The sequence below is a fragment of the Eleutherodactylus coqui genome, chromosome 6, assembly GCF_035609145.1.
Source record: "Eleutherodactylus coqui strain aEleCoq1 chromosome 6, aEleCoq1.hap1, whole genome shotgun sequence".
NCBI classification, from domain to species: Eukaryota; Metazoa; Chordata; class Amphibia; order Anura; family Eleutherodactylidae; genus Eleutherodactylus; species Eleutherodactylus coqui.
The window spans coordinates 113,215,183-113,287,271 of record NC_089842.1 but is presented as its reverse complement, the minus strand read 5'-3'; positions in this window follow the sequence as shown (position 1 = coordinate 113,287,271).

Sequence of the window (72,089 nt, the reverse complement as noted above, 5' to 3'; positions counted from 1 at the left end):
TCTGAACGGATTCAAAGTATAAGGATATTTGCCCAGCTGGAAGAAGATACTAATTATTATGTTATACTTGTAAGTTCTAAAGAAGGTGTATTTGAGCTGGCAAAAGCTCCTATTTCTTATTGTTTTAATAATTGACACTATTTTATGCCATATTTGTTACAAAGGAAATTATGTAACCATTTTCTCCCACTGTCCCCTTCCCGAGTTACAAATAAAGATTTGTTAAAAAATAAAAATAAGTAAATAATAATTTGACCAGGATGTAGAATCTATCCCAGAGATAAAATGTAGGATAGCATTGGGGCGAAGCGCAATGCTAAACATGGACAAAATCTGGAAAAGTAGGGATATCAGTATAGCAACTCAATGGAGGATAGTGCAAACCATTGTTTTTCCCATAGCCATGTATAGATGTGAAAGCTGAACTGCGAAAAAAGCTGATAGAGGGAGGATTAATACGTTGGAGCCGTGGTGCTAGCAAAAGCTGCTGTGTATGCCATGGATGGCGAGAGTAACAAACAGAGGAGTCTTGATTTGTATAAGACCAAATATATTACTGGACGGCAAGATGACCAGACTTAGACTCACGTATGTTGGCCATATAATTCGAGCAGCGTCGCTAAAAAAATGTATAATGCTTGGACAGATCAGTGGCAAAAGAAGACCTGGGTGCCAAAGAACATGATAGCTGACACTATCAAAGCTGATACTGGTATGGATATCACACAGCGCAATACCGAAAAACATGCAGAGTACTCGACTTTAGGGTCGCTGATAGAGATGAGCGAACGTACTCGTCCGAGCTTGATACTCGTTCGAGTATTAGCGTGTTTGCGATGCTCGTTACTCGTAACGAGTACCACGCGATGTTCGGGTTACTTTCACTTTCATCTCTGAGACGTTAGCGCGCTTTTCTGGCCAATTGAAAGACAGGGAAGGCATTACAACTTCCCCCTGCGACGTTCAAGCCCTATACCACCCCCCCCTGCAGTGAGTGGCTGGCGAGATCAGGTGTCACCCGAGTATAAAAATCGGCCCCTCCCGCGGCTCACCACAGATGCGTTCTGACATAGCTGAGGGAAAGTGCTATCGTGTTGGAGCTGCTATAGGGAGAGCGTTAGGAGTATTTTAGGCTTCAAGAACCCCAACGGTCCTTCTTAGGGCCACATCTAACGTGTGCAGTACTGTGGAGGCTGCTTTTTGCAGTGTTGCAAATTTTTTTTTTTTGGTATATCGGCCGTGCAGAGCATTGCGCCCTGCAGTAATACTCCAGGGACAGAAGTGCATAGGCAGGGACAGAAGACATATTAATATTATTGATTGAATGTAGGCAGTGGGCCTTTGCTAAAAAAAGTTTGGGCAAAAAATCTATTTGGCCTGCCTGTCACTGTGCTCAGTGTTCTGGGTCTGTGTGTGCTGGGTGTAGTAGTTCTACAAAATCATACGCAGCCAGCTAAGTGTTAAAGCAGGCTTGCGTGAAATTATTTCCTGGCTCTGTCTGGGCTCTGAAATCACCGCTGTGTTGCAGTTGACAGTGCAACACTCTGCAGTTCTGTGACATACTCCAGGGACAGAAGTGCGTAGGCAGGGACACAAGACATATTATTGATTGAATATAGGCAGTGGGCCTTTGCAAAAAAATTTGTGGGAAAAAATCTATTTGGCCTACCTGTCACTGTGCTCAGTATTCTGGGTCTGTCTGTGCTGGGTGTAGTAGTTCTACAAAATCATACGCAGCCAGCTAAGTGTTACAGCAGGCTTGCGCCAAATTATTTCCTGGCGTTTCGTAAACGAAGTCAGCCTCCAACCACAGGCCAATAAGCGGCACATTTAATTACAGCGTTCTGTTTCTGCACTACTGGTAATACACCATGCTGAGGGGTAGGGGTAGGCCTATAGGACGTGGACGCGGGCGAGGACGTGGAGGCCCAAGTCAGGGTGTGGGCACAGGCCGAGCCAGTGCGGTGGCCAGGGGTAGAGGCAGGGCCAGACCGAATAATCCACCAACTGTTTCCTAAAGCGCCCCCTCGCGCCATGCCACCCTGCAGAGGTCAAGGTGCTCTACGGTGTGGCAGTTTTTCACAGAGACGCCTGACGACCGACGAACAGTGGTGTGCAACCTTTGTCACGCCAAGATCAGCTGGGGAGCCACCACCACCAGCATGTGCAGGCATATGATGGCCAAGCACCCCACAAGGTGGGACGAAGGCCGTTCACCGCCTCCGGTTTGCACCACTGCCTCTCCCCCTGTGCCCCAACCTGCCACTGACATCCAACCCCCCTCTGAGGACACAGGTACTACCGTCTCCTGGCCTGCACCCACACCCTCACCTCTGCTGTCCTCGGCCCCATCCAGCAAAGTCTCTCAGCGCAGCGTCCAGACGTCGCTAGCGCCACTGTTTGAGCGCGAGCGCAAGTACGCCGCCACGCGCCCGCACGCTCAAGCATTAACCGTGACCATTGCCAAATTGATCAGCCTGGAGATGCTGCCATATAGGCTTGTGGAAACGGAGGCTTTCAAAAGCATGATGGTGGCGGCGGCCCCGCGCTACTCGGTTCCCAGTCGCCACTACTTTTCCCGATGTGCCGTCCCAGGCCTGCACGACCACGTCTCCCGCAACATTGTACGCGCCCTCACCAACGCGGTTACTGCCAAGGTCCACTTAACAATGGACACGTGGACAAGCACAGGCGGGCAGGGCCACTATATCTCCCTGACGGCACATTGGGTGAATTTAGTGGAGGCTGGGACAGAGTCAGAGCCTGGGACCGCTCACGTCCTACCCAGCCCCGGAATTGCGTGCCCAAGGTCGGTGGTGGTATCTGCGGCGGTGTATGCTTCCTCCACTAAACCACCCTCCTCCTCCTACGCAACTTCTGTCTCGCAATCAAGATGTGTCAGCAGCAGCACATCGCCAGCAGTCGGTGTCACGCGGCGTGGCAGCACAGCGGTGGGCAAGCGTCAGCAGGCCGTGCTGAAACTACTCAGCTTAGGAGAGAAGAGGCACACGGCCCACGAACTGCTGCAGGGTCTGACAGAGCAGACCGACCACTGGCTTGCGCCGCTGAGCCTCCAACCGGGCATGGTCGTGTGTGACAACGGCCGTAACCTGGTGGCGGCTCTGCAGCTCGGCAGCCTCACGCACGTGCCATGCCTGGCCCATGTCTTTAATTTGGTGGTTCAGCGCTTTCTGAAAAGCTACCCACACTTGTCATACCTGCTCGGAAAGGTGCGCCAGCACATTTCCGCAAGTCCCACACGCACGCTGCCACCCTGCGGACACTGCAACATCAGTTTCATCTGCCAGTGCACCGATTGCTGTGCGACGTGCCCACACAGTGGAACTCTACACTCCACATGTTGGCCAGGCTCTATGAGCAGCGTAGAGCTATTGTAGAATACCAACTCCAACATGGGCGGCGTAGTGGGAGTCAGCCTCCTCAATTATTTACAGAAGAGTGGGCCTGGTTGGCAGCCATCTGCCAGGTCCTTGGAAACTTTGAGGAGTCTACCCAGATGCTGAGCGGGGATGCTGCAATCATTAGAGTCACCATTCCTCTGCTATGCCTCTTGAGAAGTTCCCTGCAAAGCATAAAGGCAGACGCTTTGGAATCGGAAACGGAGGCGGGGGAAGACAGTATGTCGCTGGATAGTCAGAGCAACCTCATGTCTATATCTCAGCGCGTTGAGGAGGAGGGGGGGGAGCATGAGGAGGAGGGGGAAGAGACAGCTTGGCCCACTGCTGAGGGGACAGATGCTGCTTGCCTGTCATCCTTTCAGCTTGTATAGCCAGAGGAGGAGGAGGAGGGGGAGGAGCATGAGGAGGAGGGGGAAGAGACAGCTTGGCCCACTGCTGAGGGTACAGATGCAGCTTGCCTGTCATCCTTTCAGCGTGTATGGCCAGAGGAGGAGGAGGAGGAGGAGGAGGAGGAGGAGGAGGATCCTGAAAGTGATCTTCCGAGTGAGGACAGCCATGTGTTGCGTACAGGTACCCTGGCACACATGGCTGACTTCATGTTAGGATGCCTTTCTCGTGACCCTCGCGTTACACGCATTCTGGCCACTACGGATTACTGGGTGTACACACTGCTGGAAAGGAGAACCTTTCCACTCTCATTCCTGAAGAGGAAAGGGGTTCGATAATGATGCTATACCACAGGGCGCTGGTGGACAAACTGTTGGTAAACTTCCCATCCGACAGCGCTAGTGGCCGAAGGCGCATTTCCGCGGCCCAGGTAGCAGGGGAGGCGCAGAGATCAGGCGGCATGTACAGCGCAGGCAGGGGAACATTATCCAAGGCCTATGCCTGCTTTATGGCTCCCCAGCAAGACTGTGTCACTGGTCCCCAGTCAAGGCTGAGTTGGCGGGAGCACTGTGAAAGGATGGTGAGGGAGTACGTAGTCGATCGCACGACCGTCCTCGGTGACGCCTCTGCCCCCTACAACTACTGGGTGTCGAAGCTGGACACGTGGCCTGAACTCACGCTGTATGCCCTGGAGGTGCTTGCTTGTCCTGCGGCTAGCGTCTTGTCAGAGTGTGTTTAGTGTGGCTGGGGGAATCATCACAGGTAAGCGTACCCACCTGTCAACCGACAGTGCCGACAGGCTTGCACTCATCAAGATGAACAAAGCCTGGATTTCCCCAGACTTCTCTTCTCCAGCAGCGGACAGCAGCGATACCTAAACAATACGTAGGCTGCACCCTCGGATGGAAGCATCGTTCTCTATCACCATCCAAAACGGGGACCTTTTTGCTTCATCTATCTGTGTATAATATTCCTCCTCCTCCGCCTGCTCCTCCTCCTGAAACCTCACATAATCACGCCGAACGGGCAATTTTTCTTAGGCCCACAAGGCTCAGTCATATAATTTTTCTAAACAATTTTTATACGTTTCTATGTTTATTAAAGCGTTGAAACTTTCACCTCAACCAATTTTTATTTTTACTGGGCTGCCTCCAGGCCTAGTTACCAATTAAGCCACATTAACCAAAGCGATTAATAGGTTTCAGCTGCCCTCTTGGTTGGGCATGGGCAATTTTTCTCAGGTACATTAGTACTGTTGGTACACCAATTTTTGGGGGCCCTCGCCTACAGTGTAATCCAATTAATTTTTTGCCCACCTGCATTACAGCTGACGTAACATCAGCTGTGTTGGGCACTGCAATGGGATATATTTATGTACCGCCGATGGGTTCCAGGAAGCCACCCATGCTGTGGGTCCACAGGGAGTTGTAACTGCATCTGTCCACTTCTAAAGAACCCCAGTCTGACTGGGGCATGCAGTGTGGGCCGAAGCCCACCTGCATTTAATCTGACGTTAGCTCTGCTGTCCAGGGCACTGCAATGGGATACATTTATGTACAGCCGGTGGGTTCCAGGGAGCCACCCATGCTGTGGGTGCACACAGAATTCCTATTGCGGAGTTGGGGATTCCCAGTTGTACCTGCCTGTGACTATTTATAAAAAACCGCGGTCTGACTGGGGCATGCAGACACCTTGACAGAATGAATCGTGTGTGGCACATAGGTTCCCCATTGCTATGCCCACGTGTGCAGCTCCAGATGGAGGTGGCACAGGATTGGATTTCTCATTGCTTCTGTACAGCATTGTGGACTATCGCCCCGCCCCTTTTAAAGAGGGTCGCTGCCTTGCCGTGCCAACCCTCTGCAGTGTGTGCCTGCGGTTCCTCCTCATGGCAATCACACTTATAAATAGACATGAGGGTGGTGTGGCATGAGGGCAGCTGAAGGCTGCGCAGGGACAGTTTGGTGTGCGCTGTGGACACTGCGTCGTGCGGGGGGGGGGGGGGGGGGTTGGCAGCATGTAACCCAGGAGAAGTGGCAGCTGAGTGTCATGCAGGCAGTGATTGTGCGTTGTTGGAGGTAGTGTGGTGCTTAGCAAAGGTATGCATTGCTAATGAGGGCTTTTCAGAAGTAAAAGTTGTTGGGAGGGGGGGGGGGCACTCTTGCCGCTATTGTGGCTTAATAGTGGGACCTGTGAACTTGAGATGCAGCCCAACATGTAGCCCCTCGCCTGCCCTATCCGTTGCTGTGTCGTTCCCATCACTTTCTTGAATTGCCCCGATTTTCACAAATGAAAACCTTAGCGAGCATCGGCGATATACAAAAATGCTCGGGTCGCCCATTGACTTCAATGGGGTTCGTTACTCGAAACGAACCCTCGAGCATCGCGAAAAGTTTGTCTCGAGTAACGAGCACCCGAGCATTTTGGTGCTCGCTCATCTCTAGTCACTGAGGGTCGTGAATGACTAAGTGGCTAACAACAACAACATCTGTAAGCAGCACTTATGCACTCCCAGTTTTATTCTTCACCCCTACAAGCTGGATTGGTTTTTGCTGCGTAGTTCCTAGGCAGATACTTGCAGAAAGAGTCTTGGTAGTGTGGCTGCTGATGCTGCACAAGGCCGAGGTGTGGTACCTGAGGGTACAAGCACAGACGTAAACCAGAGAGGATGCAGCATGCAGTGTGGCCATGAGGGCAATGACAAACCAGGGCCCCAGTGGCCGGTGAACAGAGGTAACTGTGGAGTACTGTCTGACATACAATTTATCATATTACTCCACCAATCTAATCCCTTCTCTTTTATTACAGATTAGTGAACCCCTCTCATAACTGCCCAGAAGTAACACATTACATCTATTTAATCTCTGGAAAACTTCTCACATTGTTCCTCACTCTGACTGATGGATACGATGGCTGTAGTTCACATGGCAACACAGATATGCTTGGACTATTGACCAGAATAATTATATATTATTTTAGCTTATATATAGAGGCACTTGGAATTTCTCTACTAGTAAATATACTGTTGCAAGAAAAAGTATGTGAACCCTTTGGAATGATCTGAATTTCTACATAAATTAGTAATAAAATGGATTGAATAACAGGGGGAAACATACAGCAAGGTGAAATCTATTTAAAACGTAAGGTAGAGCCGCGCGGACCATTAGCTATTGTTTTTGGAAGTCAGTTTTTTATTTGAGAATCCAGGTTCTCTATCGCCCTGAAATTGAATCCAGGGCATCCAGAGGGCAGTAAAGTCGTCTCTAGAGCCATTTTCCCAGGCCAGTATCTCTTCAAATCTATAAATTTGTGATACCCTCTCTATCCACTGTGAGATTTGCGGAGTGTCTTCTTTCTGCCAGAAAAGGGGGATCAGCAGTTTGGCTGCTGTAAGAAGGGTAGTCGTTAAGTTTTTGTGGGATGGTTTAAATTGACTTGTAGGTAGCCAGATGAGGATCTCCTCTGGTTTGAAGGAGTATTTTGTGTGGCAGATCTTGTTAATAAGATTGTTGACTGATTGCCAAAAGGTTTGATTCTGGTACAATGCCACCAGATGTGAAGGGCAGTTCCCCTCTTTCCCACATCTCCAGCAGGTGTCAGAAGACTCCGGATTCATTTTAGTGGATGTGACAGGGGTTCTATACCATCTAGTTAGGGTTTTATATGAGTTCTCTTGGACACGGACACATCTAGAGAACCCGTATGAGTTTAAGATTCTGAGGGTCTCTTCTCCACTCAGGGTTAAGTCCAATTCTCTTTCCCACTCCCTAAGGAACTATGGTTTTTCAGAAGCGGACTGTAGGAGAAGGCCCTTATAGAGTTGGGTAACCAACTTCTTCGGCAGGAGGGAATCGTGATGTAAGTCTCGAACCAGAGGGGCTCCCTCAGGCCTCCGGGGTTAGTTGACTGGTATCGCCTCAGGGATCGTAAAAGGACTGCCCTGTTCAGGAAGTCAAGAGGGAGCTGTGGTAGAAGAGTGTCCAATTGCGCCTGGTTGGTTAGTTTAGGACTAGAGATGAGCGAGCACCAAAATGCTCGGGTGCTCGTTACTCGGGACGAAATTATCGCGATGCTCGAGGGTTCGTTTCGAGTAATGAACCCCATTGAAGTCAATGGGCGACCCGAGCATTTTTGTATATCGCCGATGCTCGCTAAGGTTTTCATTTGTGAAAATCGGGGCAATTCAAGAAAGTGATGGGAACGACACAGCAACGGATAGGGCAGGCGAGGGGCTACATGTTGGGCTGCATCTCAAGTTCACAGGTCCCACTATTAAAGGGGTTGTCCCGCGCCAAAACGTTTTTTGTTTTTTTTTCAACAGTCCCCCGTTCGGCGCGAGACAAACCCGATGCAGGGACTTTAAAAAAAAAACGCACAGCGCTTACCTGAATCCCCGCGCTCCGGTGACTTCTTACTTACCTGGTGAAGATGGCCGCCGGGATCTTCTCCCTCAGTGGACCGCAGGGCTTCTGTGCGGTCCATTGCCGATTCCAGCCTCCTGATTGGCTGGAATCGGCACGTGACGGGGCGGAGCTACACGGAGCCGCTCTCCGGCACGAGCGGCCCCATTCAGAAAAGAAGAAGACCGGACTGCGCAAGCACGTCTAATCCGGCGATTAGACGCTGAAAATTAGACGGCACCATGGAGACGAGGACGCTAGCAACAGAACAGGTAAGTGAATAATTTCTGATAACTTCTGTATGGCTCATAATTAATGCACAATGTACATTACAAAGTGCATTAATATGGCCATACAGAAGTGTATAACCCCACTTGCTTTCGCGGGACAACCCCTTTAATGTATGACATCCATGTAAATGTGAGTGGGATTTGACTGCAGCAGCGTTCCGTTCTATATGGAATGCATCATGTGATGACACCTTAGTCTTGCGTTCCAGTGTGTGTAATGATGTGCACCATGTCCCCTCCATTATAGAGGAGACACATAGAGATTTGACTCCAGGTGCGTCCAGTTCTATTTGGAGTGCATAACGTAACAACACCTCAGTCTTGCATTCCATTGTGTGCAATGACGCGTACCACGTCTCACCCAGTATAGAGGAGACCCGGAAGTAGTAGCATCTATACATGCTGGTGCTCAAGGTAGTTAAAACTTTTATGTTATAAATGTTGGGGATGGATTGTATTTATGTATGCTTTATAAAGTCGCCTGTAAGAGCGACGAAACACGTTGCATCTGAATAAAGAAAGTTGGTTACTACGGAGGTCCTTTGATGGTCTATCCTCGGGAGCGCTAAGTGACTTTTTTAATCTTTACTGCATTTCTGTCCTTAAGAACATCCAGCCATTGGATTCTTCCTATCCTCTTTCTAAGTCAATTAAAATCTGCCTTTCTGAAATCCAATCTTGAGGTCTGAGTTTTCTCAGGTCTTCCTCCCTTTTTATGCAAAATTAAAGGATAGCATAATCACTGCCTTCTAAGGTCCCAACCACCTTTACATCCGCAACCATTTTCTCCCTGTTAGTAAGAATTGGGTCCCAGATAGCAGATCCTCTTGTTTTCTCTTCTACCTTTTGAAAGATAAAGTTGTCAGCAAGAGCAGATAAGAATTTGTTGAATCCATTACTTTTACCTCAGAGAGAGATTCCCAACAAATGTCTGGATAGTTAAAATCTCCAATGATTACTATGTCGTGCTTTTTTGAGAGCTTGGCCATCTGATGTAGAAAGAGTTCATCCATTTCTTCTGCTTGTCCAGGTGGCATATAGTGAATGACTACAAAAATGTCCTTTCTGTTGTTCTCTCCTTGTATTCTTACACAAGCATATTCTACAGAACTCCCATGCTCCGAAGCTTGAATCTCTGTGGAAATGAATGTTTTCCTAAAATACAACGCAATTAAAGATGAGCGAGCAGCAAAATGCTCGAGTGCTCGTTACTCGAGTCGAACTTTCAGTGATGCTCGAGAGTTCGTTTCGAGTAACGAACCCCATTGACGTCAATGGGCGACTCAACCATGTTTGTATATGACTGGTGCTCCGCTAAGGTTTTCATTTGTGAAAATCTTAGCAAATCACCAAAGTCATGTAAAAAACACAGAAATGGATAGAGCAGGCAAGGAGCAACATGCTGGGCTGCATTTCGGGCTCCGAGGTCTCACTATTAAGCCACAATAGTGGCAAGAGTAAGACCCCCCCCCCCCCCGCACTGTCAGCATAACTATCGTTCTCCTCTGCCACAGCTGTAACAGCTGTGGCAGAGCAGAACGATGTTAGCCCATTGAATTCAATGGAGCCGGCAATACAGCCGGCTCCATTGAAAGCAATGGGCTGCCGGCGATTGCGGGATGAATTGTCGGGAAGGGCTTAAATATATAAGCCCTTCCCTGCAATTCATCCATAAATGTGTAAAAATAAAAAATATATATATACTCCCCTGGTCCCGGCAGACGGAGTTCAGCTGCGGCTAGCTGGCAGTTCTCCTGAACTGCTCTCTGCAGTATTCAGCAGCCGGGGATTTAAAATCCCTGCCTGCTGAATGAGCTTCCTCTGATTGGTCACAGCCTGACCAATCAGAGGCAGCTCTCACTCACACCCATTCATGAATTCATGAATGGGTGAGTGAGTGCTGCCACTGATTGGCTCAGCTCAGCTGTCATTCAGTAGAACTGCCAGCTGGCCGTGGTTGAACTCCGTCTGCCGGGACCAGGTGAGTACATATTTTTATTTTTTTATTTTTACACATTTCTGGATGAATTGCAGGGAAGAGCTTATATATTTAAGCCCTTCCCGGAAATTCATTGTGCGATCGCCGGCAACCCATTGCTTTCAATGGAGCCGGCTGTATTGCCGGCTCCATTGAATTCAATGGGCTAACATCGTTCTGCCGGGACAAGGTGAGTATATATATTTTTTTTTACTTTTTACACATTTTAGGATGATTTTCAGGTAAGGGCTTATATTTTTAAGCCCTTCCCGAAAATTCATCCCGCGCTCGCCGGCAGCCCATTGCTTTCATTGGAGCCGGCTGTATTGCCGGCTCCATTGAATTCAATGGGCTAACATCATTCTGCCGGGACAAGGTGAATATATATTGTTTTTTTTTTTACTTTTTACACATTTCTGGATGAATTTCAGGTAAGGGCTTATATTTTTAAGCCCTTCCCGAAAATTCATCCCTCGCTAGCCGGCAGCCCATTGCTTTCAATGGAGCCGGCTGTATTGCCGGCTCCATTGAATTCAATGGTCAGTGCTCGTTTAATTAAGTTTCCGTGATGCCTATGACATCATATTTCTATTTCTGTGTTAGGAGCTCCAATTCTCCTTGTTTCCCATGCTCTGTGGATTTGTGTAGAAACATTTTAGTTTGTGATCGGTGTCTCTTACTCCTTGTATTTCCTTCAGAATTTTTTGTTTTTGTTCTTTCTTTCCACTTCTAATAGCAAGGTTCTCAAATGTACTAGCTGTATATTTTTACCTGGCTTTTCACTTCCCTTCCCGTATTGTTATAGTTTAAAGCTCTCCTAATGAGTGAAGCAAGGCGCCCAACCAAATATATGCTTACTTTTTTTTTTTCTAAGGTGCAACCCATCTTTAGCAAGCACTTCATCATATAGGTAATTCACTTCATGGTCTAGAAATCCAAATCTTTGCTGATGGCACCATTAACATAGCCACTTGTTCATCCTGTTCCATCTTATTCCATGGTTATCCACTGGGAGGATAGATGAGAAGACCACCTTTCCTCATATTTCCTTTACAGAATGGTCATCTGACAAGGCAAAGTGCAAGTCTAAATTGAAACTAAACTACTAGAACCTTAATGTCAAAGTATTCTTGCAAACTATTGCAGCAAGTACAAGACAAATTCGAGATAATTGAAAGCACACCGCATTTGCTAATTTTGGGGTTTAGTGTTGGCACATTACCAATACATACATATACATACAGATACATAACATAAAAGCGACCCTTTGGTTTTTAGGACACAATAATGTCCTTTGACAGAAGCTGAAATATAGAATTGTAGTTTAATGTATTGCATAGTCCCTCTGCTCCACCAGGTCTGGCTCCCGCTTTCAGTATTTTACCATGGTCCCACAAACTTTGCAGTATACCAAATAGCTATACTTTATAATCATTGCTAGAGAAACCAGAATGTTACATTTACTCTCTGATTGCCCACAGTTGGTCATGTGATCAGCAGCACACAATCACAGTGCAATGAACAGTCTGCATTATCTCCATAGACATACCTGAATAGCTGAAAGAAAGAGGCAGAATCTGCAAATTATAGAGGCAACATAGAACAACAACTGCAGTTATCCGCACTTAGCACTCATTGCCCTAGACACAAAATATGTGCATTAGCGAACAACTATATTTATGCCTGCATAAAATGAACAAGAAGCGAACAAGTTCCTATTCAACATTTAATCATTGGCCATCTTTACACTGAACGATTATCGTTCAAATTTGTGAATTTTTTTGAATGATCTTTCCGTGTAAAGAAGCCTTCAATAAATGTACCCCTGAGTGTTCACAGTGTAGATATCTAACTACAAAACCAACATAACAATCAATTTGTACCTCTCGCTGGTTCTCATTTCCCTCGCTCATGATCTCCTTGCTTGCTTTTCCTTTTTCTAGGAGTGCAGTCTCGGGAAGTCTGGTTCTGTGATGTAGCCAAAATAATATAAAACCAATAAGAGGGGGGGGGGGGGGGGGAGAAGAAAGGGAAGAAGAGGAAGGAGAGATAGAGGAAAGAAGGGGAAAATTATTATTTGGATCATTAAAACAGGATTTTCCTCTGTTATGTTTATACTTTGTGTTTATAGAGAAATTAGGTTATCCTGTGTTACTCCTATGTAACCCCAGAAATAGTCTTTAGTTTCTTTTCTGTTCCTTACTTAGCCAAAATCATATAAATACAGATCCATGCCACTTACATCAGCAGCAAAGTGGGTGAGATTTTCAAAATGTTATCCACGCGCTGTAAAAAAATCTGTGGAAATGGACTCGGATAACAGATTGTGGCCAATTGTCAGCTGTTGCCAGACTATTACATGGTGTCTTTGGCCAGCTGTAGTTCTGATGACCCAGTGGTATACTATCTCCTTCTGATGTACTCAGTTGTATAGTTCTGTGTGTAGCCATTACTGCTTCTAGCATTTTGATCTTATTTTCTCACCACTAACAATGATCATATGAGCCCTGTGGATGTATCCTCTCCAAAGTCAACAGCAGGTAATTTTTGTCTGAAACCGTATAACTTATATGTGAGAACATCAAACAAATCATGATGGTTTACTCCAAAGGCTATTCATATGAGCAACATGTGTACATCTTGTCTATGTGTTTGATGTGTGGGACACCGCATATTATATTTCCTATTGTCATGCAAGACTCACACACAGAAAAGACACAGGGGAATTTTTCAAACACAAACCATTAGTCCGAGGGTAAGAAAATTGCTCATATGAATAAACCCATTCAAATGAATAGATTCATTTTCCATGCAAGTTCTTTCTGTCTTGGATATGGATAGAATTTGTGTGATAATATTGGCTGTGTGAATATGGTGTAACAGGTCATTGGAAATTCAAAGAGATATATGTCAGGGCCTCATGCTTGTACAGTCCAAACTAAAAAATGAATTGTGGTAGATACAAGATTTATCTGTTACGATCCTGTGGGCAACCTAAGCATGGGAGCCCACACGATCGTACCCAAAAAGGGATAGAATGGATGGGATAGACGCACACAGGTAGAACCAGGGTCACACAGGATTCACACAGGTTTTAGGCAACTTACCCTCTTCTACGCGGGAGGATGGCATGGCCCTACCTAAGCGGGTGATTCACCCCAATAAAGGGCGGCCCAGCGGTCTTCGGATTTGGGCCCTAGCTGATCCTAGGAGCCACGCCACAGCACAGGAGACATACACATGCTGCCTGACAGAGACAGAACCACAGGAGACACAGAGCCAGAATACACAGCATACAGCAGCCACAATACAACCAGTAGTAAGAGATGAAGCTGAATATAAATACCAGGTATTGGTTGACATTTTGTACAAAACATGGAAGCTAGCAGGCCACTTCACGGCTCCTGGTTATACCGCTAGTCTCTACACTAACCAGGAGATCAGCAGAACCGGACAGAGTTCACACAGAATGCTGCAACAGGATAGGACACAGGTCGCACAGCAAGCTGACAGAAAACGGACATGAACCAGCAAGACACAGATTACACAGCAAGCTTGCATCAGGGACAGGACAGAGCACAGGGCACACCCAGCTGCAACATATAGAAACACAGACAGACTCCACCCAGAGCTCACATGTGCACAGATGGAACTCACAGCAAGTCAATGTGTCCTCATACCAGGGGGAATAGACAGTCAGCTACACAAGCTGACATAGGGAAGCGTGTCAGGGATCCACCAACTGACACACTGGAAGCAGAGTGACACATACCTACTTAAAAACTCAGATCAGAGTGGGAACAAGCTGAACATGACTGATACAAGTTACAGATCACAGAAGTAACATGACTGCTCACCTTGGGACCCAGCCAGAACTAACCAAGAGCTGGGTTTATATGTGAGCACAGATCCAGGAGATTGGCTAGCAGGAAGTACCACACCCAGCCAGCTCAATTAACCCTCAACCACCTGTAGCTGTGCTGCTAGCAGTACATAGTACAACAGATCCCAGCAGCACATCCTGATATTATCATGTTCAAGAATTTAACTCAAGGACACATCTTGACTAGAGATGAGCGAGCACCAAAATTCTCGGGTGCTTGTTGCTTGAGTTAAACTTTCCGCGATGCTCGAGAGCTCATTTCGAGTAAAGAACCCCATTGAAGTCAATGGGCGACTCAACCATTTTTGTATATGACTGATGCTCTGCATAGGTCATGACTTGTGAGACTCTGGAAAACATCCGAAAGTCATGGAAACGCCACATAAACGGATAGGGAAGGGCAGGGGCAGCATGCATGGCTGCATCTGAGGCTCCCAGGTCCCACTAGTAAGCCACAATGGGGGCAAGAGTCTGCCCCCCCCAACAATTTTGTACTTCAGACAAACCCTCATTAGCAAGACACACCTTAGCTAAGCACCACACTACCTGCAACCAAGGACAATCACCCCCTGTGGGTGACACCGCTGCCTCTTCTCTTGGATTACATGCTGCCCAACCCCCTGCATGACCCTGCGTCCACAGCGCACACAAAAGCTTCCCTGCGCAGCCTTTAGCTGCCCTCATGCCACGCACTCGCTTCATAGCTACACCACCCTCAAGTCTATTTCTAAGTGCGTCTGCGATGAGGAGGAACCGGAGGCACACACTGCAGAGGGTTGACAGGACCAGGCAGCGACCCTCTTTGAAAGGGGGGGCGATAGCCCACAATGCTGTAGAGAATCGATGATAAATTGACATAGATCATCATTCCAATCCCGTGGCACCTCCATAGCAAAATTGTCAGGAGCCGCAAACGTGGGCATAAAGGGGACTCAGGTGCCAGCCCAGCACTTCTACACATCTCCACAATGCAGCAATACTCTGGGTGGGAAGCACGTGAGCGGGCCCAGAGTCAGGCTCGGTCCCAGCCTCTATCTTGTGTGACCCAAGGTGTCGGGAGTTACATAGGAATGGGAAATCCATGTGTCCACACACTATTCATTCTGTGTAGGTGTTAGATAGCTCAAAACCGCAATGGGAAGTGTTTGAGTTCCTTGGGCTCGCCTATGCTGTCGGTGCACAAAGATTGTATTACACAAGAAGAAATCAGAGTGCCCAAACATGGGAGAGTTTCACCCAGCCAAGGACCTCGGCCCACATTTCTACCCTAGTCAGTCAGTGTATTTGTGTCAGACATGTAAAACACCGCTCTGGGAAGTCTTTGTGCACTCACAGCATAGGCGAGCCAAAGGAACCCAAGGAAAGTATTAAACATGAAGCAATTACAGTGCCCAAACATGGCAGACTTTCACCCTGCTAAGGGCCTTGGCCTACATTTCTGCCCTAGTCAGTCAGTGGGTTTGTGTCAGACAGGTAAAACACCGCAATGGGAAGTCTTTGTGCACCCACAGCATAGGCGAGCCCCAGGAACATAAAGGTGGTATTACGCATAAAGAAATCACAGCGCCCTGAACATGGCAAAGTTTCACCCCGCCAAGGACCTCAGCCCACACCCTCAGCAATCGTGGGCATAAAGCGGACTTCGATGCTAAGACAGCTGTGAACGTCTCATTTAATTATCTGCGGTTGCTTTCACCTCTCCAAAGATTAGATTAACCAGGAACAAGTTCCACAGGCCCGAACTGGGCAGTTGCATTTCCCCCAGGACATAGGCCTCTGCCCAGACGCTCAGCACACCCCAGACTTCTCTTCTTCACCGGCGGAAGGCAGCGGAACCTAATGATTCTTTTCACTGCAACAGGAGAAAAAAACATTCTCTATCACCAGAAAGAAAGGGGGACTGGGGTCTGCCTATACCTTTGCTACTGAAATGTTACTGGGGTCTGCCTATACTTTTGCTACAGAAATGTTACTGGGGTCCGCCTATACTCTTGGTACACCAATGTTTCAGGGGTTCGCCTACACTTTTGCTACTGAAATGTTACTGGAGTCTGCCTATACTTTTACTACAGAGATGTTACTGAGGTCCACCTATACTTCTGCTACAGGAATGTTACAGTGGTCTGCCTATATTTCTGCTACAGAAATGTTACTGGGGTCCGCCTATACTTCTGCAACAGGATTGTTGCAGGGGTCTGCTCTGCCTATACTTTTGCGACAGAAATGTTACTGAGGTCCGCCTATACTCTTGGTACACCAATGTTTCAGGGGTTCGCCTATGCTTTTGCTACTAAAATGTTACAGGGGTCTGCCTATACTTCTGCTACAGGAATGTTACTGGGGTCCACCTTTACTTTTACTACAGAAATGTTACTGGGGTCCGCCTATACATCTGCTACTGAAATATTACAGGGGTCCGCCTATACTTTTGGTACACCAATGTTTCGGGGGTTTGCCTACACTCTTGCTACAGAAACGTTACAGGGGTCTGCCTATACTTCTGCTACAGGAATGTTACTGAGGGCCGCCTATACTTTTACTACAGAAATGTTACTGGGGTCTGCCTATACGTCTGCTACAGGAATGTTACAGGGGTCTGCCTATACGTCTGCTACAGGAATGTTACAGGGGTCTGCCTATATTTCTACTACAGGAAGGTAACAGGGGTCCACCTATAATTTTACTACAGAAATGTTACTGGGGTCTGCCTCTACTTTTGCTACAGAAATGTTACTCGGGTTTGCCTATACTTTTGCTACAGAAATGTTACTGGGGTCTGCCTATACTTTTACTACAGAAATGTTACTTGGGTCCGCCTATACTCTTGCTACAGAAATGTTACTGGGGTCTGCCTATACTGTGGGTGCACAAAGACTTCCCATCGCGGTGTTTTACCTATCTGGTACAAATACACTGACTGACTAGGGCAGAAATGTGGGCCGAGGCTGAGGTCCTTGGCGGGGTGAAACTCTGCCATGTTTGGGCACTCTGATTTCTTCCTGTGTAATACCATCTTTCTGCACCCACAGCATAGGTGAGCCCAAGGAACTCAAGGACTTCCCCTTGTGGTGTTCAGCTATCTGACACCTACACAGAATGAATAGTGTGTGGACACATGGATTTCCCATTGCTTTGTAAGTCGCGGCACCTTGGGTCACACAAGGTGGAGGCTGGGACCGAGCCTGACCCAGGGCCCGCTCACATACTTCCCACGCAAACTATTGCGGGTCCTACCTCGGTCATGGTTTCTTGGCCTTGTTATGCCACCTCCTCCTCCTGCTTGGGGTCAGGGGATCAGTACTGGGCAACATGTATTTTCTCTCGTGTTACCACAGTTATCTGAGACACTGGTTTGGGCCAAACAAAAGGAGCATTACTGCATTAATGAGACGTTCAGTCTGCCATATGGCCACAATGGGTATGTTTCTGAACACAGGAGAAACGGGTATCCATTTTGGGGTGAAAGTCTTCATTTGTATGTGTGCTGTACAAAAAGACCTGTTTTTAAAATTACATAATTGCCAAAAAAATGAAAATTGTAATTTTTTCCTTCTGCTTTTCTTAGATTCATTCAAAAACTGTAGGGTCAAAATACGCAGTACACACCTAGATGAATTTATTAAGGGGTCTAGTTTTCAAAATGGTGTCATTTGTGGGGGTTCTCTATCAGTTTGCGCACTCACAAGCTCTACAAGTGGGCAATGGGGTCTAAATCACCTTCAAGCAAAATTACTGTTCTGAAAGCCACTGGCTGCTCCTTTCAGTTTGGGCTCCATTGTTCATACAGACATAAGATTAGGGCCACAATGGGTATGTTTCTGAACACAGGACAAACAGGGGTATCCATTTTAGGGGTGTAAATGCCTATTTTCATATGCACTATAATTAAAAAAATGTCTTTAAAATGACATATTTACAAAAATATGAAATTTTATTTTTTCTCCTCTAAATTGCATTAATTGCTGAAAAAAAACCTGTGGGGTCAAAATATTCATGACACCCCTAAGTGAATACATTAAGGGGTGTAGTTTTTAAATTGGGGTCACTTGTGTGGTATCTATCATTCTGACACCTATCAGCCTTTTAAATCTTGGCTTGGTGTAGGAAAACAAAACGTCCCTCAAAATGTTGATAAGTAATGTTAAACTTGTGCGTCTCCTAAATGGTTAAAAAAAATGTTTCAAATGTGCTTCCAGAATAAAGTAACGAGATGGAAATATATATCTTAGCAAAAATTTGTACAGTATGTTTGCACATATTTCAGATATTACAGTAGAAAATGTGAAAAAAATAATATTTTTTCCAAAATGTTTCCAATTTTGGCACTTTCAATAAATATAAACAAATTCTATCAGTCTATCTTTACCACCTAAATGAAGTACGATATGTGCTTAAAAAATCACTTCCATATGCAAAACCTTTCCGAAGTTATTCAATGTTAAAATGACACGTCAGATTTCCAAAATTTGGCTCTGTCACTAAGACGCAAACAGGCTTTGTCACTAAGGTGTTAAGTTACTTGAAATGGATAATGTATCAACTGATGAGATGCAGATCAGTTTTTCTGTTCAAGATAAAATAAAGATTTTCCATTCAAAAACTAACCTATGAACTAGTGTGGTTAAATAGAGTCCTCCAATTCCTACATTATTACTAGAGATGAGCGAACGTACCTGTCCGAGCTTGATACTCGTTCGAGTATTAGCGTGTTCGAGATGCTCGTTACTCGTGACGAGTACCATGCGATGTTCGAGTTACTTTCACTTTAATCTCTGAGACGTTAGCGCGCTTTTCTGGCCAATAGAAAGACAGGGAAGGCATTACAACTCCCCCCTGCGACGTTCAAGCCCTATACCACCCCCCTGCAGTGAGTGGCTGGCAAGATCAGGTGTCACCCGAGTATATAAATCGGCCCCTCCCGCGGCTCATCACAGATTTATTCTGACAGAGATGAGGGACAGTGCTGCTGGTAGCGGAGCTGCTATAGGGAGAGCGTTAGGAGTATTTTAGGCTTCAAGAACCCCAACGGTCCTTCTTAAGGCCACATCTAACTGTGTGCAGTAGTGTGGAGGCTGCTTTTTGCAGTGCTGCACTTTTTTTTTTTTTTGTATATCGGCCGTGCAGAGGAAGGAGGAACAGCAGACAGAGGATTCTGATTTGCAGCAGTGGACGGCGCAGAACTGCGGGTGGACGATAGGTTGCTCGAAGCACTTTCTGCCATCCAGGACAGGACCTGCTCACACTGCTCATTTTCTAATAACGGTCTCCCGCGTGGACCCATTAATTGGGCGATGAATGTGGGGACGCCAGAAACGTGCCTCTCTCCTAATCGCGCAGCAGTCGGCTGCGACACACCTGGATCAGGAGCTCGGCCTGTGCCGACACCCTGACTTGGCCCTCCGCGTCCTCGGCCGCGTCCACGTCCTCTAGGCCTACCCCTACCCCTCAGCATGCTGTATTACCAGTGATTTGATTTCACAGGCAGGAAATAAATTGGCGCAAGACTGCAGGCCAAATATAAATTTTCCCTTTTTTGAAAACGAAAGGCCCCACTGCCTCTAGTGAATGAATAATCTAAGTTTAATAACTGTGCTGTGTCCCTGCTAATGTGTCACAGAACTTGAGGGTAGCAGAGTTATGAACTCTGGCAGAGCAGGTATTTTTTTTCCCAATTAAGGAAAGCAAATGGCGAAGCCAGCAGTAAAGCGTAGCTGGGTGCGTCTGATTTTTTAACGTTGTACACGCAGCTCACACGTGTCCACAGCCCTTAGGACGGACAGAGGCAGGACAAATAGATTTGTTTTCACTTGTTTTTACACCAAAAGGACCCACTGCGTATATTCAATGAACATGAGAAGTTTAATAACTGTATTGTGGCCCTGCTAATGTGTCACAGAACTTGAGGGTAGCAGAGTTATTAACTATGGCAGAGCAGGTATTTTTTCCCAATTAAGGAAAGCAAATGGCGAAGCCAGCAGTAAAGCGTAGCTGGGTGCGTCTGATTTTTTAACGTTGTACACGCAGCTCACACGTGTCCACAGCCCTTAGGACGGACAGAGGCAGGACAAATAGATTTGTTTTCCCTTGTTTTTACACCAAAAGGACCCACTGCGTATATTCAATGAACATGAGAAGTTTAATAACTGTGTTGTGGCCCTGCTAATGTGTCACAGAACTTGAGGGTAGCAGGGTTATTAACTTTGGCAGAGCAGGTATTTTTTTTCCCAATTAAGGAAAGCAAATGGCGAAGCCAGCAGCAAAGCGTAGCTGGGTGCGTCTGATTTTTTAACGTTGTACACGCAGCTCACACGTGTCCACAGCCCTTAGGACGGACAGAGGCAGGACAAATAGATTTGTTTTCCCTTGTTTTTACACCAAAAGGACCCACTGCGTATATTCAATGAACATGAGAAGTTTAATAACTGTATTGTGGCCCTGCTAATGTGTCACAGAACTTGAGGGTAGCAGAGTTATTAACTATGGCAGAGCAGGTATTTTTTTCCCAATTAAGGAAAGCAAATGGCGAAGCCAGCAGTAAAGCGTAGCTGGGTGCGTCTGATTTTTTAACGTTGTACACGCAGCTCACACGTGTCCACAGCCCTTAGGACGGACAGAGGCAGGACAAATAGATTTGTTTTCCCTTGTTTTTACACCAAAAGGACCCACTGCGTATATTCAATGAACATGAGAAGTTTAATAACTGTGTTGTGGCCCTGCTAATGTGTCACAGAACTTGAGGGTAGCAGGGTTATTAACTTTGGCAGAGCAGGTATTTTTTTTCCCAATTAAGGAAAGCAAATGGCGAAGCCAGCAGCAAAGCGTAGCTGGGTGCGTCTGATTTTTTAACGTTGTACACGCAGCTCACACGTGTCCACAGCCCTTAGGACGGACAGAGGCAGGACAAATAGATTTGTTTTCCCTTGTTTTTACACCAAAAGGACCCACTGCGTATATTCAATGAACATGAGAAGTTTAATAACTGTATTGTGGCCCTGCTAATGTGTCACAGAACTTGAGGGTAGCAGAGTTATTAACTCTGGCAGAGCAGGTATTTTTTTCCCAATTAAGGAAAGCAAATGGCGAAGCCAGCAGCAAAGCGTAGCTGGGTGCGTCTGATTTTTTAACGTTGTACACGCAGCTCACACGTGTCCACAGCCCTTAGGACGGACAGAGGCAGGACAAATAGATTTGTTTCCCCTTGTTTTTACACCAAAAGGACCCACTGCGTATATTCAATGAACATGAGAAGTTTAATAACTGTATTGTGGCCCTGCTAATGTGTCACAGAACTTGAGGGTAGCAGAGTTATTAACTATGGCAGAGCAGGTATTTTTTTCCCAATTAAGGAAAGCAAATGGCGAAGCCAGCAGTAAAGCGTAGCTGGGTGCGTCTGATTTTTTAACGTTGTACACGCAGCTCACACGTGTCCACAGCCCTTAGGACGGACAGAGGCAGGACAAATAGATTTGTTTTCCCTTGTTTTTACACCAAAAGGACCCACTGCGTATATACAATGAACATGAGAAGTTTAATAACTGTGCTGTGGCCCTGCTAATGTGTCACAGAACTTGAGGGTAGCAGAGTTATTAACTCTGGCAGAGCAGGTATTTTTTTCCCAATTAAGGAAAGCAAATGGCGAAGCCAGCAGTAAAGCGTAGCTGGGTGCGTCTGATTTTTTAACGTTGTACACGCAGCTCACACGTGTCCACAGCCCTTAGGACAGACAGAGGCAGAACAAATAGATTTGTTTTCCCTTGTTTTTACACCAAAAGGACCCACTGCGTATATTCAATGAATAATAACTGTGTTGTGGCCCTGCCTACACAATTCTTTCCCTGTAGTATCAATGGAGGGTGCAATGCTCTGCAGAGGCGATTTTGAGGAAAAAAAATGCAGCACAGCTAACAGCAGCCAGCACAGTACTGCACACGGTTAAATATGGCCCTAGAAAGGACCGTTGAGGTTCTTGAAGGCTACACTGACTCCTAACACTCTCCCTGCCTATCCAACACTTCTGTCCCTAATGCCGGGTGCAACGCTCTGCAGAGGCGGTTTTGAGAAGAAAAAAAAAAGTCACTGCTAACAGCAGCCAACACACAGGTATTACTGGCCCTAATAAGGACCTTTGGGGTTCTTGAAGCCTACACTAACTGCGATTTCTCTCCCTACAGCAGCTCCGGTACCAGCAGCACTGTCCCTCATCTAACTCACAAGGCATCTGAGGCGATCCGCGGGAGGGCCCGCATTTTATATTCGGGTGACATCTGATCTTCCCAGCCACTCACAGCAGGGGGGTGGTATAGGGCTTGAACGTCGCAGGGGGAAGTTGTAATGCCTTCCCTGTCTTTCAATTGGCCAGAAAAGCGCGCTAACATCTCAGAGAGGAAAGTGAAAGTAACCAGAACACCGCATGGTGTTCGTTACGAATAACGAACATCCCGAACACCCTAAAATTCGCACGAATATCAAGCTCGGACGAATACGTTCGCTCATCTCTAATCATAATGGAATGTTACATTATGACATCATAATGGAATTTTGCATTATGACATCATAATGGAATTTTTACATTATGACATCATAATGGCATTTTGTATTATGACATCATAATGGAATTTTTACATTATGACATCATAATGTAATTTTGCATTATGACATCATAATGGAATTTTGCATTATGACATCATAATGGAATTTTGCATTATGACATCATAATGGCATGTTGCATTATGACATCATAATGGAATGTTGCATTATGACATCATAATGGAATGTTGCATTATGACATCATAATGGAATTTCACATTATGACATCATAATGGTATGTTACATTATGACATCATAATGGAATGTTGCATTATGACATCATAATGGAATGTTACATTATGATATCATAATGGAATGTTACATTATAACATCATAATGGAATTTTGTATTATGACAAAATAATGGAATGTTACATTATGACATCATAATGGAATGTTGCATTATGAGATCATAATGGAATTTTGCATTATGACATCATAATGGGATGTTGCATTATGACATCATAATGAAATTTTGCATTATGACATCATAATGGAATGTTGCATTATGACATCATAATGGAATTTTACATTATGACATCATAATGGAATTTTACATTATGACATCATAATGGAATTTTGCATTATGCCATCATAATGGAATTTTTACATTATGACATCATAATGGAATTTTGCATTATGACATCATAATGGAATGTTGCATTATGACATCATAATGGAATTTTACATTATGCCATCATAATGGAATTTTACATTATGACATCATAATGGAATTTTGCATTATGATATCATAATAAAATTTTTACATTATGACATCATAATGGAATTTTGCATTATGACATCATAATGGAATGTTACATTATGACATCATAATGGAATGTTGCATTATGACATCATAATGGAATTTTACATTATGACATCATAATGGAATGTTGCATGATTACATCATAATGGAATTCTACATTATGACATCATAATGTAATGTTGCATTATGACATCATAATGGAATTTTGCATTATGACATCATAATGGAATGTTGCATTATGACATCATAATGGAATTTTGCATTATGACATCATAATGGAATTTTGCATTATGACATCATAATGGAATTTTTACATTATGACATCATATTTGAATTTTACTTTATGACATCATAATGGAATTTTGCATTATGACATCATAATGGAATGTTACATTATGACATCATAATGGAATGTCACATTATGACATCATAATGGAATTTTGCATTATGACATCATAATGGAATGTTGCATTATGACATGATAATGGAATTTTGCATTATGACATCATAATGGAATGTTGCATTATGACATCATAATGGAATTTTACATAATGCCATAATAATGGAATTTTTACATTATGACATCATAATGGAATTTTGCATTATGCCATAATAATGGAATTTTTACATTATGACATCATAATGGAATTTTGCATTGTGCCATCATAATGGAATGTTACATTATGACATCATAATGGAATTTTACATTATGACATCATAATGGAATTTTGCATTATGACAGCATAATGGAATTTTACATTATGACATCATAATGGAATTTTGCATTATGACATCATAATGGAATTTTGCATTATGACATCGTAATGGAATTTTACATTATGACATCATAATGGAATTTTGCATTATGACATCGTCATGGAATTTTTACATTATGACATCATAATGGAATTTTGCATTATGACATCGTCATGGAATTTTTACATTATGACATCATAATGGAATGTTGCATTATGACATCATAATGGGATTTTGCATTATGACATCATAATGGAATGTTGCATTATGACATCTTAATGGAATGTTGCATTATGACATCATAATGGAATGTTGCATTATGACATCTTAATGGAATGTTGCATAATGACATCATAATGGAATTTTACATTATGACATCATAATGGAATGTTGCATTATGACATCATAATGGAATGTTACATTATGACATCATAATGTAATTTTGCATTATGACATCATAATGGAATGTTACATTATGACATCATAATGGAATGTTGCATTATGACATCATAATGGAGTTTTACATTATGACATCATAATGAAATTTTGCATTATGACATCATAATGGAATTTTATATTATGACATCATAATGGAATTTTTCATTTTGACATCATAATGGAATTTTACATTATGACTTCATAATGGAATTTTGCATTATGACATCATAATGGAATTTTTACAGTATGACATCATAATGGAATGTTACATTATGACATCATAATAGAATGTTACATTATGACATCATAATGGAAGTTTGCATTATGACATCATAATGGAATTTTACATTATGACATCATAATGGAATGTTGCATTATGACATCATAATGGAATTTTACATTATGACATCATAATGGAATGTTGCATTATGACATCATAATGGAATTTTACATTATGACATCATAATGGAATGTTGCATTATGACAGCATAATGGAAATTTAACATTACGACATCATAATGGAATTTTGCATTATGACATCATAATGGAATGTTGCATTATGACATCATAATGGAATTTTGCATTATGACATCATAATGGAATTTTGCATTATGACATCAGAATGGAATGTTTCATTATGACATCATAATGGAATTTTGCATTATGACATCATAATGGAATGTTGCATTATGACATCATAATGGAATGTTGCATTATTACATCATAATGGAATTTTGCATTATGACATCATAATGGAATGTTGCATTATGACATCATAGTGGAATTTTACATTATGACATCATAATGGAATTTTGCATTATGACATCAAAATGGAATTTTGCATTATGAAATCATTTAAAATTTTTACATTATGACATCATAATGGAATGTTGCATTATGACATCATAATGGAATTTTACATTATGACATCATAATGGAATTTTGCATTATGACATCATAATGGAATTTTACATTATGACATCATAATGGAATGTTACATTATGACATCATAATGGAATTTTACATTATGACATCATAATGGAATGTTACATTATGACATCATAATGGAATTTTACATTATGGCATCATAATGGAATTTTGCATTATGACATCATTATGGAATTTTGCATTATGACATCCTAATGGAATGTTACATTATGACATCATAATGGAATTTTGCATTATGACATCATAATGGAATGTTACATTATGACATCATAATGGAATTTTGCATTATGACATCATAATGGAATGTTGCATTATGACATCATAATGGAATTTTACATTATGACATCATAATAGAATTTTACATTATGACATCATAATGGAATTTTGCATTATGACATCATGATAAAATTTTTACATTATGACATCATAATGGAATTTTGCATTATGACATCATAATGGAATGTTACATTATGACATCATAATGGAATGTTGCATTATGACATCATAATGGAATTTTGCATTATGACATCATAATGGAATGTTGCATTATGACTAGAGATGAGCGAACGTGTTCGGCTCCGCCCCTTTTCGCCCGGACACCGAACTTCGCGAGGAATTCCGTGTTCGGGCGAAAAAAGTTCGGGGGTCGCCGTGGCAGCGCGGGGGGTTGCGGCGGGGAGTGGGGGGGGGGAGGGAGAGAGAGAGGGCTCCCCCCTGTTCCCCGCTGCTGCCGCCCGCGCCGCCGCGCCTCTCCCCGCCCCCCGGCGCCCCCCGAATACTTACGCGCGAACACGGAAGTCCTCGGAAAAGCCGGTGTCCGGGTGCGTAAGTGTTCGTTAAGAACACGTTCGCTCATCTCTAATTATGACATCATAATGGAATTTTGCATTATGACATCATAATGGAATTTTGCATTATGACATCATAATGGAATGTTACATTATGACATCATAATGGAATGTTGCATTATGACATCATAATGGAATGTTACATTATGATATCATAATGGAATGTTACATTATTACATCATAATGGAATTTTGTATTATGACAAAATAATGGAATGTTACATTATTACATCATAATGGAATTTTGCATTATTACATCATAATGGAATTTTACATTATGACATCATAATGGAATGTTGCATTATGACATCATAATGGACTTTTGCATTATGACATCATAATGGGATGTTGCATTATGACATGATAATGGAATTTTGCATTATGACATCATAATGGAATGTTGCATTATGACATCATAATGGAATTTTACATTATGACATCATAATGGAATTTTACATTATGACATCATAATGGAATTTTACATTATGACATCATAATGGAATTTTGCATTATGCCATCATAATGGAATTTTTACATTATGACATCGTAATGGAATTTTGCATTATGACATCATAATGGAATGTTGCATTATGACATCATAATGGAATTTTACATTATGACATCATAATGGTATTTTGCATTATGACATCATAATGGAATTTTTACATTATGACATCATAATGGAATGTTGCATTATGACATCATAATGGGATTTTGCATTATGACATCATAATGGAATGTTGCATTATGACATCTTAATGGAATGTTGCATTATGACATCATAATGGAATGTTGCATTATGACATCTTAATGGAATGTTGCATTATGACATCATAATGGAATTTTACATTATGGCATCATAATGGAATGTTGCATTATGACATCATAATGGAATGTTACATTATGTCATCATAATGTAATTTTGCATTATGACATCATAATGGAATGTTACATTATGACATCATAATGGAATGTTGCATTATGACATCATAATGGAGTTTTACATTATGACATCATAATGAAATTTTGCATTATGACATCATAATGGAATTTTATATTATGACATCATAATGGAATTTTTCATTTTGACATCATAATGGAATTTTACATTATGACTTTATAATGGAATTTTGCATTATGACATCATAATGGAATTTTTACAGTATGACATCATAATGGAATGTTACATTATGACATCATAATAGAATGTTACATTATGACATCATAATGGAATTTTGCATTATGACATCATAATGGAATTTTACATTATGACATCATAATGGAATGTTGCATTATGACATCATAATGGAATGTTGCATTATGACATCATAATGGAATTTTGCATTATGACATCATAATGGAATGTTGCATTATGACATCATAATGGAATTTTGCATTATGATATCATAATAAAATTTTTACATTATGACATCATAATGGAATTTTGCATTATGACATCATAATGGAATGTTACATTATGACATCATAATGGAATGTTGCATTATGACATCATAATGGAATTTTACATTATGACATCATAATGGAATGTTGCATGATTACATCATAATGGAATTTTACATTATGACATCATAATGTAATGTTGCATTATGACATCATAACGGAATGTTACATTATAACATCATAATGGAATTTTGTATTATGACAAAATAATGGAATGTTACATTATTACATCATAATGGAATTTTGCATTATTACATCATAATGGAATTTTACATTATGACATCATAATGGAATGTTGCATTATGACATCATAATGGAATTTTGCATTATGACATCATAATGGGATGTTGCATTATGACATCATAATGGAATTTTGCATTATGACATCATAATGGAATGTTGCATTATGACATCATAATGGAATGTTACATTATGACATCATAATGGAATTTTACATTATGACATCATAATGGAATTTTGCATTATGCCATCATAATGGAATTTTTACATTATGACATCATAATGGAATTTTGCATTATGACATCATAATGGAATGTTGCATTATGACATCATAATGGAATTTTACATTATGACATCATAATGGAATTTTACATTATGACATCATAATGGAATTTTGCATTATGATATCATAATAAAATTTTTACATTATGACATCATAATGGAATTTTGCACTATGACATCATAATGGAATGTTACATTATGACATCATAATGGAATGTTGCATTATGACATCATAATGGAATTTTACATTATGACATCATAATGGAATGTTGCATGATTACATCATAATGGAATTTTACATTATGACTACATAATGGAATGTCACATTATGACATCATAATGGAATTTTGCATTATGACATCATAATGGAATGTTGCATTATGACATGATAATGGAATTTTGCATTATGACATCATAATGGAATGTTGCATTATGACATCATAATGGAATGTTACATTATGACATCATAATGTAATTTTGCATTATGACATCATAATGGAGTTTTACATTATGACATCATAATGAAATTTTGCATTATGACATCATAATGGAATTTTATATTATGACATCATAATGGAATTTTTCATTTTGACATCATAATGGAATTTTACATTATGACTTCATAATGGAATTTTGCATTATGACATCATAATGGAATTTTTACAGTATGACATCATAATGGAATGTTACATTATGACATCATAATAGAATGTTACATTATGACATCATAATGGAAGTTTGCATAATGACATCATAATGGAATTTTACATTATGACATCATAATGGAATGTTGCATTATGACATCATAATGGAATTTTACATTATGACATCATAATGGAATGTTGCATTATGACATCATAATGGAATTTTACATTATGACATCATAATGGAATGTTGCATTATGACATCATAATGGAAATTTAACATTACGACATCATAATGGAATTTTGCATTATGACATCATAATGGAATTTTACATTATGACATCATAATGGAATGTTGCATTATGACATCATAATGGAATTTTGCATTATGACATCATAATGGAATGTTACATTATGACATCATAATGGAATGTTGCATTATGACATCATAATGGAATTTTGCATTATGACATCATAATGGAATGTTGCATTATGACTAGAGATGAGCGAACGTGTTCGGCTCCGCCCCTTTTCGCCCGGACACCGAACTTCGCGAGGAATTCCGTGTTCGGGCGAAAAAAGTTCGGGGGTCGCCGTGGCAGCGCGGGGGGTTGCGGCGGGGAGTGGGGGGGAGAGGGAGAGAGAGAGGGCTCCCCCCTGTTCCCCGCTGCTGCCGCCCGCGCCGCCGCGCCTCTCCCCGCCCCCCGGCGCCCCCCGAATACTTACGCGCGAACACGGAAGTCCTCGGAAAAGCCGGTGTCCGGGTGCGTAAGTGTTCGTTAAGAACACGTTCGCTCATCTCTAATTATGACATCATAATGGAATTTTGCATTATGACATCATAATGGAATTTTGCATTATGACATCATAATGGAATGTTACATTATGACATCATAATGGAATGTTGCATTATGACATCATAATGGAATGTTACATTATGATATCATAATGGAATGTTACATTATTACATCATAATGGAATTTTGTATTATGACAAAATAATGGAATGTTACATTATTACATCATAATGGAATTTTGCATTATTACATCATAATGGAATTTTACATTATGACATCATAATGGAATGTTGCATTATGACATCATAATGGACTTTTGCATTATGACATCATAATGGGATGTTGCATTATGACATGATAATGGAATTTTGCATTATGACATCATAATGGAATGTTGCATTATGACATCATAATGGAATTTTACATTATGACATCATAATGGAATTTTACATTATGACATCATAATGGAATTTTACATTATGACATCATAATGGAATTTTGCATTATGCCATCATAATGGAATTTTTACATTATGACATCGTAATGGAATGTTGCATTATGACATCATAATGGGATTTTGCATTATGACATCATAATGGAATGTTGCATTATGACATCTTAATGGAATGTTGCATTATGACATCATAATGGAATGTTGCATTATGACATCTTAATGGAATGTTGCATTATGACATCATAATGGAATTTTACATTATGACATCATAATGGAATGTTGCATTATGACATCATAATGGAATGTTACATTATGTCATCATAATGTAATTTTGCATTATGACATCATAATGGAATGTTACATTATGACATCATAATGGAATGTTGCATTATGACATCATAATGGAGTTTTACATTATGACATCATAATGAAATTTTGCATTATGACATCATAATGGAATTTTATATTATGACATCATAATGGAATTTTTCATTTTGACATCATAATGGAATTTTACATTATGACTTTATAATGGAATTTTGCATTATGACATCATAATGGAATTTTTACAGTATGACATCATAATGGAATGTTACATTATGACATCATAATAGAATGTTACATTATGACATCATAATGGAATTTTGCATTATGACATCATAATGGAATTTTACATTATGACATCAGAATGGAATGTTGCATTATGACATCATAATGGAATGTTGCATTATGACATCATAATGGAATTTTGCATTATGACATCATAATGGAATGTTGCATTATGACATCATAATGGAATTTTGCATTATGATATCATAATAAAATTTTTACATTATGACATCATAATGGAATTTTGCATTATGACATCATAATGGAATGTTACATTATGACATCATAATGGAATGTTGCATTATGACATCATAATGGAATTTTACATTATGACATCATAATGGAATGTTGCATGATTACATCATAATGGAATTTTACATTATGACATCATAATGTAATGTTGCATTATGACATCATAACGGAATGTTACATTATAACATCATAATGGAATTTTGTATTATGACAAAATAATGGAATGTTACATTATTACATCATAATGGAATTTTGCATTATTACATCATAATGGAATTTTACATTATGACATCATAATGGAATGTTGCATTATGACATCATAATGGAATTTTGCATTATGACATCATAATGGGATGTTGCATTATGACATCATAATGGAATTTTGCATTATGACATCATAATGGAATGTTGCATTATGACATCATAATGGAATGTTACATTATGACATCATAATGGAATTTTACATTATGACATCATAATGGAATTTTGCATTATGCCATCATAATGGAATTTTTACATTATGACATCATAATGGAATTTTGCATTATGACATCATAATGGAATGTTGCATTATGACATCATAATGGAATTTTACATTATGACATCATAATGGAATTTTACATTATGACATCATAATGGAATTTTGCATTATGATATCATAATAAAATTTTTACATTATGACATCATAATGGAATTTTGCACTATGACATCATAATGGAATGTTACATTATGACATCATAATGGAATGTTGCATTATGACATCATAATGGAATTTTACATTATGACATCATAATGGAATGTTGCATGATTACATCATAATGGAATTTTACATTATGACTACATAATGGAATGTCACATTATGACATCATAATGGAATTTTGCATTATGACATCATAATGGAATGTTGCATTATGACATGATAATGGAATTTTGCATTATGACATCATAATGGAATGTTGCATTATGACATCATAATGGAATGTTACATTATGACATCATAATGTAATTTTGCATTATGACATCATAATGGAGTTTTACATTATGACATCATAATGAAATTTTGCATTATGACATCATAATGGAATTTTATATTATGACATCATAATGGAATTTTTCATTTTGACATCATAATGGAATTTTACATTATGACTTCATAATGGAATTTTGCATTATGACATCATAATGGAATTTTTACAGTATGACATCATAATGGAATGTTACATTATGACATCATAATAGAATGTTACATTATGACATCATAATGGAAGTTTGCATAATGACATCATAATGGAATTTTACATTATGACATCATAATGGAATGTTGCATTATGACATCATAATGGAATTTTACATTATGACATCATAATGGAATGTTGCATTATGACATCATAATGGAATTTTACATTATGACATCATAATGGAATGTTGCATTATGACATCATAATGGAAATTTAACATTACGACATCATAATGGAATTTTGCATTATGACATCATAATGGAATTTTACATTATGACATCATAATGGAATGTTGCATTATGACATCATAATGGAATTTTGCATTATGACATCATAATGGAATGTTACATTATGACATCATAATGGAATGTTGCATTATGACATCATAATGGAATTTTGCATTATGACATCATAATGGAATGTTGCATTATGACTAGAGATGAGCGAACGTGTTCGGCTCCGCCCCTTTTCGCCCGGACACCGAACTTCGCGAGGAATTCCGTGTTCGGGCGAAAAAAGTTCGGGGGTCGCCGTGGCAGCGCGGGGGGTTGCGGCGGGGAGTGGGGGGGAGAGGGAGAGAGAGAGGGCTCCCCCCTGTTCCCCGCTGCTGCCGCCCGCGCCGCCGCGCCTCTCCCCGCCCCCCGGCGCCCCCCGAATACTTACGCGCGAACACGGAAGTCCTCGGAAAAGCCGGTGTCCGGGTGCGTAAGTGTTCGTTAAGAACACGTTCGCTCATCTCTAATTATGACATCATAATGGAATTTTGCATTATGACATCATAATGGAATTTTGCATTATGACATCATAATGGAATGTTACATTATGACATCATAATGGAATGTTGCATTATGACATCATAATGGAATGTTACATTATGATATCATAATGGAATGTTACATTATTACATCATAATGGAATTTTGTATTATGACAAAATAATGGAATGTTACATTATTACATCATAATGGAATTTTGCATAATTACATCATAATGGAATTTTACATTATGACATCATAATGGAATGTTGCATTATGACATCATAATGGACTTTTGCATTATGACATCATAATGGGATGTTGCATTATGACATGATAATGGAATTTTGCATTATGACATCATAATGGAATGTTGCATTATGACATCATAATGGAATTTTACATTATGACATCATAATGGAATTTTACATTATGACATCATAATGGAATTTTACATTATGACATCATAATGGAATTTTGCATTATGCCATCATAATGGAATTTTTACATTATGACATCGTAATGGAATTTTGCATTATGACATCATAATGGAATGTTGCATTATGACATCATAATGGAATGTTGCATTATGACATCTTAATGGAATGTTGCATTATGACATCATAATGGAATTTTACATTATGACATCATAATGGAATGTTGCATTATGACATCATAATGGAATGTTACATTATGTCATCATAATGTAATTTTGCATTATGACATCATAATGGAATGTTACATTATGACATCATAATGGAATGTTGCATTATGACATCATAATGGAGTTTTACATTATGACATCATAATGAAATTTTGCATTATGACATCATAATGGAATTTTATATTATGACATCATAATGGAATTTTTCATTTTGACATCATAATGGAATTTTACATTATGACTTTATAATGGAATTTTGCATTATGACATCATAATGGAATTTTTACAGTATGACATCATAATGGAATGTTACATTATGACATCATAATAGAATGTTACATTATGACATCATAATGGAATTTTGCATTATGACATCATAATGGAATTTTACATTATGACATCAGAATGGAATGTTGCATTATGACATCATAATGGAATGTTGCATTATGACATCATAATGGAATTTTGCATTATGACATCATAATGGAATGTTGCATTATGACATCATAATGGAATTTTGCATTATGATATCATAATAAAATTTTTACATTATGACATCATAATGGAATTTTGCATTATGACATCATAATGGAATGTTACATTATGACATCATAATGGAATGTTGCATTATGACATCATAATGGAATTTTACATTATGACATCATAATGGAATGTTGCATGATTACATCATAATGGAATTTTACATTATGACATCATAATGTAATGTTGCATTATGACATCATAACGGAATGTTACATTATAACATCATAATGGAATTTTGTATTATGACAAAATAATGGAATGTTACATTATTACATCATAATGGAATTTTGCATTATTACATCATAATGGAATTTTACATTATGACATCATAATGGAATGTTGCATTATGACATCATAATGGAATTTTGCATTATGACATCATAATGGGATGTTGCATTATGACATCATAATGGAATTTTGCATTATGACATCATAATGGAATGTTGCATTATGACATCATAATGGAATGTTACATTATGACATCATAATGGAATTTTACATTATGACATCATAATGGAATTTTGCATTATGCCATCATAATGGAATTTTTACATTATGACATCATAATGGAATTTTGCATTATGACATCATAATGGAATGTTGCATTATGACATCATAATGGAATTTTACATTATGACATCATAATGGAATTTTACATTATGACATCATAATGGAATTTTGCATTATGATATCATAATAAAATTTTTACATTATGACATCATAATGGAATTTTGCACTATGACATCATAATGGAATGTTACATTATGACATCATAATGGAATGTTGCATTATGACATCATAATGGAATTTTACATTATGACATCATAATGGAATGTCACATTATGACATCATAATGGAATTTTGCATTATGACATCATAATGGAATGTTGCATTATGACATGATAATGGAATTTTGCATTATGACATCATAATGGAATGTTGCATTATGACATCATAATGGAATGTTACATTATGACATCATAATGTAATTTTGCATTATGACATCATAATGGAGTTTTACATTATGACATCATAATGAAATTTTGCATTATGACATCATAATGGAATTTTATATTATGACATCATAATGGAATTTTTCATTTTGACATCATAATGGAATTTTACATTATGACTTCATAATGGAATTTTGCATTATGACATCATAATGGAATTTTTACAGTATGACATCATAATGGAATGTTACATTATGACATCATAATAGAATGTTACATTATGACATCATAATGGAAGTTTGCATAATGACATCATAATGGAATTTTACATTATGACATCATAATGGAATGTTGCATTATGACATCATAATGGAATTTTACATTATGACATCATAATGGAATGTTGCATTATGACATCATAATGGAATTTTACATTATGACATCATAATGGAATGTTGCATTATGACATCATAATGGAAATTTAACATTACGACATCATAATGGAATTTTGCATTATGACATCATAATGGAATTTTACATTATGACATCATAATGGAATGTTGCATTATGACATCATAATGGAATTTTGCATTATGACATCATAATGGAATGTTACATTATGACATCATAATGGAATGTTGCATTATGACATCATAATGGAATTTTGCATTATGACATCATAATGGAATGTTGCATTATGACTAGAGATGAGCGAACGTGTTCGGCTCCGCCCCTTTTCGCCCGGACACCGAACTTCGCGAGGAATTCCGTGTTCGGGCGAAAAAAGTTCGGGGGTCGCCGTGGCAGCGCGGGGGGTTGCGGCGGGGAGTGGGGGGGAGAGGGAGAGAGAGAGGGCTCCCCCCTGTTCCCCGCTGCTGCCGCCCGCGCCGCCGCGCCTCTCCCCGCCCCCCGGCGCCCCCCGAATACTTACGCGCGAACACGGAAGTCCTCGGAAAAGCCGGTGTCCGGGTGCGTAAGTGTTCGTTAAGAACACGTTCGCTCATCTCTAATTATGACATCATAATGGAATTTTGCATTATGACATCATAATGGAATTTTGCATTATGACATCATAATGGAATGTTACATTATGACATCATAATGGAATGTTGCATTATGACATCATAATGGAATGTTACATTATGATATCATAATGGAATGTTACATTATTACATCATAATGGAATTTTGTATTATGACAAAATAATGGAATGTTACATTATTACATCATAATGGAATTTTGCATTATTACATCATAATGGAATTTTACATTATGACATCATAATGGAATGTTGCATTATGACATCATAATGGACTTTTGCATTATGACATCATAATGGGATGTTGCATTATGACATGATAATGGAATTTTGCATTATGACATCATAATGGAATGTTGCATTATGACATCATAATGGAATTTTACATTATGACATCATAATGGAATTTTACATTATGACATCATAATGGAATTTTACATTATGACATCATAATGGAATTTTGCATTATGCCATCATAATGGAATTTTTACATTATGACATCGTAATGGAATTTTGCATTATGACATCATAATGGAATGTTGCATTATGACATCATAATGGAATTTTACATTATGACATCATAATGGTATTTTGCATTATGAAATCATAATGGAATTTTTACATTATGACATCATAATGGAATGTTGCATTATGACATCATAATGGGATTTTGCATTATGACATCATAATGGAATGTTGCATTATGACATCTTAATGGAATGTTGCATTATGACATCATAATGGAATGTTGCATTATGACATCTTAATGGAATGTTGCATTATGACATCATAATGGAATTTTACATTATGACATCATAATGGAATGTTGCATTATGACATCATAATGGAATGTTACATTATGTCATCATAATGTAATTTTGCATTATGACATCATAATGGAATGTTACATTATGACATCATAATGGAATGTTGCATTATGACATCATAATGGAGTTTTACATTATGACATCATAATGAAATTTTGCATTATGACATCATAATGGAATTTTATATTATGACATCATAATGGAATTTTTCATTTTGACATCATAATGGAATTTTACATTATGACTTTATAATGGAATTTTGCATTATGACATCATAATGGAATTTTTACAGTATGACATCATAATGGAATGTTACATTATGACATCATAATAGAATGTTACATTATGACATCATAATGGAATTTTGCATTATGACATCATAATGGAATTTTACATTATGACATCAGAATGGAATGTTGCATTATGACATCATAATGGAATGTTGCATTATGACATCATAATGGAATTTTGCATTATGACATCATAATGGAATTTTGCATTATGATATCATAATAAAATTTTTACATTATGACATCATAATGGAATTTTGCATTGTGACATCATAATGGAATGTTACATTATGACATCATAATGGAATGTTGCATTATGACATCATAATGGAATTTTGCATTATGACATCATAATGGAATGTTGCATTATGACATCATAATGGAATTTTGCATTATGACATCATAATGGAATTTTGCATTATGACATCATAATGGTATGTTACATTATGACATCATAATGGAATGTTGCATTATGACATCATAATGGAATGTTACATTATGATATCATAATGGAATGTTACATTATAACATCATAATGGAATTTTGTATTATGACAAAATAATGGAATGTTACATTATTACATCATAATGGAATTTTGCATTATTACATCATAATGGAATTTTACATTATGACATCATAATGGAATGTTGCATTATGACATCATAATGGAATTTTGCATTATGACATCATAATGGGATGTTGCATTATGACATCATAATGGAATTTTGCATTATGACATCATAATGGAATGTTGCATTATGACATCATAATGGAATTTTACATTATGACATCATAATGGAATTTTACATTATGACATCATAATGGAATTTTGCATTATGCCATCATAATGGAATTTTTACATTATGACATCATAATGGAATTTTGCATTATGACATCATAATGGAATGTTGCATTATGACATCATAATGGAATTTTACATTATGACATCATAATGGAATTTTACATTATGACATCATAATGGAATTTTGCATTATGATATCATAATTAAATTTTTTACATTATGACATCATAATGGAATTTTGCACTATGACATCATAATGGAATGTTACATTATGACATCATAATGGAATGTTGCATTATGACATCATAATGGAATTTTACATTATGACATCATAATGGAATGTTGCATGATTACATCATAATGGAATTTTACATTATGACTACATAATGGAATGTCACATTATGACATCATAATGGAATTTTGCATTATGACATCATAATGGAATGTTGCATTATGACATGATAATGGAATTTTGCATTATGACATCATAATGGAATGTTGCATTATGACATCATAATGGAATGTTACATTATGACATCATAATGTAATTTTGCATTATGACATCATAATGGAGTTTTACATTATGACATCATAATGAAATTTTGCATTATGACATCATAATGGAATTTTATATTATGACATCATAATGGAATTTTTCATTTTGACATCATAATGGAATTTTACATTATGACTTCATAATGGAATTTTGCATTATGACATCATAATGGAATTTTTACAGTATGACATCATAATGGAATGTTACATTATGACATCATAATAGAATGTTACATTATGACATCATAATGGAAGTTTGCATAATGACATCATAATGGAATTTTACATTATGACATCATAATGGATTGTTGCATTATGACATCATAATGGAATTTTACATTATGACATCATAATGGAATGTTGCATTATGACATCATAATGGAATTTTACATTATGACATCATAATGGAATGTTGCATTATGACATCATAATGGAAATTTAACATTACGACATCATAATGGAATTTTGCATTATGACATCATAATGGAATTTTACATTATGACATCATAATGGAATGTTGCATTATGACATCATAATGGAATTTTGCATTATGACATCATAATGGAATTTTGCATTATGACATCAGAATGGAATGTTTCATTATGACATCATAATGGAATTTTGCATTATGACATCATAATTGAATGTTGCATTATGACATCATAATGGAATGTTGCATTATTACATCATAATGGAATTTTGCATTATGACATCATAATGGAATGTTGCATTATGACATCATAGTGGAATTTTACATTATGACATCATAATGGAATTTTGCATTATGACATCAAAATTGAATTTTGCATTATGACATCATAATAAAATTTTTACATTATGACATCATAATGGAATGTTGCATTATGACTAGAGATGAGCGAACGTGTTCGGCTCCGCCCCTTTTCGCCCGGACACCGAACTTCGCGAGGAATTCCGTGTTCGGGCGAAAAAAGTTCGGGGGTCGCCGTGGCAGCGCGGGGGGTTGCGGCGGGGAGTGGGGGGGAGAGGGAGAGAGAGAGGGCTCCCCCCTGTTCCCCGCTGCTGCCGCCCGCGCCGCCGCGCCTCTCCCCGCCCCCCGGCGCCCCCCGAATACTTACGCGCGAACACGGAAGTCCTCGGAAAAGCCGGTGTCCGGGTGCGTAAGTGTTCGTTAAGAACACGTTCGCTCATCTCTAATTATGACATCATAATGGAATTTTGCATTATGACATCATAATGGAATTTTGCATTATGACATCATAATGGAATGTTACATTATGACATCATAATGGAATGTTGCATTATGACATCATAATGGAATGTTACATTATGATATCATAATGGAATGTTACATTATTACATCATAATGGAATTTTGTATTATGACAAAATAATGGAATGTTACATTATTACATCATAATGGAATTTTGCATTATTACATCATAATGGAATTTTACATTATGACATCATAATGGAATGTTGCATTATGACATCATAATGGACTTTTGCATTATGACATCATAATGGGATGTTGCATTATGACATGATAATGGAATTTTGCATTATGACATCATAATGGAATGTTGCATTATGACATCATAATGGAATTTTACATTATGACATCATAATGGAATTTTACATTATGACATCATAATGGAATTTTACATTATGACATCATAATGGAATTTTGCATTATGCCATCATAATGGAATTTTTACATTATGACATCATAATGGAATTTTGCATTATGACATCATAATGGAATGTTGCATTATGACATCATAATGGAATTTTACATTATGACATCATAATGGTATTTTGCATTATGACATCATAATGGAATTTTTACATTATGACATCATAATGGAATGTTGCATTATGACATCATAATGGGATTTTGCATTATGACATCATAATGGAATGTTGCATTATGACATCTTAATGGAATGTTGCATTATGACATCATAATGGAATGTTGCATTATGACATCTTAATGGAATGTTGCATTATGACATCATAATGGAATTTTACATTATGACATCATAATGGAATGTTGCATTATGACATCATAATGGAATGTTACATTATGTCATCATAATGTAATTTTGCATTATGACATCATAATGGAATGTTACATTATGACATCATAATGGAATGTTGCATTATGACATCATAATGGAGTTTTACATTATGACATCATAATGAAATTTTGCATTATGACATCATAATGGAATTTTATATTATGACATCATAATGGAATTTTTCATTATGACTTTATAATGGAATTTTGCATTATGACATCATAATGGAATTTTTACAGTATGACATCATAATGGAATGTTACATTATGACATCATAATAGAATGTTACATTATGACATCATAATGGAATTTTGCATTATGACATCATAATGGAATTTTACATTATGACATCAGAATGGAATGTTGCATTATGACATCATAATGGAATGTTGCATTATGACATCATAATGGAATTTTGCATTATGACATCATAATGGAATTTTGCATTATGATATCATAATAAAATTTTTACATTATGACATCATAATGGAATTTTGCATTATGACATCATAATGGAATGTTACATTATGACATCATAATGGAATGTTGCATTATGACATCATAATGGAATTTTACATTATGACATCATAATGGAATGTTGCATGATTACATCATAATGGAATTTTACATTATGACATCATAATGTAATGTTGCATTATGACATCATAATGGAATTTTGCATTATGACATCATAATGGAATGTTGCATTATGACATCATAATGGAATTTTGCATTATGACATCATAATGGAATTTTGCATTATGACATCATAATGGTATGTTACATTATGACATCATAATGGAATGTTGCATTATGACATCATAATGGAATGTTACATTATGATATCATAATGGAATGTTACATTATAACATCATAATGGAATTTTGTATTATGACAAAATAATGGAATGTTACATTATTACATCATAATGGAATTTTGCATTATTACATCATAATGGAATTTTACATTATGACATCATAATGGAATGTTGCATTATGACATCATAATGGAATTTTGCATTATGACATCATAATGGGATGTTGCATTATGACATCATAATGGAATTTTGCATTATGACATCATAATGGAATGTTGCATTATGACATCATAATGGAATTTTACATTATGACATCATAATGGAATTTTACATTATGACATCATAATGGAATTTTGCATTATGCCATCATAATGGAATTTTTACATTATGACATCATAATGGAATTTTGCATTATGACATCATAATGGAATGTTGCATTATGACATCATAATGGAATTTTACATTATGACATCATAATGGAATTTTACATTATGACATCATAATGGAATTTTGCATTATGATATCATAATTAAATTTTTTACATTATGACATCATAATGGAATTTTGCACTATGACATCATAATGGAATGTTACATTATGACATCATAATGGAATGTTGCATTATGACATCATAATGGAATTTTACATTATGACATCATAATGGAATGTTGCATGATTACATCATAATGGAATTTTACATTATGACTACATAATGGAATGTCACATTATGACATCATAATGGAATTTTGCATTATGACATCATAATGGAATGTTGCATTATGACATGATAATGGAATTTTGCATTATGACATCATAATGGAATGTTGCATTATGACATCATAATGGAATGTTACATTATGACATCATAATGTAATTTTGCATTATGACATCATAATGGAGTTTTACATTATGACATCATAATGAAATTTTGCATTATGACATCATAATGGAATTTTATATTATGACATCATAATGGAATTTTTCATTTTGACATCATAATGGAATTTTACATTATGACTTCATAATGGAATTTTGCATTATGACATCATAATGGAATTTTTACAGTATGACATCATAATGGAATGTTACATTATGACATCATAATAGAATGTTACATTATGACATCATAATGGAAGTTTGCATAATGACATCATAATGGAATTTTACATTATGACATCATAATGGATTGTTGCATTATGACATCATAATGGAATTTTACATTATGACATCATAATGGAATGTTGCATTATGACATCATAATGGAATTTTACATTATGACATCATAATGGAATGTTGCATTATGACATCATAATGGAAATTTAACATTACGACATCATAATGGAATTTTGCATTATGACATCATAATGGAATTTTACATTATGACATCATAATGGAATGTTGCATTATGACATCATAATGGAATTTTGCATTATGACATCATAATGGAATTTTGCATTATGACATCAGAATGGAATGTTTCATTATGACATCATAATGGAATTTTGCATTATGACATCATAATTGAATGTTGCATTATGACATCATAATGGAATGTTGCATTATTACATCATAATGGAATTTTGCATTATGACATCATAATGGAATGTTGCATTATGACATCATAGTGGAATTTTACATTATGACATCATAATGGAATTTTGCATTATGACATCAAAATTGAATTTTGCATTATGACATCATAATAAAATTTTTACATTATGACATCATAATGGAATGTTGCATTATGACATCATAATGGAATTTTACATTATGACATCATAATGGAATTTTGCATTATGACATCATAATGGAATTTTACATTATGACATCATAATGGAATGTTACATTATGACATCATAATGGAATTTTACATTATGACATCATAATGGAATGTTACATTATGACATCATAATGGAATTTTACATTATGACATCATAATGGAATTTTGCATTATGACATCATTATGGAATTTTGCATTATGACATCCTAATGGAATGTTACATTATGACATCATAATGGAATTTTGTATTATGACATCATAATGGAATGTTACATTATGACATCATAATGGAATTTTGCATTATGACATCATAATGGAATGTTGCATTATGACATCATAATGGAATTTTACATTATGACATCATAATAGAATTTTACATTATGACATCATAATGGAATTTTGCATTATGACTAGAGATGAGCGAACACGTTCGGCTCCACCCCTTTTTCGCCCGAACACCGAACTTTGCGAACACTTCAGTGTTCGGGCGAAAAAGTTCGGGGGCCGCCGTGGCAGCGCGGGGGGGTGCGGCGGGGAGTGGGGGGTAGAGGGAGAGAGAGAGGGCTCCCCCCTTTTCCCCGCTACTGCCGCCCGCGCCGCCGCGCATCTCCCCTCCCCCCGGCGGCACCCGGACACTTACGCGCGAACACTGCAGTGTTCGGCAAAGCCGGTGTCCGGGTGCGGATGTGTCCGTAACGGACACGTTCGCTCATCCCTAATTATGACATCATGATAAAATTTTTACATTATGACATCATAATGGAATTTTGCATTATGACATCATAATGGAATGTTACATTATGACATCATAATGGAATGTTGCATTATGACATCATAATGGAATTTTGCATTATGACATCATAATGGAATGTTGCATTATGACATCATAATGGAATTTTGCATTATGACATCATAATGGAATTTTGCATTATGACATCATAATGGAATGTTACATTATGACATCATAATGGAATGTTGCATTATGACATCATAATGGAATGTTACATTATGATATCATAATGGAATGTTACATTATTACATCATAATGGAATTTTGTATTATGACAAAATAATGGAATGTTACATTATTACATCATAATGGAATTTTGCATTATTACATCATAATGGAATTTTACATTATGACATCATAATGGAATGTTGCATTATGACATCATAATGGACTTTTGCATTATGACATCATAATGGGATGTTGCATTATGACATGATAATGGAATTTTGCATTATGACATCATAATGGAATGTTGCATTATGACATCATAATGGAATTTTACATTATGACATCATAATGGAATTTTACATTATGACATCATAATGGAATTTTGCATTATGCCATCATAATGGAATTTTTACATTATGACATCGTAATGGAATTTTGCATTATGACATCATAATGGAATGTTGCATTATGACATCATAATGGAATTTTACATTATGACATCATAATGGAATTTTGCATTATGACATCATAATGGAATTTTTACATTATGACATCATAATGGAATGTTGCATTATGACATCATAATGGGATTTTGCATTATGACATCATAATGGAATGTTGCATTATGACATCTTAATGGAATGTTGCATTATGACATCATAATGGAATGTTGCATTATGACATCATAATGGAGTTTTACATTATGACATCATAATGAAATTTTGCATTATGACATCATAATGGAATTTTGCATTATGATATCATAATAAAATTTTTACATTATGACATCATAATGGAATTTTGCATTATGACATCATAATGGAATGTTACATTATGACATCATAATGGAATGTTGCATTATGACATCATAATGGAATTTTACATTATGACATCATAATGGAATGTTGCATGATTACATCATAATGGAATTTTACATTATGACTACATAATGGAATGTCACATTATGACATCATAATGGAATTTTGCATTATGACATCATAATGGAATGTTGCATTATGACATGATAATGGAATTTTGCATTATGACATCATAATGGAATGTTGCATTATGACATCATAATGGAATGTTACATTATGACATCATAATGTAATTTTGCATTATGACATCATAATGGAGTTTTACATTATGACATCATAATGAAATTTTGCATTATGACATCATAATGGAATTTTATATTATGACATCATAATGGAATTTTTCATTTTGACATCATAATGGAATTTTACATTATGACTTCATAATGGAATTTTGCATTATGACATCATAATGGAATTTTTACAGTATGACATCATAATGGAATGTTACATTATGACATCATAATAGAATGTTACATTATGACATCATAATGGAAGTTTGCATAATGACATCATAATGGAATTTTACATTATGACATCATAATGGATTGTTGCATTATGACATCATAATGGAATTTTACATTATGACATCATAATGGAATGTTGCATTATGACATCATAATGGAATTTTACATTATGACATCATAATGGAATGTTGCATTATGACATCATAATGGAAATTTAACATTACGACATCATAATGGAATTTTGCATTATGACATCATAATGGAATTTTACATTATGACATCATAATGGAATGTTGCATTATGACATCATAATGGAATTTTGCATTATGACATCATAATGGAATTTTGCATTATGACATCAGAATGGAATGTTTCATTATGACATCATAATGGAATTTTGCATTATGACATCATAATTGAATGTTGCATTATGACATCATAATGGAATGTTGCATTATTACATCATAATGGAATTTTGCATTATGACATCATAATGGAATGTTGCATTATGACATCATAGTGGAATTTTACATTATGACATCATAATGGAATTTTGCATTATGACATCAAAATTGAATTTTGCATTATGACATCATAATAAAATTTTTACATTATGACATCATAATGGAATGTTGCATTATGACATCATAATGGAATTTTACATTATGACATCATAATGGAATTTTGCATTATGACATCATAATGGAATTTTGCATTATGACATCATAATGGAATTTTACATTATGACATCATAATGGAATGTTACATTATGACATCATAATGGAATTTTACATTATGACATCATAATGGAATGTTACATTATGACATCATAATGGAATTTTACATTATGACATCATAATGGAATTTTGCATTATGACATCATTATGGAATTTTGCATTATGACATCCTAATGGAATGTTACATTATGACATCATAATGGAATTTTGTATTATGACATCATAATGGAATGTTACATTATGACATCATAATGGAATTTTGCATTATGACATCATAATGGAATGTTGCATTATGACATCATAATGGAATTTTACATTATGACATCATAATAGAATTTTACATTATGACATCATAATGGAATTTTGCATTATGACTAGAGATGAGCGAACACGTTCGGCTCCACCCCTTTTTCGCCCGAACACCGAACTTTGCGAACACTTCAGTGTTCGGGCGAAAAAGTTCGGGGGCCGCCGTGGCAGCGCGGGGGGGTGCGGCGGGGAGTGGGGGGTAGAGGGAGAGAGAGAGGGCTCCCCCCTTTTCCCCGCTACTGCCGCCCGCGCCGCCGCGCATCTCCCCGCCCCCCGGCGGCACCCGGACACTTACGCGCGAACACTGCAGTGTTCGGCAAAGCCGGTGTCCGGGTGCGGATGTGTCCGTAACGGACACGTTCGCTCATCCCTAATTATGACATCATGATAAAATTTTTACATTATGACATCATAATGGAATTTTGCATTATGACATCATAATGGAATGTTACATTATGACATCATAATGGAATGTTACATTATGACATCATAATGGAATGTTGCATTATGACATCATAATGGAATGTTACATTATGATATCATAATGGAATGTTACATTATTACATCATAATGGAATTTTGTATTATGACAAAATAATGGAATGTTACATTATTACATCATAATGGAATTTTGCATTATTACATCATAATGGAATTTTACATTATGACATCATAATGGAATGTTGCATTATGACATCATAATGGACTTTTGCATTATGACATCATAATGGGATGTTGCATTATGACATGATAATGGAATTTTGCATTATGACATCATAATGGAATGTTGCATTATGACATCATAATGGAATTTTACATTATGACATCATAATGGGATTTTACATTATGACATCATAATGGAATTTTGCATTATGCCATCATAATGGAATTTTTACATTATGACATCGTAATGGAATTTTGCATTATGACATCATAATGGAATGTTGCATTATGACATCATAATTGAATTTTACATTATGACATCATAATGGAATGTTGCATTATGACATCATAATGGAATTTTCCATTATGACATCATAATGGAATGTTGCATTATGACATCATAATGGAATTTTGCATTATGACATCATAATGGAATGTTACATTATGACATCATAATGGAATGTTGCATTATGACATCATAATGGAATGTTACATTATGATATCATAATGGAATGTTACATTATTACATCATAATGGAATTTTGTATTATGACAAAATAATGGAATGTTACATTATTACATCATAATGGAATTTTGCATTATTACATCATAATGGAATTTTACATTATGACATCATAATGGAATGTTGCATTATGACATCATAATGGACTTTTGCATTATGACATCATAATGGGATGTTGCATTATGACATGATAATGGAATTTTGCATTATGACATCATAATGGAATGTTGCATTATGACATCATAATGGAATTTTACATTATGACATCATAATGGAATTTTACATTATGACATCATAATGGAATTTTGCATTATGCCATCATAATGGAATTTTTACATTATGACATCGTAATGGAATTTTGCATTATGACATCATAATGGAATGTTGCATTATGACATCATAATGGAATTTTACATTATGACATCATAATGGAATTTTGCATTATGACATCATAATGGAATTTTTACATTATGACATCATAATGGAATGTTGCATTATGACATCATAATGGGATTTTGCATTATGACATCATAATGGAATGTTGCATTATGACATCTTAATGGAATGTTGCATTATGACATCATAATGGAATGTTGCATTATGACATCATAATGGAATGTTGCATTATGACATCATAATGGAGTTTTACATTATGACATCATAATGAAATTTTGCATTATGACATCATAATGGAATTTTGCATTATGATATCATAATAAAATTTTTACATTATGACATCATAATGGAATTTTGCATTATGACATCATAATGGAATGTTACATTATGACATCATAATGGAATGTTGCATTATGACATCATAATGGAATTTTACATTATGACATCATAATGGAATGTTGCATGATTACATCATAATGGAATTTTACATTATGACTACATAATGGAATGTCACATTATGACATCATAATGGAATTTTGCATTATGACATCATAATGGAATGTTGCATTATGACATGATAATGGAATTTTGCATTATGACATCATAATGGAATGTTGCATTATGACATCATAATGGAATGTTACATTATGACATCATAATGTAATTTTGCATTATGACATCATAATGGTGTTTTACATTATGACATCATAATGAAATTTTGCATTATGACATCATAATGGAATTTTATATTATGACATCATAATGGAATTTTTCATTTTGACATCATAATGGAATTTTACATTATGACTTCATAATGGAATTTTGCATTATGACATCATAATGGAATTTTTACAGTATGACATCATAATGGAATGTTACATTATGACATCATAATAGAATGTTACATTATGACATCATAATGGAAGTTTGCATAATGACATCATAATGGAATTTTACATTATGACATCATAATGGATTGTTGCATTATGACATCATAATGGAATTTTACATTATGACATCATAATGGAATGTTGCATTATGACATCATAATGGAATTTTACATTATGACATCATAATGGAATGTTGCATTATGACATCATAATGGAAATTTAACATTACGACATCATAATGGAATTTTGCATTATGACATCATAATGGAATTTTACATTATGACATCATAATGGAATGTTGCATTATGACATCATAATGGAATTTTGCATTATGACATCATAATGGAATTTTGCATTATGACATCAGAATGGAATGTTTCATTATGACATCATAATGGAATTTTGCATTATGACATCATAATTGAATGTTGCATTATGACATCATAATGGAATGTTGCATTATTACATCATAATGGAATTTTGCATTATGACATCATAATGGAATGTTGCATTATGACATCATAGTGGAATTTTACATTATGACATCATAATGGAATTTTGCATTATGACATCAAAATTGAATTTTGCATTATGACATCATAATAAAATTTTTACATTATGACATCATAATGGAATGTTGCATTATGACATCATAATGGAATTTTACATTATGACATCATAATGGAATTTTGCATTATGACATCATAATGGAATTTTACATTATGACATCATAATGGAATGTTACATTATGACATCATAATGGAATTTTACATTATGACATCATAATGGAATGTTACATTATGACATCATAATGGAATTTTACATTATGACATCATAATGGAATTTTGCATTATGACATCATTATGGAATTTTGCATTATGACATCCTAATGGAATGTTACATTATGACATCATAATGGAATTTTGTATTATGACATCATAATGGAATGTTACATTATGACATCATAATGGAATTTTGCATTATGACATCATAATGGAATGTTGCATTATGACATCATAATGGAATTTTACATTATGACATCATAATAGAATTTTACATTATGACATCATAATGGAATTTTGCATTATGACTAGAGATGAGCGAACACGTTCGGCTCCACCCCTTTTTCGCCCGAACACCGAACTTTGCGAACACTTCAGTGTTCGGGCGAAAAAGTTCGGGGGCCGCCGTGGCAGCGCGGGGGGGTGCGGCGGGGAGTGGGGGGTAGAGGGAGAGAGAGAGGGCTCCCCCCTTTTCCCCGCTACTGCCGCCCGCGCCGCCGCGCATCTCCCCGCCCCCCGGCGGCACCCGGACACTTACGCGCGAACACTGCAGTGTTCGGCAAAGCCGGTGTCCGGGTGCGGATGTGTCCGTAACGGACACGTTCGCTCATCCCTAATTATGACATCATGATAAAATTTTTACATTATGACATCATAATGGAATTTTGCATTATGACATCATAATGGAATGTTACATTATGACATCATAATGGAATGTTGCATTATGACATCATAATGGAATGTTGCATTATGACATCATAATGGAATTTTGCATTATGACATCATAATGGAATTTTGCATTATGACATCATAATGGAATTTTGCATTATGACATCATAATGGAATGTTACATTATGACATCATAATGGAATGTTGCATTATGACATCATAATGGAATGTTACATTATGATATCATAATGGAATGTTACATTATTACATCATAATGGAATTTTGTATTATGACAAAATAATGGAATGTTACATTATTACATCATAATGGAATTTTGCATTATTACATCATAATGGAATTTTACATTATGACATCATAATGGAATGTTGCATTATGACATCATAATGGACTTTTGCATTATGACATCATAATGGGATGTTGCATTATGACATGATAATGGAATTTTGCATTATGACATCATAATGGAATGTTGCATTATGACATCATAATGGAATTTTACATTATGACATCATAATGGAATTTTACATTATGACATCATAATGGAATTTTGCATTATGCCATCATAATGGAATTTTTACATTATGACATCGTAATGGAATTTTGCATTATGACATCATAATGGAATGTTGCATTATGACATCATAATGGAATTTTACATTATGACATCATAATGGAATTTTGCATTATGACATCATAATGGAATTTTTACATTATGACATCATAATGGAATGTTGCATTATGACATCATAATGGGATTTTGCATTATGACATCATAATGGAATGTTGCATTATGACATCTTAATGGAATGTTGCATTATGACATCATAATGGAATGTTGCATTATGACATCATAATGGAGTTTTACATTATGACATCATAATGAAATTTTGCATTATGACATCATAATGGAATTTTGCATTATGATATCATAATAAAATTTTTACATTATGACATCATAATGGAATTTTGCATTATGACATCATAATGGAATGTTACATTATGACATCATAATGGAATGTTGCATTATGACATCATAATGGAATTTTACATTATGACATCATAATGGAATGTTGCATGATTACATCATAATGGAATTTTACATTATGACTACATAATGGAATGTCACATTATGACATCATAATGGAATTTTGCATTATGACATCATAATGGAATGTTGCATTATGACATGATAATGGAATTTTGCATTATGACATCATAATGGAATGTTGCATTATGACATCATAATGGAATGTTACATTATGACATCATAATGTAATTTTGCATTATGACATCATAATGGAGTTTTACATTATGACATCATAATGAAATTTTGCATTATGACATCATAATGGAATTTTATATTATGACATCATAATGGAATTTTTCATTTTGACATCATAATGGAATTTTACATTATGACTTCATAATGGAATTTTGCATTATGACATCATAATGGAATTTTTACAGTATGACATCATAATGGAATGTTACATTATGACATCATAATAGAATGTTACATTATGACATCATAATGGAAGTTTGCATAATGACATCATAATGGAATTTTACATTATGACATCATAATGGATTGTTGCATTATGACATCATAATGGAATTTTACATTATGACATCATAATGGAATGTTGCATTATGACATCATAATGGAATTTTACATTATGACATCATAATGGAATGTTGCATTATGACATCATAATGGAAATTTAACATTACGACATCATAATGGAATTTTGCATTATGACATCATAATGGAATTTTACATTATGACATCATAATGGAATGTTGCATTATGACATCATAATGGAATTTTGCATTATGACATCATAATGGAATTTTGCATTATGACATCAGAATGGAATGTTTCATTATGACATCATAATGGAATTTTGCATTATGACATCATAATTGAATGTTGCATTATGACATCATAATGGAATGTTGCATTATTACATCATAATGGAATTTTGCATTATGACATCATAATGGAATGTTGCATTATGACATCATAGTGGAATTTTACATTATGACATCATAATGGAATTTTGCATTATGACATCAAAATTGAATTTTGCATTATGACATCATAATAAAATTTTTACATTATGACATCATAATGGAATGTTGCATTATGACATCATAATGGAATTTTACATTATGACATCATAATGGAATTTTGCATTATGACATCATAATGGAATTTTGCATTATGACATCATAATGGAATTTTACATTATGACATCATAATGGAATGTTACATTATGACATCATAATGGAATTTTACATTATGACATCATAATGGAATGTTACATTATGACATCATAATGGAATTTTACATTATGACATCATAATGGAATTTTGCATTATGACATCATTATGGAATTTTGCATTATGACATCCTAATGGAATGTTACATTATGACATCATAATGGAATTTTGTATTATGACATCATAATGGAATGTTACATTATGACATCATAATGGAATTTTGCATTATGACATCATAATGGAATGTTGCATTATGACATCATAATGGAATTTTACATTATGACATCATAATAGAATTTTACATTATGACATCATAATGGAATTTTGCATTATGACTAGAGATGAGCGAACACGTTCGGCTCCACCCCTTTTTCGCCCGAACACCGAACTTTGCGAACACTTCAGTGTTCGGGCGAAAAAGTTCGGGGGCCGCCGTGGCAGCGCGGGGGGGTGCGGCGGGGAGTGGGGGGTAGAGGGAGAGAGAGAGGGCTCCCCCCTTTTCCCCGCTACTGCCGCCCGCGCCGCCGCGCATCTCCCCGCCCCCCGGCGGCACCCGGACACTTACGCGCGAACACTGCAGTGTTCGGCAAAGCCGGTGTCCGGGTGCGGATGTGTCCGTAACGGACACGTTCGCTCATCCCTAATTATGACATCATGATAAAATTTTTACATTATGACATCATAATGGAATTTTGCATTATGACATCATAATGGAATGTTACATTATGACATCATAATGGAATGTTACATTATGACATCATAATGGAATGTTGCATTATGACATCATAATGGAATGTTACATTATGATATCATAATGGAATGTTACATTATTACATCATAATGGAATTTTGTATTATGACAAAATAATGGAATGTTACATTATTACATCATAATGGAATTTTGCATTATTACATCATAATGGAATTTTACATTATGACATCATAATGGAATGTTGCATTATGACATCATAATGGACTTTTGCATTATGACATCATAATGGGATGTTGCATTATGACATGATAATGGAATTTTGCATTATGACATCATAATGGAATGTTGCATTATGACATCATAATGGAATTTTACATTATGACATCATAATGGGATTTTACATTATGACATCATAATGGAATTTTGCATTATGCCATCATAATGGAATTTTTACATTATGACATCGTAATGGAATTTTGCATTATGACATCATAATGGAATGTTGCATTATGACATCATAATTGAATTTTACATTATGACATCATAATGGAATGTTGCATTATGACATCATAATGGAATTTTCCATTATGACATCATAATGGAATGTTGCATTATGACATCATAATGGAATTTTGCATTATGACATCATAATGGAATTTTGCATTATGACATCATAATGGAATGTTACATTATGACATCATAATGGAATGTTGCATTATGACATCATAATGGAATGTTACATTATGATATCATAATGGAATGTTACATTATTACATCATAATGGAATTTTGTATTATGACAAAATAATGGAATGTTACATTATTACATCATAATGGAATTTTGCATTATTACATCATAATGGAATTTTACATTATGACATCATAATGGAATGTTGCATTATGACATCATAATGGACTTTTGCATTATGACATCATAATGGGATGTTGCATTATGACATGATAATGGAATTTTGCATTATGACATCATAATGGAATGTTGCATTATGACATCATAATGGAATTTTACATTATGACATCATAATGGAATTTTACATTATGACATCATAATGGAATTTTGCATTATGCCATCATAATGGAATTTTTACATTATGACATCGTAATGGAATTTTGCATTATGACATCATAATGGAATGTTGCATTATGACATCATAATGGAATTTTACATTATGACATCATAATGGAATTTTGCATTATGACATCATAATGGAATTTTTACATTATGACATCATAATGGAATGTTGCATTATGACATCATAATGGGATTTTGCATTATGACATCATAATGGAATGTTGCATTATGACATCTTAATGGAATGTTGCATTATGACATCATAATGGAATGTTGCATTATGACATCATAATGGAATGTTGCATTATGACATCATAATGGAGTTTTACATTATGACATCATAATGAAATTTTGCATTATGACATCATAATGGAATTTTGCATTATGATATCATAATAAAATTTTTACATTATGACATCATAATGGAATTTTGCATTATGACATCATAATGGAATGTTACATTATGACATCATAATGGAATGTTGCATTATGACATCATAATGGAATTTTACATTATGACATCATAATGGAATGTTGCATGATTACATCATAATGGAATTTTACATTATGACTACATAATGGAATGTCACATTATGACATCATAATGGAATTTTGCATTATGACATCATAATGGAATGTTGCATTATGACATGATAATGGAATTTTGCATTATGACATCATAATGGAATGTTGCATTATGACATCATAATGGAATGTTACATTATGACATCATAATGTAATTTTGCATTATGACATCATAATGGTGTTTTACATTATGACATCATAATGAAATTTTGCATTATGACATCATAATGGAATTTTATATTATGACATCATAATGGAATTTTTCATTTTGACATCATAATGGAATTTTACATTATGACTTCATAATGGAATTTTGCATTATGACATCATAATGGAATTTTTACAGTATGACATCATAATGGAATGTTACATTATGACATCATAATAGAATGTTACATTATGACATCATAATGGAAGTTTGCATAATGACATCATAATGGAATTTTACATTATGACATCATAATGGATTGTTGCATTATGACATCATAATGGAATTTTACATTATGACATCATAATGGAATGTTGCATTATGACATCATAATGGAATTTTACATTATGACATCATAATGGAATGTTGCATTATGACATCATAATGGAAATTTAACATTACGACATCATAATGGAATTTTGCATTATGACATCATAATGGAATTTTACATTATGACATCATAATGGAATGTTGCATTATGACATCATAATGGAATTTTGCATTATGACATCATAATGGAATTTTGCATTATGACATCAGAATGGAATGTTTCATTATGACATCATAATGGAATTTTGCATTATGACATCATAATTGAATGTTGCATTATGACATCATAATGGAATGTTGCATTATTACATCATAATGGAATTTTGCATTATGACATCATAATGGAATGTTGCATTATGACATCATAGTGGAATTTTACATTATGACATCATAATGGAATTTTGCATTATGACATCAAAATTGAATTTTGCATTATGACATCATAATAAAATTTTTACATTATGACATCATAATGGAATGTTGCATTATGACATCATAATGGAATTTTACATTATGACATCATAATGGAATTTTGCATTATGACATCATAATGGAATTTTACATTATGACATCATAATGGAATGTTACATTATGACATCATAATGGAATTTTACATTATGACATCATAATGGAATGTTACATTATGACATCATAATGGAATTTTACATTATGACATCATAATGGAATTTTGCATTATGACATCATTATGGAATTTTGCATTATGACATCCTAATGGAATGTTACATTATGACATCATAATGGAATTTTGTATTATGACATCATAATGGAATGTTACATTATGACATCATAATGGAATTTTGCATTATGACATCATAATGGAATGTTGCATTATGACATCATAATGGAATTTTACATTATGACATCATAATAGAATTTTACATTATGACATCATAATGGAATTTTGCATTATGACTAGAGATGAGCGAACACGTTCGGCTCCACCCCTTTTTCGCCCGAACACCGAACTTTGCGAACACTTCAGTGTTCGGGCGAAAAAGTTCGGGGGCCGCCGTGGCAGCGCGGGGGGGTGCGGCGGGGAGTGGGGGGTAGAGGGAGAGAGAGAGGGCTCCCCCCTTTTCCCCGCTACTGCCGCCCGCGCCGCCGCGCATCTCCCCTCCCCCCGGCGGCACCCGGACACTTACGCGCGAACACTGCAGTGTTCGGCAAAGCCGGTGTCCGGGTGCGGATGTGTCCGTAACGGACACGTTCGCTCATCCCTAATTATGACATCATGATAAAATTTTTACATTATGACATCATAATGGAATTTTGCATTATGACATCATAATGGAATGTTACATTATGACATCATAATGGAATGTTGCATTATGACATCATAATGGAATTTTGCATTATGACATCATAATGGAATGTTGCATTATGACATCATAATGGAATTTTGCATTATGACATCATAATGGAATTTTGCATTATGACATCATAATGGAATGTTACATTATGACATCATAATGGAATGTTGCATTATGACATCATAATGGAATGTTACATTATGATATCATAATGGAATGTTACATTATTACATCATAATGGAATTTTGTATTATGACAAAATAATGGAATGTTACATTATTACATCATAATGGAATTTTGCATTATTACATCATAATGGAATTTTACATTATGACATCATAATGGAATGTTGCATTATGACATCATAATGGACTTTTGCATTATGACATCATAATGGGATGTTGCATTATGACATGATAATGGAATTTTGCATTATGACATCATAATGGAATGTTGCATTATGACATCATAATGGAATTTTACATTATGACATCATAATGGAATTTTACATTATGACATCATAATGGAATTTTGCATTATGCCATCATAATGGAATTTTTACATTATGACATCGTAATGGAATTTTGCATTATGACATCATAATGGAATGTTGCATTATGACATCATAATGGAATTTTACATTATGACATCATAATGGAATTTTGCATTATGACATCATAATGGAATTTTTACATTATGACATCATAATGGAATGTTGCATTATGACATCATAATGGGATTTTGCATTATGACATCATAATGGAATGTTGCATTATGACATCTTAATGGAATGTTGCATTATGACATCATAATGGAATGTTGCATTATGACATCATAATGGAGTTTTACATTATGACATCATAATGAAATTTTGCATTATGACATCATAATGGAATTTTGCATTATGATATCATAATAAAATTTTTACATTATGACATCATAATGGAATTTTGCATTATGACATCATAATGGAATGTTACATTATGACATCATAATGGAATGTTGCATTATGACATCATAATGGAATTTTACATTATGACATCATAATGGAATGTTGCATGATTACATCATAATGGAATTTTACATTATGACTACATAATGGAATGTCACATTATGACATCATAATGGAATTTTGCATTATGACATCATAATGGAATGTTGCATTATGACATGATAATGGAATTTTGCATTATGACATCATAATGGAATGTTGCATTATGACATCATAATGGAATGTTACATTATGACATCATAATGTAATTTTGCATTATGACATCATAATGGAGTTTTACATTATGACATCATAATGAAATTTTGCATTATGACATCATAATGGAATTTTATATTATGACATCATAATGGAATTTTTCATTTTGACATCATAATGGAATTTTACATTATGACTTCATAATGGAATTTTGCATTATGACATCATAATGGAATTTTTACAGTATGACATCATAATGGAATGTTACATTATGACATCATAATAGAATGTTACATTATGACATCATAATGGAAGTTTGCATAATGACATCATAATGGAATTTTACATTATGACATCATAATGGATTGTTGCATTATGACATCATAATGGAATTTTACATTATGACATCATAATGGAATGTTGCATTATGACATCATAATGGAATTTTACATTATGACATCATAATGGAATGTTGCATTATGACATCATAATGGAAATTTAACATTACGACATCATAATGGAATTTTGCATTATGACATCATAATGGAATTTTACATTATGACATCATAATGGAATGTTGCATTATGACATCATAATGGAATTTTGCATTATGACATCATAATGGAATTTTGCATTATGACATCAGAATGGAATGTTTCATTATGACATCATAATGGAATTTTGCATTATGACATCATAATTGAATGTTGCATTATGACATCATAATGGAATGTTGCATTATTACATCATAATGGAATTTTGCATTATGACATCATAATGGAATGTTGCATTATGACATCATAGTGGAATTTTACATTATGACATCATAATGGAATTTTGCATTATGACATCAAAATTGAATTTTGCATTATGACATCATAATAAAATTTTTACATTATGACATCATAATGGAATGTTGCATTATGACATCATAATGGAATTTTACATTATGACATCATAATGGAATTTTGCATTATGACATCATAATGGAATTTTGCATTATGACATCATAATGGAATTTTACATTATGACATCATAATGGAATGTTACATTATGACATCATAATGGAATTTTACATTATGACATCATAATGGAATGTTACATTATGACATCATAATGGAATTTTACATTATGACATCATAATGGAATTTTGCATTATGACATCATTATGGAATTTTGCATTATGACATCCTAATGGAATGTTACATTATGACATCATAATGGAATTTTGTATTATGACATCATAATGGAATGTTACATTATGACATCATAATGGAATTTTGCATTATGACATCATAATGGAATGTTGCATTATGACATCATAATGGAATTTTACATTATGACATCATAATAGAATTTTACATTATGACATCATAATGGAATTTTGCATTATGACTAGAGATGAGCGAACACGTTCGGCTCCACCCCTTTTTCGCCCGAACACCGAACTTTGCGAACACTTCAGTGTTCGGGCGAAAAAGTTCGGGGGCCGCCGTGGCAGCGCGGGGGGGTGCGGCGGGGAGTGGGGGGTAGAGGGAGAGAGAGAGGGCTCCCCCCTTTTCCCCGCTACTGCCGCCCGCGCCGCCGCGCATCTCCCCGCCCCCCGGCGGCACCCGGACACTTACGCGCGAACACTGCAGTGTTCGGCAAAGCCGGTGTCCGGGTGCGGATGTGTCCGTAACGGACACGTTCGCTCATCCCTAATTATGACATCATGATAAAATTTTTACATTATGACATCATAATGGAATTTTGCATTATGACATCATAATGGAATGTTACATTATGACATCATAATGGAATGTTACATTATGACATCATAATGGAATGTTGCATTATGACATCATAATGGAATGTTACATTATGATATCATAATGGAATGTTACATTATTACATCATAATGGAATTTTGTATTATGACAAAATAATGGAATGTTACATTATTACATCATAATGGAATTTTGCATTATTACATCATAATGGAATTTTACATTATGACATCATAATGGAATGTTGCATTATGACATCATAATGGACTTTTGCATTATGACATCATAATGGGATGTTGCATTATGACATGATAATGGAATTTTGCATTATGACATCATAATGGAATGTTGCATTATGACATCATAATGGAATTTTACATTATGACATCATAATGGGATTTTACATTATGACATCATAATGGAATTTTGCATTATGCCATCATAATGGAATTTTTACATTATGACATCGTAATGGAATTTTGCATTATGACATCATAATGGAATGTTGCATTATGACATCATAATTGAATTTTACATTATGACATCATAATGGAATGTTGCATTATGACATCATAATGGAATTTTCCATTATGACATCATAATGGAATGTTGCATTATGACATCATAATGGAATTTTGCATTATGACATCATAATGGAATGTTACATTATGACATCATAATGGAATGTTGCATTATGACATCATAATGGAATGTTACATTATGATATCATAATGGAATGTTACATTATTACATCATAATGGAATTTTGTATTATGACAAAATAATGGAATGTTACATTATTACATCATAATGGAATTTTGCATTATTACATCATAATGGAATTTTACATTATGACATCATAATGGAATGTTGCATTATGACATCATAATGGACTTTTGCATTATGACATCATAATGGGATGTTGCATTATGACATGATAATGGAATTTTGCATTATGACATCATAATGGAATGTTGCATTATGACATCATAATGGAATTTTACATTATGACATCATAATGGAATTTTACATTATGACATCATAATGGAATTTTGCATTATGCCATCATAATGGAATTTTTACATTATGACATCGTAATGGAATTTTGCATTATGACATCATAATGGAATGTTGCATTATGACATCATAATGGAATTTTACATTATGACATCATAATGGAATTTTGCATTATGACATCATAATGGAATTTTTACATTATGACATCATAATGGAATGTTGCATTATGACATCATAATGGGATTTTGCATTATGACATCATAATGGAATGTTGCATTATGACATCTTAATGGAATGTTGCATTATGACATCATAATGGAATGTTGCATTATGACATCATAATGGAATGTTGCATTATGACATCATAATGGAGTTTTACATTATGACATCATAATGAAATTTTGCATTATGACATCATAATGGAATTTTGCATTATGATATCATAATAAAATTTTTACATTATGACATCATAATGGAATTTTGCATTATGACATCATAATGGAATGTTACATTATGACATCATAATGGAATGTTGCATTATGACATCATAATGGAATTTTACATTATGACATCATAATGGAATGTTGCATGATTACATCATAATGGAATTTTACATTATGACTACATAATGGAATGTCACATTATGACATCATAATGGAATTTTGCATTATGACATCATAATGGAATGTTGCATTATGACATGATAATGGAATTTTGCATTATGACATCATAATGGAATGTTGCATTATGACATCATAATGGAATGTTACATTATGACATCATAATGTAATTTTGCATTATGACATCATAATGGTGTTTTACATTATGACATCATAATGAAATTTTGCATTATGACATCATAATGGAATTTTATATTATGACATCATAATGGAATTTTTCATTTTGACATCATAATGGAATTTTACATTATGACTTCATAATGGAATTTTGCATTATGACATCATAATGGAATTTTTACAGTATGACATCATAATGGAATGTTACATTATGACATCATAATAGAATGTTACATTATGACATCATAATGGAAGTTTGCATAATGACATCATAATGGAATTTTACATTATGACATCATAATGGATTGTTGCATTATGACATCATAATGGAATTTTACATTATGACATCATAATGGAATGTTGCATTATGACATCATAATGGAATTTTACATTATGACATCATAATGGAATGTTGCATTATGACATCATAATGGAAATTTAACATTACGACATCATAATGGAATTTTGCATTATGACATCATAATGGAATTTTACATTATGACATCATAATGGAATGTTGCATTATGACATCATAATGGAATTTTGCATTATGACATCATAATGGAATTTTGCATTATGACATCAGAATGGAATGTTTCATTATGACATCATAATGGAATTTTGCATTATGACATCATAATTGAATGTTGCATTATGACATCATAATGGAATGTTGCATTATTACATCATAATGGAATTTTGCATTATGACATCATAATGGAATGTTGCATTATGACATCATAGTGGAATTTTACATTATGACATCATAATGGAATTTTGCATTATGACATCAAAATTGAATTTTGCATTATGACATCATAATAAAATTTTTACATTATGACATCATAATGGAATGTTGCATTATGACATCATAATGGAATTTTACATTATGACATCATAATGGAATTTTGCATTATGACATCATAATGGAATTTTACATTATGACATCATAATGGAATGTTACATTATGACATCATAATGGAATTTTACATTATGACATCATAATGGAATGTTACATTATGACATCATAATGGAATTTTACATTATGACATCATAATGGAATTTTGCATTATGACATCATTATGGAATTTTGCATTATGACATCCTAATGGAATGTTACATTATGACATCATAATGGAATTTTGTATTATGACATCATAATGGAATGTTACATTATGACATCATAATGGAATTTTGCATTATGACATCATAATGGAATGTTGCATTATGACATCATAATGGAATTTTACATTATGACATCATAATAGAATTTTACATTATGACATCATAATGGAATTTTGCATTATGACTAGAGATGAGCGAACACGTTCGGCTCCACCCCTTTTTCGCCCGAACACCGAACTTTGCGAACACTTCAGTGTTCGGGCGAAAAAGTTCGGGGGCCGCCGTGGCAGCGCGGGGGGGTGCGGCGGGGAGTGGGGGGTAGAGGGAGAGAGAGAGGGCTCCCCCCTTTTCCCCGCTACTGCCGCCCGCGCCGCCGCGCATCTCCCCGCCCCCCGGCGGCACCCGGACACTTACGCGCGAACACTGCAGTGTTCGGCAAAGCCGGTGTCCGGGTGCGGATGTGTCCGTAACGGACACGTTCGCTCATCCCTAATTATGACATCATGATAAAATTTTTACATTATGACATCATAATGGAATTTTGCATTATGACATCATAATGGAATGTTACATTATGACATCATAATGGAATGTTGCATTATGACATCATAATGGAATGTTGCATTATGACATCATAATGGAATTTTGCATTATGACATCATAATGGAATTTTGCATTATGACATCATAATGGAATTTTGCATTATGACATCATAATGGAATGTTACATTATGACATCATAATGGAATGTTGCATTATGACATCATAATGGAATGTTACATTATGATATCATAATGGAATGTTACATTATTACATCATAATGGAATTTTGTATTATGACAAAATAATGGAATGTTACATTATTACATCATAATGGAATTTTGCATTATTACATCATAATGGAATTTTACATTATGACATCATAATGGAATGTTGCATTATGACATCATAATGGACTTTTGCATTATGACATCATAATGGGATGTTGCATTATGACATGATAATGGAATTTTGCATTATGACATCATAATGGAATGTTGCATTATGACATCATAATGGAATTTTACATTATGACATCATAATGGAATTTTACATTATGACATCATAATGGAATTTTGCATTATGCCATCATAATGGAATTTTTACATTATGACATCGTAATGGAATTTTGCATTATGACATCATAATGGAATGTTGCATTATGACATCATAATGGAATTTTACATTATGACATCATAATGGAATTTTGCATTATGACATCATAATGGAATTTTTACATTATGACATCATAATGGAATGTTGCATTATGACATCATAATGGGATTTTGCATTATGACATCATAATGGAATGTTGCATTATGACATCTTAATGGAATGTTGCATTATGACATCATAATGGAATGTTGCATTATGACATCATAATGGAGTTTTACATTATGACATCATAATGAAATTTTGCATTATGACATCATAATGGAATTTTGCATTATGATATCATAATAAAATTTTTACATTATGACATCATAATGGAATTTTGCATTATGACATCATAATGGAATGTTACATTATGACATCATAATGGAATGTTGCATTATGACATCATAATGGAATTTTACATTATGACATCATAATGGAATGTTGCATGATTACATCATAATGGAATTTTACATTATGACTACATAATGGAATGTCACATTATGACATCATAATGGAATTTTGCATTATGACATCATAATGGAATGTTGCATTATGACATGATAATGGAATTTTGCATTATGACATCATAATGGAATGTTGCATTATGACATCATAATGGAATGTTACATTATGACATCATAATGTAATTTTGCATTATGACATCATAATGGAGTTTTACATTATGACATCATAATGAAATTTTGCATTATGACATCATAATGGAATTTTATATTATGACATCATAATGGAATTTTTCATTTTGACATCATAATGGAATTTTACATTATGACTTCATAATGGAATTTTGCATTATGACATCATAATGGAATTTTTACAGTATGACATCATAATGGAATGTTACATTATGACATCATAATAGAATGTTACATTATGACATCATAATGGAAGTTTGCATAATGACATCATAATGGAATTTTACATTATGACATCATAATGGATTGTTGCATTATGACATCATAATGGAATTTTACATTATGACATCATAATGGAATGTTGCATTATGACATCATAATGGAATTTTACATTATGACATCATAATGGAATGTTGCATTATGACATCATAATGGAAATTTAACATTACGACATCATAATGGAATTTTGCATTATGACATCATAATGGAATTTTACATTATGACATCATAATGGAATGTTGCATTATGACATCATAATGGAATTTTGCATTATGACATCATAATGGAATTTTGCATTATGACATCAGAATGGAATGTTTCATTATGACATCATAATGGAATTTTGCATTATGACATCATAATTGAATGTTGCATTATGACATCATAATGGAATGTTGCATTATTACATCATAATGGAATTTTGCATTATGACATCATAATGGAATGTTGCATTATGACATCATAGTGGAATTTTACATTATGACATCATAATGGAATTTTGCATTATGACATCAAAATTGAATTTTGCATTATGACATCATAATAAAATTTTTACATTATGACATCATAATGGAATGTTGCATTATGACATCATAATGGAATTTTACATTATGACATCATAATGGAATTTTGCATTATGACATCATAATGGAATTTTGCATTATGACATCATAATGGAATTTTACATTATGACATCATAATGGAATGTTACATTATGACATCATAATGGAATTTTACATTATGACATCATAATGGAATGTTACATTATGACATCATAATGGAATTTTACATTATGACATCATAATGGAATTTTGCATTATGACATCATTATGGAATTTTGCATTATGACATCCTAATGGAATGTTACATTATGACATCATAATGGAATTTTGTATTATGACATCATAATGGAATGTTACATTATGACATCATAATGGAATTTTGCATTATGACATCATAATGGAATGTTGCATTATGACATCATAATGGAATTTTACATTATGACATCATAATAGAATTTTACATTATGACATCATAATGGAATTTTGCATTATGACTAGAGATGAGCGAACACGTTCGGCTCCACCCCTTTTTCGCCCGAACACCGAACTTTGCGAACACTTCAGTGTTCGGGCGAAAAAGTTCGGGGGCCGCCGTGGCAGCGCGGGGGGGTGCGGCGGGGAGTGGGGGGTAGAGGGAGAGAGAGAGGGCTCCCCCCTTTTCCCCGCTACTGCCGCCCGCGCCGCCGCGCATCTCCCCGCCCCCCGGCGGCACCCGGACACTTACGCGCGAACACTGCAGTGTTCGGCAAAGCCGGTGTCCGGGTGCGGATGTGTCCGTAACGGACACGTTCGCTCATCCCTAATTATGACATCATGATAAAATTTTTACATTATGACATCATAATGGAATTTTGCATTATGACATCATAATGGAATGTTACATTATGACATCATAATGGAATGTTACATTATGACATCATAATGGAATGTTGCATTATGACATCATAATGGAATGTTACATTATGATATCATAATGGAATGTTACATTATTACATCATAATGGAATTTTGTATTATGACAAAATAATGGAATGTTACATTATTACATCATAATGGAATTTTGCATTATTACATCATAATGGAATTTTACATTATGACATCATAATGGAATGTTGCATTATGACATCATAATGGACTTTTGCATTATGACATCATAATGGGATGTTGCATTATGACATGATAATGGAATTTTGCATTATGACATCATAATGGAATGTTGCATTATGACATCATAATGGAATTTTACATTATGACATCATAATGGGATTTTACATTATGACATCATAATGGAATTTTGCATTATGCCATCATAATGGAATTTTTACATTATGACATCGTAATGGAATTTTGCATTATGACATCATAATGGAATGTTGCATTATGACATCATAATTGAATTTTACATTATGACATCATAATGGAATGTTGCATTATGACATCATAATGGAATTTTCCATTATGACATCATAATGGAATGTTGCATTATGACATCATAATGGAATTTTGCATTATGACATCATAATGGAATTTTGCATTATGACATCATAATGGAATGTTACATTATGACATCATAATGGAATGTTGCATTATGACATCATAATGGAATGTTACATTATGATATCATAATGGAATGTTACATTATTACATCATAATGGAATTTTGTATTATGACAAAATAATGGAATGTTACATTATTACATCATAATGGAATTTTGCATTATTACATCATAATGGAATTTTACATTATGACATCATAATGGAATGTTGCATTATGACATCATAATGGACTTTTGCATTATGACATCATAATGGGATGTTGCATTATGACATGATAATGGAATTTTGCATTATGACATCATAATGGAATGTTGCATTATGACATCATAATGGAATTTTACATTATGACATCATAATGGAATTTTACATTATGACATCATAATGGAATTTTGCATTATGCCATCATAATGGAATTTTTACATTATGACATCGTAATGGAATTTTGCATTATGACATCATAATGGAATGTTGCATTATGACATCATAATGGAATTTTACATTATGACATCATAATGGAATTTTGCATTATGACATCATAATGGAATTTTTACATTATGACATCATAATGGAATGTTGCATTATGACATCATAATGGGATTTTGCATTATGACATCATAATGGAATGTTGCATTATGACATCTTAATGGAATGTTGCATTATGACATCATAATGGAATGTTGCATTATGACATCATAATGGAATGTTGCATTATGACATCATAATGGAGTTTTACATTATGACATCATAATGAAATTTTGCATTATGACATCATAATGGAATTTTGCATTATGATATCATAATAAAATTTTTACATTATGACATCATAATGGAATTTTGCATTATGACATCATAATGGAATGTTACATTATGACATCATAATGGAATGTTGCATTATGACATCATAATGGAATTTTACATTATGACATCATAATGGAATGTTGCATGATTACATCATAATGGAATTTTACATTATGACTACATAATGGAATGTCACATTATGACATCATAATGGAATTTTGCATTATGACATCATAATGGAATGTTGCATTATGACATGATAATGGAATTTTGCATTATGACATCATAATGGAATGTTGCATTATGACATCATAATGGAATGTTACATTATGACATCATAATGTAATTTTGCATTATGACATCATAATGGTGTTTTACATTATGACATCATAATGAAATTTTGCATTATGACATCATAATGGAATTTTATATTATGACATCATAATGGAATTTTTCATTTTGACATCATAATGGAATTTTACATTATGACTTCATAATGGAATTTTGCATTATGACATCATAATGGAATTTTTACAGTATGACATCATAATGGAATGTTACATTATGACATCATAATAGAATGTTACATTATGACATCATAATGGAAGTTTGCATAATGACATCATAATGGAATTTTACATTATGACATCATAATGGATTGTTGCATTATGACATCATAATGGAATTTTACATTATGACATCATAATGGAATGTTGCATTATGACATCATAATGGAATTTTACATTATGACATCATAATGGAATGTTGCATTATGACATCATAATGGAAATTTAACATTACGACATCATAATGGAATTTTGCATTATGACATCATAATGGAATTTTACATTATGACATCATAATGGAATGTTGCATTATGACATCATAATGGAATTTTGCATTATGACATCATAATGGAATTTTGCATTATGACATCAGAATGGAATGTTTCATTATGACATCATAATGGAATTTTGCATTATGACATCATAATTGAATGTTGCATTATGACATCATAATGGAATGTTGCATTATTACATCATAATGGAATTTTGCATTATGACATCATAATGGAATGTTGCATTATGACATCATAGTGGAATTTTACATTATGACATCATAATGGAATTTTGCATTATGACATCAAAATTGAATTTTGCATTATGACATCATAATAAAATTTTTACATTATGACATCATAATGGAATGTTGCATTATGACATCATAATGGAATTTTACATTATGACATCATAATGGAATTTTGCATTATGACATCATAATGGAATTTTACATTATGACATCATAATGGAATGTTACATTATGACATCATAATGGAATTTTACATTATGACATCATAATGGAATGTTACATTATGACATCATAATGGAATTTTACATTATGACATCATAATGGAATTTTGCATTATGACATCATTATGGAATTTTGCATTATGACATCCTAATGGAATGTTACATTATGACATCATAATGGAATTTTGTATTATGACATCATAATGGAATGTTACATTATGACATCATAATGGAATTTTGCATTATGACATCATAATGGAATGTTGCATTATGACATCATAATGGAATTTTACATTATGACATCATAATAGAATTTTACATTATGACATCATAATGGAATTTTGCATTATGACTAGAGATGAGCGAACACGTTCGGCTCCACCCCTTTTTCGCCCGAACACCGAACTTTGCGAACACTTCAGTGTTCGGGCGAAAAAGTTCGGGGGCCGCCGTGGCAGCGCGGGGGGGTGCGGCGGGGAGTGGGGGGTAGAGGGAGAGAGAGAGGGCTCCCCCCTTTTCCCCGCTACTGCCGCCCGCGCCGCCGCGCATCTCCCCGCCCCCCGGCGGCACCCGGACACTTACGCGCGAACACTGCAGTGTTCGGCAAAGCCGGTGTCCGGGTGCGGATGTGTCCGTAACGGACACGTTCGCTCATCCCTAATTATGACATCATGATAAAATTTTTACATTATGACATCATAATGGAATTTTGCATTATGACATCATAATGGAATGTTACATTATGACATCATAATGGAATGTTGCATTATGACATCATAATGGAATGTTGCATTATGACATCATAATGGAATTTTGCATTATGACATCATAATGGAATTTTGCATTATGACATCATAATGGAATGTTACATTATGACATCATAATGGAATGTTGCATTATGACATCATAATGGAATGTTACATTATGATATCATAATGGAATGTTACATTATTACATCATAATGGAATTTTGTATTATGACAAAATAATGGAATGTTACATTATTACATCATAATGGAATTTTGCATTATTACATCATAATGGAATTTTACATTATGACATCATAATGGAATGTTGCATTATGACATCATAATGGACTTTTGCATTATGACATCATAATGGGATGTTGCATTATGACATGATAATGGAATTTTGCATTATGACATCATAATGGAATGTTGCATTATGACATCATAATGGAATTTTACATTATGACATCATAATGGGATTTTACATTATGACATCATAATGGAATTTTGCATTATGCCATCATAATGGAATTTTTACATTATGACATCGTAATGGAATTTTGCATTATGACATCATAATGGAATGTTGCATTATGACATCATAATTGAATTTTACATTATGACATCATAATGGAATTTTGCATTATGACATCATAATGGAATTTTTACATTATGACATCATAATGGAATGTTGCATTATGACATCATAATGGGATTTTGCATTATGACATCATAATGGAATGTTGCATTATGACATCTTAATGGAATGTTGCATTATGACATCATAATGGAATGTTGCATTATGACATCATAATGGAATGTTGCATTATGACATCATAATGGAGTTTTACATTATGACATCATAATGAAATTTTGCATTATGACATCATAATGGAATTTTATATTATGACATCATAATGGAATTTTTCATTTTGACATCATAATGGAATTTTACATTATGACTTCATAATGGAATTTTGCATTATGACATCATAATGGAATTTTTACAGTATGACATCATAATGGAATGTTACATTATGACATCATAATGGAATGTTGCATTATGACATCATAATGGAATTTTACATTATGACATCAAAATGGAATTTTACATTATGACATCATAATGGAATTTTGCATTATGATATCATAATAAAATTTTTACATTATGACATCATAATGGAATTTTGCATTATGACATCATAATGGAATGTTACATTATGACATCATAATGGAATGTTGCATTATGACATCATAATGGAATTTTACATTATGACATCATAATGGAATGTTGCATGATTACATCATAATGGAATTTTACATTATGACATCATTGTGGAATGTCACATTATGATATCATAATGGAATTTTGCATTATGACATCATAATGGAATGTTGCATTATGACATCATAATGGAATTTTGCATTATGATATCATAATAAAATTTTTACATTATGACATCATAATGGAATTTTGCATTATGACATCATAATG